This window comes from Diadema antillarum, unplaced genomic scaffold, assembly GCF_040938485.1.
Source record: "Diadema antillarum isolate AM-2024a unplaced genomic scaffold, OU_Dant_1.0 seq00001316_RagTag, whole genome shotgun sequence".
Lineage (NCBI taxonomy): Eukaryota > Metazoa > Echinodermata > Echinoidea > Diadematoida > Diadematidae > Diadema > Diadema antillarum.
The window spans coordinates 329,112-391,367 of NW_027272088.1; the positions used below are offsets into that span (position 1 = coordinate 329,112).

The window sequence follows — 62,256 nt, forward strand, 5'->3', positions numbered from 1 at the left end:
GATACATGAACACGTACAGCACGTTGTGCACTTACTGGCGCTTTGACAAATTTCCCTGAGTGACTAACACATAAAAGAACAGCAAAATTTTTTGCACTGGAATGCAGATTTGTGCTGGGAATCCGGATTATGAGCTCCATGGCTATGAATTAACTGTGAATAATTCAAATGTATCATTCTCACAATCTGTATGGAATTTCTCATTTGTGGGAAGGGCAGTTATTGACATTATGTGCCAGTAATTTCATACAGACTTCTTTTTTTTTTCAGGAATATCACTGATCCATAAAACTAAGCCATGGAAACCAGTGATACTTTTACACAAATGTCAATATCTATAACATGAAGTAGCAATATTTTACTCTCGTTAAAATCAATGCTGATAAATGATCCTGATAGAAATACAGATAGATCAAAAAGAAAAAGTTATCCAAATTTGGAGGGCTACTCTTTCATAATTTTTTGGAAAGGTGACTAGTGAAGGTGAAAGAGAACAAAGTTGGGAAGAAGGTGTGTACAGTCAGCCAGCTTTAATCAAAGCACAGATGGAAGATGAGGAGTTGTTGAAGTTGAGCGAGGGTGCATTGACTGTAGATGAGGCGAAGGGAGTGCCAGAATGTTTCTATGTAAAGTCTGGTGTTTTGATGAGGAAATGGCGTCCTCCAGATCGTCCCGCAGATGAGGACTGGACGATTGTCGACCAGATACTTGTTCCTCTGCCGTATCGAAAGGAAATTCTACGTCTTGCACATGAAATTCCAATGGCCGGACACATGGGTGTCAAGAAGACTTTGTGTAGAATCAGAACTCATTTCTTCTGGCCCAAGATGAGAAAGGATGTGTCTGAATTTTGTCGAACGTGTCATGAATGTCAAATGGTAGGAAAACCACAGCATGCCATTAGACCTGCGCCGTTGATTCCTATTCCGGCTTTTGAGAAGCCATTTAGCCGTGTGATGGCAGATTGCATTGGTCCATTGCCGAAGTCCAAGTCGGGATGTCAGTATTTATTGACTGTGATGGATGTTTCCACGAGATATGCAGAAGCATTTCCGTTGAGGAGCATAACTGCTAAGTCAGTTCTGGATGCCTTGTTGACTTTCTTTACTAGGTACGGGCTACCAAAAGAAATTCAGTCGGATCAAGGTAGCAATTTCATGTCTCGTGTCTTTCAGGAGTTGATGTACCAGCTTGGTATTCAACAGATCAAGTCATCTGCATATCACCCGCAATCACAGGGGGCCTTAGAAAGGTACCATCAGACGCTTAAGACGATGTTGAAGGTCTACTGTCAGGATAATCCCAGGGACTGGGATAAAGGTATCCCTTTTCTTCTCTTTGCTGCTCGTGAAGTGCCTAATGAATCCATTGGATTCTCCCGCTTTGAGTTGGTGTTTGGGCATGAGCCAAGAGGGCCCCTGAAAGTTGTGAAGGAGCAGCTGTTGTCTGATGAGGAAGAGAAAGATTCCAATGCCTTAGACTTCATCTCCATGTTCAGAGAGCGTCTTTTGAGAGCGAATGAAGTGGCAAGAGAACACTTGAAGTCTTCGCAACAGACAATGAAGGAACGCTTTGACCAAAAGGCACAGAGTCGTGTGTTTGAGGTTGGAGACAAAGTCTTGGTTCTACTTCCATTGCCAGGAGATGCATTGAAGGCAAAATTCAGTGGTCCCTATGTAGTAGAGAGGAAGCTTGGGAAGGAGACTATGTGGTGAGCATGCCTGATCGTAGGAAAACCAAGAGAGTGTGTCACGTTAATATGTTGAAGAAATACCATGAACGTGTAGAAGATGTAGGTGCAGTTGTGAGTGAGAGTGTCTTACACAGTGCTGGGAAAAGTGCAGAAGAGTTTGAACATGATGCTCCTGCTTCTCAGAGTGTGAGTTTCAAGTCAGGAATGATTCCGCGAGTAGAGAACTCAAAGGCACTAGAAAATCCAGAGTTGCTGCTCAGTCATCTGTCTGATTCAGAGAGGCAAGATGTTGTCGACATCTTCCAGGAATTTCCGGAGGTTTGCAGTGATAAATTGGGCTGTGCGAAAGACACTGTTCATATGGTAGATGTTGGTGACAATGCACCCATAAAGCAGCATCCATATCGGATTCATCCTGCTAAGAGAGAACAGGTTGATAGGGAGATAGATTTCACGCTTGCAAATGGAATCATAGAGCCTAGTAACTCAAACTGGAGTTCCCCAGTAGTGCTAGTCCCAAAGGCAGACGGAACGTCCAGGTTTTGTACAGATTACAGGAAGGTCAATACAATAACCAAGACTGATTCGTTTCCACTTCCTTGATTGAGGAATGTATTGATCGGGTAGGAAGTGCTGAGTATGTCAGCAAACTGGATTTGATGAAAGGGTATTGGCAGGTGCCATTAGACAAGGATGCAAGAGAGATCTCGGCGTTTGTCACTCCCTCCGGGTTGTACCAGTGTCGTGTCATGCCCTTCGGGATGAAAAATTCCCCCGCCACGTTTCAACGGATGATGAATCAAGTTATTGCTGGTCATGATAACTGTGTTGTCTATATAGACGATGTCTTGGTTTTCAGCAATACGTGGGAGGAGCATGTTGCTCATCTTCGAGAGCTGTTCCGGAGGTTGTCACATGCAGGACTCGTGGTAAATCTGGCCAAATGCGAGTTTGGAAAAGCTTGTGTGACCTACCTAGGTCACAAGGTAGGCCAAGGTAGCGTCGCATCACGATATGCCAAGGTCCGAGCCATCGTGGACTTCCCAGTGCCGGCATCCAAACGGGAGCTTCAGCGCATTTTGGGAATGTGCGGATTCTACCGGAGATTCGTTCCCAATTTCAGTCACTTGGTGGTGCCCTTGACGGACCTGTTGAAAAAGGATACAACTTTCCAGTGGTCGGCGAGCTCCAGAAGCTGAAGGCCGTCCTCATGAACGATCCCATGCTCATCGCACCAAACTTCGAGAGGAGCTTCCAGCTAGCTACGGATGCTAGTGACCGAGGAGTAGGAGCCATGCTACTTCAGGACGACGACAACGGACACAGTAAACCCGTGTGTTTCTTCTCCAAAAAACTGAATCGCCATCAGCAAAAGTATTCAACTGTGGAGAAGGAATGTCTCAGTGTCGTTCTAGCCGTGCAACATTTCAAAGCATATTTGGACGGTGGAAGAGACATCGTGGTGTACACTGACCATAACCCAATGACATTCTTGGAACGCTTCAAGCACAAAAATCAACGTCTCTTCCGTTGGAGTTTGATTCTTCAGCCGTACCCACTGAGAATTGTGCACATAGCAGGAAAGGACAACAAATTAGCAGATGCTTTGTCGCGAGTTTGAAACTGTGCACGCGCTGATAATGTTGCCGAACGATAACAATCTCAAATCTACAGCGAAACTTACATCAAGCAGAACATTTCAAACAAGACTCAAAACAGACAAGAAACTGATGATTTTGTTTTTGTATATGACAACGTATACATGCGTTTATGTATTTTCGTTCAGTTTTCTTCCTTTCCCAAGGATTTGTGAGGGAAGAAATTGTATTTATGCTCATCATGTTTGTTTCAAACGAAAACAGTATAATGTGAGTGATGCTAGGAAGTATGAGAAAGTACAAGTACACAAAATTCTGTCTTTATAAGGAGACATCACTTGAAAAATTTCATGTGTTACACGCCAAGCATTGTATGATATTTTGAAAACCCATCATTACAGGAAGTGTCAAGTTACAACATTTGTGGTGTGTGAGATTACAGTGAAAGCTGTGCTTCAGTTGCACACTTCTATTTTGATTTCATTCAATGTAACCCAAAGAGTGAAAGGATTCATATTGTTATGTATACCGATACGTTACAGAGTTAATGCTAGCAAATGTAAAAACAGTATAGCAAAACACAACCGGCCAGTCACAGGAAAACTGCTGATCAAATTTTTAATTTTATGTCAGCCGATTTGTGTTAAAACAAAAGAATTTGTGTTTTGTATTAATGAAAAAATGTTGAGTGACAGCGAGGCATAAAGAAGCCAAGATATAATGTCACTTTTGTGAATTAATAACCTGTATATGTATTTCGTTACAGAGTGACAGAGTCACATTTGTGTGTCGAGTATGATCTCGACATTTTTCAGAGTTTGAACATACATTGTATATCATAACATCCTAACAGGTAACAATAGGTATATATGTGTGAAGGGACAAAAAGAAATGTCCGGGGGTTAAATTTTTGTTATTGTTTTAGCTAACTTATGACGCAGAGTTGACATAAGTATAAGATGTATTAGCAACTACACTGTGTAGAGGTACACATGTGTCATAGTGTTTAAATACGATGTTGTTATAATCAAGAGATGCGTGCTTTTACATCATTCAGTGAAACTCCAGTGAAAGTTTGTGTTGGAGAAACAGACATATTATCTTTGCAACAGTCAGAACAATTTTAGAAAGAAAGTGTATTTTTTGTTTTCACATTTAAAGAATAAGTGCATGTGTTAACAAAAATATATATATACTATACATGTCTAAAGTTATGTAAGTTTATTGGTTAAATATGTGAGGATATAATTACGGTCGAGACTACCACAAAGCACAGTCTCAGTCAAGATATTGATACTACTGGAAAAATGATTGATTACATTTGGTGTAATCTTTCCGGATTACGTGCACCCGTATGTGTACCCGTATGTGCACCCGTTGAAAACAGTTTCACATGTGTATTACTGTAGACACATTGCGTAATTAGTGTATTTAAATGTTTTGTAGGGGGCTTGTCAAGTTTTCATATATTGTTCTAAAAGTTGACAATATGATGCCGGAGTTAACTGATTCTGATAAGGCTCAAAATCAGTTATTATAAGTGTAGTATGCCAGGTGAGGTTTTAAGAAAACAACTCAAAACTATTTGAGTTTGTAATCGTGTGAGCTGAATACGTGTAGTAAGCAAGAACAGTGAAGTAAGCCTTACAACGAAGGTGTTTATAGTCGAAAAGTTACATTCATAACTTTCCTCTTGTTGGGGGGAGGTGTGACAGAGAACCGTGATGTGCCTTGGTGAAACCAGGGTGGGGTGGAATAAAAGTGTCCATCCAGGACACGAGAGTTGGAGTTAGCAAACATGGCGTGAACAGTTGCAGTCATTCGGTGCTGATCCAAGAATGTTTTGTCAGTGTATGACAGATGTTATGTCGGTGCTGGCGGGTGTTCTGTTGGTGCATGACACACAGTCAGACACAACATTCTTGCTGAAATCCATCAAAGATGAGATGGGGATCCACAGCAAAAAGGTCAACTTGCTGCTGTCTACACATTCAATGAAGGACCAGAGGATAACCAGCGAACGTGTGGAAGGACTGCGTGTACAAGCACACGATGGCAAGGACAAGAGAGCCTTACCACCAACTTACACACATAACATAATGTCTGCCGATTGCTCTCATGTGCCGACAACCAAGACTGCGCGGTCCATTCCCCACCTGTGCAACCTTAGCAGCAAGCTCATGCCTCTTCAAGACTGCGACATAGGCCTATTGATTGGCTATGATTGTGCAAGAGCATTGATGCCCAGAGAGGTGATTCCAGCACCACGCAACAATGGGCCATACGGCATACGCACAGATCTTGGATGGAGCATTGTAGGAACAATACGTCCTGACTACATTTGCGAAGATGACGACTACACCAGCACCAGTCACAGGTCAATGGCCAGGGAAATCCCAGAGACCTTGGTCATAGACAGAAGGGAAGTTTTCTCTCCTGAGAAGAAAACAACCAAGGAGGAGATCACTCTCCATCAAGTGAAGAGCATCATGGAAGCTGACCTTTCTGATGTGAGCAACAAAGGGGCAGCACTCTCACAGAATGACTTCAAATTCCTCAATATCTTGGATAAAGAAATTCACAATGCACCAGTAAAGGGAAGGAGTGATGGAATGTTTAACGGTAGACCAGCTATGAAGGTATGCTACAGATGAAATAGGAACCAGACCTTCTGAAGGAATTATACATATAGAGTGACAGAACAGAAGGAATGACACCCATTATTACCGAATGGAATGAAGGATAGGGAATGAAACAGAACGAGAGAGAGGAAGGTGTTTCTGAGATATTGTGATTCCCAATAAAGTGTGACATTCCCGTAAAACATTTTGTCTCTGTTGATTTCTTCGTGCGATCGACCTCGACTACACTTACACTGCTGCTGGTGCCGGGGGATACAATCGCACTGCGCACCAACGGACATTTCTAGTCGTTCCTTCACAATAACACTAAAACACAGAAAAAGTGCAATTTGTCATTTTGAAGTTCATGTGCTCAGTCACGCATGACATTTGTCAACATAATAAGGTATCGATGGAAAGAGGAAGAGTTCCCCACAACCAACACTGCTCTCCATTGATGATAATTATGAAATAGTAGCCCTCCAAAGTTGGATTACCATTTTTTTATACGCTCTGTATATAAATTCAATTTACAATGGCAATTATTTAAGACATACAGCCTGTCTATCAGCTAAACATATTTCTCCAAACTGCTAGAGAGATTCATCAGATTGGAATTTTAACTATATGCAGTGGGTACTGCTTAACCTGTTGAGAACAAGTCCCGAGTATACTCTGGCAAGTGTCTATGGGAAGTCCGTGTTGTAGCAAAATCAAACCGTCTTCAATGAGATAATTATTCAGATTCATCAATTTTGAATGGTTATGTCATACCCACTGCATACTATAAGGAAAAGAACAAGCCACTGACTGTCGAGCAGTAGTTGGGGGTCTAGTGGATAAGATGCCTGCCCTGTAATCAGGAGGTTGTAGGTCCCAATCCTGCTTGAGTATGTATGCTCATGATTTCTTTTGTCATGCCTGCTATTGTGTCAAACAAAACCGCTCCATTCCGTGCTCATTTACATCAATACAGGGCAATTTTCCAATCAATTGCAATACAAACAATATAATGGAACTATTTGATAAATTTGAAAATGGTATATGATTCTAATGAAACTGTAGCACAAACTACATTCTGTACAGCATTCATGTTCACAATGCACTGCAAATTGTGATGCAATACCAGGAAAATTATTCCTTAATAGACCCAGGAGGTAGTAGGTGACTATCGTCCTCTAAGGTATATGTAACTTCTTAACAGACTTGTTGGTTTTGCATTAAACGTCAGCATTCACTCATCTGAGAGATATGCTTTAACTACTCCTTTATCATCCTCCTATAACTGTATTTCATCACACCATCCCAACCCAGAGGGCCAAAATACTTACTATTGCCATGGAAAACACCAACAGTTTGGCAGCACTCAAGCTAGAATCCTTGCTACATGTCTTTCTCTGATTCCTGACCGAGCTCAGGGTGACGCCATGCATGAGGTCTTCAGAACCACGAAGGAATGCTTCTCTTGCACCTGGCATGGCATGGGGTCCCACGAGGCGGTAGCACGGGGGATAGATTGGTTTGAAGAAGAAACTGAAGGCAAGCTTCGGATCGGTGAAGAGAAGCTTCCACAGACCTGGCAGGGCACCGATTTCACGCGCTAGTCTGTCCTGGTACTCTGGAGGTAGGATCTGTGGATTTTAGGCATTCAGCACAGAGAGTGACAAAAGGATGAAGTAAAAAAATATGTTAATATTCACAGTAAATGCTACCTCTTTGTGAGCCACAGTATACCGAGACTGAAATTGTTTGATGGAGAAACTAATGAACTACAGTATCTCAAGATATTGCTCCTTTGGCTTCTAAGTTAAAGAAATAACCATATATTAAAACTGCTGTACCAAGACTTGAATGGTACATAACAGCTGAGAAATACTTACCTAAGTGATACATTGTTAAAGTTTATCTAGTGATACCTATCTTGATTGATTCATCTGACAGCATGGCTTACTACAAGGTTACAGAAAAGAGGATGTGATGAGTTCACAGTAGTGACTCAAAAGATCATCCAGAGACTCAAAGGATTGGATGATGCAAGTAGAGACTGCAGTTGTCAGTTTATCACTGAGGCTCATGAGACGAGCTTTGAGTTTATTAAGAGGTATATGGGGGAAATCACGACTTGACAGTTTAATTCAATAAATGCTGAACTCACTGACTATCATTGGGGTTTCAAAAGAATATCGCCATGAGTGGGGTCAGTTGCTCATGCACATAAACCCATATTAATGTGATTCACAAAATTTAGAAAGTAACATTAGGTTGACTGACTACAGGAGTTTGTCTGGATTGACTGAAAACATTGTGATGACTAAGGAATGTAGGGGGAGGAGTGTTCTGATCAGAGTTCATTGCAGTGTGTCACAGAGCAATGTACAGGTTGATTCAGGGGTACAGAATGGTGGCTTATGAATTGACCACTCTTACTCAGTCCATGAGGTGACCCTGGGTTGATTCTAGTGGACAATGAACAGCAGTACCTAGAAGTTGATATCACCTCAAGATCTCAGTGATGCTGAAAGTAAGCCAGCACTGCATCAACAGAGGGATAATCTGCCACTGATGTTATGTATGTTATAAAAAAAATCATACTTAAAGCTATCATGATACAACTACTGCATCTCATAGTAGTAAACAGTGCTTCAATCAATGCACTTGAAGGTTGAGGCACTGAATTGGTGGGAAAGTCAATGAGTGACTGAAGATTAGAGGAAGGTGCCTTACCAGAGGTCTATGTCGACCAAACTGCTTGAAAATTCTATCCCGCCTGGCCTGGATGTCGGACATCATTTCTGGGAGACTGGGCAACTTGGCTTCTCCCTTGAACACCTTGGCAGCGTAGCGGGCTTGCAGTTCAGAAACAGATCCTGTGGCACCACGCGTCACAATGAATCCGACGGCCGCCATGGTGTGGTGGGTCAGGCGTGGTGGGAGGACGTGGAGATACAGGTCTAGTTGGCCCAAGTCATCTGCAAGAGTCAGCCATTGCACAGATGGTATCATCACTTTTATCTGTTATATGCTACGCATATAGTCGTACCTTTGAACTTTGAAAGCCAATACACATGTAGAAGATGTAATTCCATCAAGTTTGGCAGACCAGGCAACAGTTAACAATCTTTAGAAAAACCTGTATAAGAATCACTGTATTTATGATTTGAAATACATTGTATACAAATGTGATACACATGTATATTCTCTGATATCTTTTTATTTTGTCCATTTCCAATAGTCTCAGAGTGGTAACTTCATGGTCAAAGTTAAGGAGACTTTAAATGAAACTTTCTCATCGTGGCTTTCACATCAGTATCACATCACTTCCACACCAATGTTGACTGAAAGCAAGTTGCAAAAGTACTTTTAGGAGTTACCTATAGTGTTTATGTCACATCAAAGCTCAAGTTTAGATAAAGATTTGACTTGATAAGTGTTTTAAGATTACAGCATATGATCACAAGTGTTCCCCTTAGTAGCATTCAAGCCTGTGGTTTCCAGGTACAATTGTCTCGCTGACACTTTGTTTAACTGATTCAAATCTAATTTATCTCACCTGAGAGGATATCATTATCAACAAACGGAATTTTCAAATTGTAGCCGGTGGCAAATATCACGCAGTCCACGTCATCCATCTCCTTTCCATCGTCAAAAATGACCTTTGACCCTTGGAAGCTCTGAATCCCACTCCTGACACTGATGCGGCCACTCATGATATCCATGGGGAGGCGGTCGTTGATCATGGCACTGCTGTTGAGAAGAGGCGTCTGCCGTCGAAGCCCCAGGCCATCCCAGTCCTGTATCGACTCCACCATTTTGTCTGTCATGCGCCGGACCAGCCAGGAGGGGATGAAACCTGTCCATCGTTTGTTGAGCATAATATCCACTGGCTGCTTGCTTAGCACACGAGGAATAATCCAAGCCCCCTTCCTTAGGCTGATAAAGACCTTTCAACACAACAAACATGTAATGTATAATTTCATGTACTATTCATATACTTATCAGAATTGGAGTCTGCAGTTGTTGCCACAATAACCTAAAATGTGCAGTCTTTACAGTTGAATATGTTTGGCTGAGTATATTTTTGAACAGATGACATATAATCTATGTAATATATGTGCCTTATATTTTGTGAGCATATTTCATGAATCTGGATTTTTAAGCTAAATTCGAAAGTGGATAAATTTGCTATCAAGAACAGCAGTGATAGAAAGAGAAGTATTAGTGCTTTTCAAAGACCAAGGTAAGTATTCACTCACTTTGGGGGCTGCATAATTTGCAATTATGTTGCACGAGTCAATATTTTTGGGCGTAGCTCATTTTGCGCATCCAGATTGACTCCCTGTTAATCAAATAGTATAGAAGCACACACACGCAGTGCTACGTGCTTTTTTATACTCTTTGCTATTAATCTTGTGGGGGGGGGGGGGGGGGGGACAAAACTGAACAGCTACCATAAAATGCAAGCTGTTAGTCTTTAATGTCTGTCTTGATCTGTCTCTCTCTCTCTCTTTGGACACTGCTGGAGATCGTTACCTTTTTAGCATGATCAGCACATAAAACTGCAACATCCCCAGCAGAATGGCCAGCACCTGTCAAACCATTGAAAAAAAAATTAGGAACATTAAGAACAAAACTTACAGATTAAAATATAAGTTCAGTCCATGTCTACCTTGACTGGAATAGAAAGAGTAAAATCATGAGGACTGTATAAAATGCTGGCAAGTGTTGATTAGTTATCTCATATTTTCAGTCTTAATCTCATATTCCAGGGCCCTGAAGCAGGCCCTGGAAGCTCTTGAATAAAAAAAATTCTTTGGTGCTATCTTAGCTTAATTTGGAACTTATATATACGGCATAATCAATGCTGGCCCTGAGGAAGCTCTAAAGTTCTAAGCCAAAGTATAAGTGGATGACACAGCTAGAGCGGGAGAAATTAAAACTCAAGCTGAAGAGCGGCAGATTTTGAGAAAGAGGTCTTAAAGTGGGAGAGCTGGAGTCTATGAATCTGCAAAGTCACACGACTACAAAGTGACACATCTCAAAACGTTGTAAGATCCAATGGCATTCATTACCTACAACTAAGACAGTCTTGTCCTTGAAATCTGATCCTCTGCGGAACTGGCAGGTGTGAAGCACCTGACCTTTGAACTCCGCTAGACCAGGGTATTCAGGGATAAAGCCTGATGAGTAGAAACCAGAACACACCATGACGGCATCAAACACCTGCAGGGTGAGAGAGAATATCAAGTAGGATATGAGAGGGCATCAAGGCACGTAGAACAGTGGAGCATACACTTAACCCACTGAAGACGAGTCCTGAGAATAATCACTCAGGTGTCTACGGAAAATGTGTGTTATAGCAAAATCAGCTCGTCCTCAATGGGCTAAAAATGAGAATTGAAAAGTACACAATCAAACAATCAATCTACATAATGTAGAAAGCTACATAATTTACTTCCTTTAACCCCTCCCCCCCCCCCCCCACAAAAAAAAAAAATGAAACTCTTAAAAAATTGCATCTGCAAAGAATGAATGATGGCCATACCAGTTAGAACTACTTTAGCATAAAATAAAGCACATCTTGAATCATTATTTTACCGCACTGGATGGTAACTGCAATAAAAGTCATTCTGAGTTATTTCCTTCTCTTTTTTTTTTCAGCACACCAAGCTTTGCAACAACAAAGCCCTTCCCAGAGGAATGATGTATCCATGATAAACTTGCCTAAGTCAAATCAATTTGGACTGAAGAAATAGCTTCAACCTTGAGAAAATTTGACCTTTGAGGGACTAAATTCAACAGAATTATAAAGAGAAGGGAACTTGAAAAGACCTTCAATTAAGGGAATATTCTACTTATGTGAGGTTGACTTAAGCAAGGTTGTCCGTGCACAAAACCAACAACTTAGAGACAACATACCTCCGTCTTGACATCTTCATCCTTACATTGTGATCTCACAATCCATCTTCCTGTTTTCTCAAAATCATCTGCTTTCTCCACTCGAATTACTCTGGTGTTGAACCGGATTTTCTTCCAGAGGTCAAAGTGGTTTGCGTAGTCAACATAATACTTGAAGACATCCTCACCCTATTTGTCAGCACGAAAAATAAAGAAGATATCAAAATTACTCTCTTTTTTTCATACACACACACACACACACACACATGCACAAACATATACACACATACACATGCACACAAAGGGTTGATACATTAAACAATAACACAAGGAAAATCTCATCCTTTGCTCCAGGGGCAAATTTCAATGTAAAACAAGAACATATTGAAAGCTTGCACGCTTTCAATTTAGAACAAAAGAGAGAAAAATGGGAAAATAATCACCTGCAAGTATGGTGGCCATTCAGGAGGGAATGGAAAATCACTGAAAGCCATCATTGGCTTGCACACGTTAGTGACGAGTCCTCTGTAGATATATGGCGGTCCATGTGGGTCAACTCCCTCCTCCTCTTGAAAGTTCCAAACACCACCTGTCCCACAAAAAGTTGGCAAAACAGAATGACACCATGCATTTAGCAAAAGTCAAAGTTCTATCAGTGTCACATCAGTGTCACCCTTGACCTCTGTAGCCCTCTCCCCCCACCCCATCTCCATTAAAAAAAAAATTTTCTTTGCCCCTGTCTCACATTAACCTGTCGAGGACAGTTTGATTTTGCTACAACACGCATTTCCCATAGACACTTACCCGAATATACTCGAGACTCGTCCTCAACGGGTTAACACTTTCTGGTGATTCAGGCAGCCATAATGTTTAAAGCAATCTAGATGGTCAATATCAATGGATTTCACTCAGGAACCAGATCTTGTTTTTCTTTTTGGGGATTATAATTAGCGTAAAAAGTCCAACTGCCAAATTTTACTTAAAGAAAAAAAATACTGTTTGGAACTTACAGAGAACCTTTTTTTTTCAGAAATCCCAATTAGACTTGAGCATACAGTACATCAGATATATGAGGTAATTGCCCTCACTTGCAGAAAATTGGACAAGTAGGCCCTGTGTACATTGAATCAATGTAACGAAACATGACAATGATAATTCTATGTTAGTAGACCAATCAGATCCACATCAAAATAATATTCGGTTACTCCAAATGACTTTATGAATCTCCTGGACCATTAAATCATAATTCCAGAAGTCTGCCAATGCCATCTTCACACTGCTGAATCTTCTGTCAAAAGTTAATCTACTATCACAGCATACCACGTCCACAACAGGGAGATTGAGTTTACAAGTATATTTTGCTTTGTTCGTGTGTGTGTGTGTTTGTGTTTGTGTTTTTTTTTTTTTTGATGAATAATCTTTTTTTTTGGGGGGGGGGAAGGAAATTGCAGTCAGTTCAAATCAGTATATTTGATATTCAATACAAAAATACTCTCAATATTGACCTTACATCTCTTTGATGTCTAGAAAGGCTTTCACACATTGATGCAGCATTATACACAAGTACCATCTTTTTGCTTGTGTTTGCAAAAGTTAACTTTTTACTCTACTTGGTCATTGTACCACTACATGGTCATGTAGTACCATACCAGGTACTAGTTTGTGCTCAAACTAGATAAAGTATTTCATTTAAATGTTTAAAAATGCCATGTTTTCATGGTATGATTATAGGAGTACAACACAAGTAATTAAGAGCAGATTCAGTAATAAAAACATTAAATAATGTTTTATGATGTATATCAATTCATAGTTAAAACAGATGACAAAATTAATCAAACTCAATTTATACCTGCTGATATCACAGGTCTGTTCAAAACATATTTCAGAGCAGCAATAATGAAACATCATAGTACCTTGCATACCAATTAATAACAATTAAATGATGAAATTATTCAAACTTCACACCCACCAATATCACTGGTCTGTTCAAAACATACTGGTTCGAGCCCCTCTTCCAAGCAAGTTTTGATGGACACCAAACCAGAGACACCAGCTCCGATGACAGCAACTCTCTTCATAATGGATGCCTTGAATCAGAGTAGATTGCTGGGGAGGAGGGTAATATAATATTATAGTGACAAATGTAACAGGACCTATATTTTTTTTTAAATGTTTTTATTGAACAATAATAACATATGTACAAAAATAGGTATAAACACACTTGACGCAACAGAACAAAGCACTGAAAAATAAGACATAAGAAAGAAATAAAAGAGAGAAAAAAGAAGAAAAAAGAAAAACAACAAAATAACACAGTCACAGTTAAATCCAAATATGCTGACCCGCGGGTATCCACTATGATGTATCGCGAACTACCAGTATTCAGGCCTCCCCCAGGATGACCGGCAACCCGACCACTAACCGACTGATTTACTGCTCGGACCAGGACGGCCAGGGCAGATTCCATTGTCTTGCGTTACGTATTTTTAGAAGGTGATGTCTCACCTCCCTGCACTTACACATACCAGGCACCTCCCTGCACATACCATGGACCTAACAAACATGCAGGAGATTGACCACCACACTCATTACTAGGGAGGCATGCCTCCCTGCTTATACATTCATCATTCGCACGTCCACAAAGGTAACAGGACCTATATTAAATCTACAGCAATGCAACTAGGGCCTACCGGTACTTTTTTGAGCTGCACTATCAAACTGCAAGTCTGCGACCAGCCCAAATGTGAAGCTGCCCACAGTATAACTGTGTTAAGGAGCACCCCTGGGTTTAAAGGGTGTGTACAGTTCTGGTCGAGGTGAAGATTTAGCTTTTAACGTTTTGCGAGATATTCAGAAACCACTCTATGAGATGTCAAAGAGCATGCAGTTCTAAGGGGTATCAAAAGTTTATTTGATGAAAATCGGTTTTGAAATGGCTGAGATATCCAAAAACAAGGTGAAACAAAGAGATCCTAATAAAGTTGTGGCATGTCGCCATTTACTATCAGGACTTTTTTTGATATCTCAGCCATTTGAAAATCAATTTTCATCAAATAAACGTTGAATCCTTCTTAAAATTACATGCTCTTCCATATTTCATTAGAGACTTTTCATTATCTCACATAAAAATGTTCAAAACATGAATCCCTACCTCAACCAGTACTGTACAGTCCCTTTAAGACCTGCACATACATTTGACTTACTTTATTTACTGAGGATTCATTTAAGCAACATATTTATTTTTTTTAGACAACTAGACCTAGTAAATATCAATTTTGGAAATCAACAATTCAGTTAATTGCCTCTTATAACAGAAATACATTGTACATAGCCACCACAAGGTGGGGAAACATGTGGATTCTATTTCTCATTCTGATTAACTTTTGATTACAAATTCAACAAATCATTGTTGTAAAAAAAACAGCATCTTTCAAGCCTTGATGTGCAAAATGTAAAAGCAAAACATTAAAAATATATGCTCACAAAGGCCAGTTACATCTAGTCAGTAGGCCAACAGATATGACTATAAAATGAAGTAAATCATTTGTTTTAATCAGTTATAGATTACCGGGTACCTCACCATTTTGTTCCGAATTTTACTGTTCAATTTTGGTTAAGTAGACCCTCTACATTTATTGATTTCAACACACTGACAAAAAATGTAGTGTCTACACAAACTTTTCATTCAGCCACCTTTTTTCCGTCGGAAAAAAAAACACCTAACTGTTACAGGTCTTTCAGAGAATAACTACCAATTGTACTCGAGTACCAAGTAGATCTACAGTTTACCGGCCTCGACCTCGCCTCTAAGCTCGGGCCCTCAACCTCGGTACAGCCTACAGTACAACTAGTCCAAGAGCATTAGGTCAAAAAAGGCCTTAACCTGGACTTTTTTGGTAACAAGCTGATTTTTTCAGGATAGATCCAGAAAAATGTCTAGAATAACATACTAAAAGTCCTCATAAATCCTCTTTGAGCGTTTTCCGCAATCCAAGATGGCGTCCAAAATGGCCGCCATTTCCAGAAATTCTTATAACTTTTCAACTAGAGAACCCAAAAACAAAATTTTAATGTCTAAATATATGTTTTGAAGCATGAAGAACCCAATAAAACACATATCAAGAGATGTTGATGCACGTAAGTACCGAAATCCAAGATGGCGTCCAAAATGGCCGCCAAAATGGCCGCCATTTTCTGAAATTCTTATAGCTTTTCAGCCAGGTAACCCAAATACAAAATTTAAATGTCTAAATATATGTTTTGAAGGATGAAGAACTCAAGGATGAAGAGATGTTGACGCGCACAAGTACTGTAATCCAATGTGGCGTCCAAAATGGCCGCCATTTTCAGAAATTCTAATTGCTTTTCATCCAGGTTACAGCCCGTTAACGATCGCCCCGACACTGTACATTTTCGTCACCTCAAGCACATGAGACGAAAATTTAGTGCTAGCCCCTTTTTATTACCAATACATTTGATATCTACCATGAGGTGAGTTCTAAATGAAAATGTCACTTATCACTTGAGAAGTAAAGACAATTCTTTTTTATATCTGTGCTACATAAATGTTTGCGAAATGTTCAAAATTAGTATCCACATGTGCTACAAAATAATGTGTAATTCATCACATGACAGTGAATTTCTTTGGTGCAGTATATTGCTCCACCTAAACATATAATGTCTAAATTATCTTATTCATTTCGTGTAGATTAGGTAAAATTATGAAATAGATAGAAATCAGAGAATATGGCACTCATAGTTATTGGTATGTGGAGGAGGGATACTCCTCTCCCACACGAGGAATCTCTCTCTTTTTTTTTTTACTCGAAAGTGAAACATATAGTGCAAACGTTAGATATTGAATTATTTCCATCGAAGAGTAAGAAATTAATGTTTAAAGCAGTATTCAGGGAAATGGGCAATATATGGGAGGGTGTGGAAGGGGGATCCCTTTCCCCTCCCCCCAACATGATGGAGATTTTGCATTTTCAGACTTGATATTCAGACATCTGATGCACCCTATTGGTGAAATATTAGATTTTTGTTTCCATCAAAAAAGTAACAAAAAGATATATAATCATGGAAATGCGGTCATAGGGTTGCCTGCTCCCACACGAGGGAAAATTTCGTATTTTCAGACTAGAAATTCACAGATCTGTTGCACCCATTTTGGTGAAATATCCGATATTTGTTTTCTATTTGAAAACGTTAGGAAAAATATATATTCAGGAAAGTGTCGGGGAGGGGAAATTATGTGAAAAGAATACTCCTTCCCATACGATGGCGATTTTGGCATTTTCCAATTTGAAATTCAGAGATTTAGCGCACCCTTTGGCTCTGAAATATCTGAAATTTGGGTTTGTCCTAAAAGTAAGAAAATATATATTTATGGAAATATGCGGGGGAGGTGTATGAGGTGATGAGCCCTTCCACAAAATGGAGATTTTTTTTTCTTTCAGGTTACTGGTTTTATGGTGCATACTGTTGATGAAATACTATATTTTTGTTTCTATTAAAAAGTGTAAGTAGAATAAAGACTATAGTATATTCAAGGTAATGAGCTAGTAGAGGATGTGGGCGGGGAGGGGGGGGGGGGGGGGGCATCACTTTCGACTGGAGGGAGTTTTGTATTTCTATGAACGTCATTAGCCGGCCTAGTGTTATACCTTTGGCGTGATATTGATTGTCCTTCCTCAAAGAGTATATAGTCTCAGTATCCCCATCCCCTCCAGCACGAGGGAGCTTTTAAACTTGAATAGAAATGAAAATGATTATATCACTTGCACACATTTGATGGAATATTTGGGAGTTGTTAAAGGGGTATTTAATCTATATTGGGGTAAGTGAGCGCTGGAAGGATTAGAAAGGGCTTTCGACTGGAGGGAGTTTTGTATTTCTATGATCGTCATTAGCCGGCCTAGTGTTATACCTTTGGCGTGATATTGATTGTCCTTCCTCAAAGAGTATATAGTCTCAGTATCCCCATCCCCTCCAGCACGAGGGAGCTTTTAAACTTGAATAGAAATGAAAATAAACATATCATTTGCACACATTTGATGGAATATTTGGGAGTTGTTAAAGGGGTATTTTATTTATATTGGGGTAAGTGAGCGCTGGAAGGATTAGAAAGGGCAAATTACCCTTCAATATGAGGGAACTAACCTTTTCATTTTGTATTAGTGAAAGATCTAGTGCACACTTTTTGATGACATATTTGGAAATTTGTTAATCTCAAAAGTGTACAAAGTCTGTGGAACGGGGCCGAGCGATTTTTGATATAGAAACGGCGGCCATTTTGGGCAACATTTGGTTTTTGCGAAGAACTCACATGTTTGTTTGTTTGTTTGTTTTTTTTGTTCTTACGTGCGTTGGGTTCCTTATGTCTCAAAATATATAATTCATACATTTAAGTGCGTATCACGGTTACCTAGTTTCAGGGTTATGAGAAAAACAGGAAATGGCAGTCATTTTGAATACCATTTTGGCTTTCTGAAAGTGCTTAAGTGCTTTATTTGTGTTTCAACATCTCTGAATAAGTATTTTATTTGGTTTCTTGTGACTCAAAACGTATGTGTTTCGACATTCCAAGTGTGTACAGTTGAAATCTACTTGCAAAATTATGAGAAAAAAATCAGGAAATGGCGTCCATTTAGGACGCCATCTTGGATGACGGTACTTGTGTGCTTCAACAACTCTTGATATGTATTTTATTGAGTTCTTCATCCTTCAGAACATATATTTAGACATTTAAATTTTGATTTTAGGTTACCTGGCTAAAAAGTTATAAGAATTTCAGGAAATATGGCGGCCATTTTGGACGCCATCTTGGATTATGGTACTTGCGTGCATCAACATCTCTTAATATGTGTTTTATTGAGTTCTTCATGCTTCAAAACATATATCTAGACATTTAAATTTTGTATTTGGGTTCTCTGGTTGAAAAGATATAAGAATTTCTGGAAATGGCGGCCATTTTGGCGGCCATCTTGGATTGCGGAAAACGCTCAAAGAGGATTTATGAGGACTTTTAGTATGTTATTGTAGACATTTTTCTGGACCTATCCTGAAAAAATCAGCTTGTTACCAAAAATGTCCAGGTTAAAACTAATACTCTTGGACTAAACTAGACATAGTACAACTACAAGGTTGTACAAGGTTGTACCGAGTGCTCGTCCTGCTGTGCTACATGACTATCTCGCCCGCACACCGCCTGCCTGCCTAGCCTAGCCGGGGCGCGGAGCTCGAGACGCGGGTACAGAGTTGATCGAGGCGGCAGAGCAGAGACGCCGTATTCCACACGCACCGTGAAGAAAACACCAAAACAAGAGGCTTCGCTCAAATATCTGACCTTTTGTTCTTATTCAAAATAATGCACAATTTGTGCTGCGCAAGGCCAAAAAAAAATGTCAGCATAGGAATGGAGGTCATGCATAATTCTAACTTCAAAACTGACACTTACTGATATGCCAGGTTACTTAGTACTTGTACTCAATAGGTGTCCTGTTTTCCCACCGAGTTGCCACACCACCTTCACCTTTTTTTTTGCTCTCACCACTGTGAAGGCATGGCACTGACGTCGTAGTTTTTTCTCACACTGCATACAAGCTGTACAAGTGTTACGCAATGTCCCTCACGTATATGGAAAGCCAAATGTCACATAAATCGAAAGTCTGCTTATCGACCGATAAACTTTTTAGTTTTGTTTTATTATCGGCGATAAAATACTTAGATTATCCGTAACTCTTTCTTCTGTTTTGTTTTTATCCCACCGTCACCGCCACCACCTGACTATGTGCGCCATGATGAAAACATTCAAATGTTTGGACAATGACGAGATCTCATATAATGTAATTAATCGTACATGTGCATCTCAAATCATCGACAACAGTACTGTTTCCGCTTTTTCGGTCTTATTGGCAGAATTGCCTTTTTTTACGCAACTGCGAACTGCCTTTCAACACCAGTGTTGGAAAGAAAACTTCAGAACATAGCAAATTTGTGTCACAAAAATTAGTAGGCCTTAATTACTGTAGAGTGCACTTGTGGACGAGAATGTAATCAAAGGCGGATCCAGAAGGTTCCGGAAAGCGGGGGGCGGGCGCAAAAAAAAAAAAAAAAAAAAAAAAATCATCATTTTTTTTTCCTAGTATTTCTTTTATTTTAACTAAAAATAAAGGGGGACGCGCGACCGGTGCGCCCCGCGGATCCGACACTGGTAATGTTGCTTCATGGTGATAAATCACTGTCTTCTATCGTAACTGTCCATGTAATTTTAGCTCTTCCTCCAGTGAAGTTGGCATATCTCAAGAGTTTTTACAGGTGTAAAAACACAAGGAATAATGTAATGCAATGACATACATAGAATATATAAATCAATTCAAATCAAATCACTCATGACATCAAATCAAATCATCATAGTGATATCGTCGGAAGTGATCTTAATCCCCGATATTTCTGTGCGGGAATGGGAAGATAGGACTTTAATAATTATGCAAGTGGAGATCAAGTGAGAGGAGTTTATTCTTTCCAGTATCCTCTTTGTTGACATTGGTTGCGTTCGAGCGCTCTCCTAAAGCGAACTGTACCGTACCCGCGCCAGAGGAGCGCTCGAACGCTCCTAAAGTGTACCGTAGATACCGTTCTGTACCGAGCCAAAAATGGACGCACCCTCAGTTATTTATGGGTGGGTTCGAGCGCTCTTAAAGTGAACCAAAGCGAACTGAACCAAAACGTACCGTACCGAACTGTGCCAGATTTGGAGCGTTCGAGCGCTCTGTCGAGAAAGCGTATCTCCGCAACTTTCAACTTTCAACTTTCAACCACTTATTTTTTAGAAAAGGTCACGCATTTTTGTAGCAAGAATGTCATGCACCTGGCGCTTGAACTACTTGCAGCTGTCCCGAACAAAGAGAATGATGTTTTTGCGTTGTGACGTATGCGCATGATACGCGCATGCTTTCTACAGCGAACTTTTGGTACGCTACGCTTTTGGAGCACATCGGGAAGTGGTCCACTTTTGGCTCGGTACAGTACGGTACGGTACACTTTAGGAGCGCGAACGCTCCTCTGGCGCGGCTACGGTACGGGTACAGTTCGCTTTAGGAGCGGCGCTCGAACGCACCCCATGATCCGACTTCCATAATCCGAAAACGCTGAAATCACATCTATATAGGCCTAATATGTCCAAACTCTTCAAATCTATACCCACCTAAACAAGGAAAGAATGTTTTATAACTGCAGTCACTGTGAATTCTTTAATGAAAATGTTCAGTTACGCTCTTAACGATCGAAGCAAATTGTGCACTAATACGGCAAGACATCCCTATAACCCGCATCGTCTTACAGGGAAATTTTTGTACACAATTATCATATCTTATCATTGTTATAAATTGCACCCATTTTAATGTTTCCATGTCTATCTTAGTTTTTCTCTATCTCAACGCAATATGGGCCTATAGCTTTATGCGCACAACGTGAATGCATGAAAAGTAAAAAATATAGGGCCTACAGATTGTATCAACAAATGCATGTGTGTAGACAAGGTCTAGATTGAAGACAGTTGAGAGGGACTCACAGAGTCACTGTTGGGTAAATTCGCAAGAAATCAGAAAAATACCACTAGAACAGCACTCGGAGAGCTCAGACCTCCGCCAAGCAGCTCGATTAGTTCCACCCATCCACATATTAAAAATCGCTAAATTTCCCAATATAAAAGCATTTTACCTACGTCACACATGCACTTTTGAATTAGTGCGTGCAGTGAGCAAACTTCAAATACTCAAGTTCATTGACCCTTTTGCCGAAAGAAAAAAAAAATACTTGTAATTTTCATAAAAATTGCCGGATCACTACCTAAATCAAATTATCAGTTCCTTGCGTCATTATCAACTTTCCCTGCAAGTTTCATTCAAATCCGTTCTCATTTTTTGAATTATTTGGCAAACAGACAAACAGACAAACAAACGAACAAACGCAGATGAAACTTTAACGTCCTTCCTTGGCGGAGGTAACAATGGCAAATCTCAGAAAAGCGGCATTTCATCTTGTCATTAATCAGTAATCGATTTGTCATGTATATTTAAATATTTTCGCGTCATTCATATGATACCTATACTGTATTTGAATATTTAGGCAAGGAAGTATGGCCTCGATCATTACGAAGCTTTTGAAAATACCGCAGAAATAAAAAACAATGCGCATCAAACGATATTATCGTAACAACACGTAAACAGCACCAAACCACACAAATGTTGTTTCTGAGACTTGGTAAGTTCGAATTCCTACCATCCAGTCGATCTCTGATCTTTGCACCCCTCCTCTTTGCCCCCCTCCTCTTTGCCCCGCCAGCGCGGTTTCAGCAGTGCTGGGTTCCAAACAAAGAGGTTCTATTTAACTGTGGCGCTACATACCCTGGGCACGCGCCTGCGAATCAAAATAACAACAACAGCAACAACAAGGTAACACTGCCTGTATGTGTGGTTGGCCGGGGGTTTGAGGTAAATAATAACGTGTCTCAAGTAGCTACAACTACGTGAGTGTGGTGCCTACCAACTTTACTTGTAAGTCGAGGAGTATTTGTCTTGCTTGCAGGAAAAGTTTGATGCTGGTAAGCGGTATAGCCCCCTTTATTCTCATTGATATCGTATTAGTTTTTACACATGATGCAGAATGAGCATACAGTGAAGGATATAATTGGGCCGGACTGTGTGGTGTGAACTGTGGCAGTGGGCGGCCACCGCATCTGGCTCTGCATCGCTGTCGGGCATCGCTCGGCGTTCACGCCTGTCTAGTATCAGTAGATCCGCTGAACTCCGCTGCTTGCTGTGCTGGCTCAGGCCTCTCTCTCTTTAATCTCTGGCTGGCTGCTGCCCTGGCTTGTGGACCTAGGTCTATCACCTTCATAGACATGCAGGTTTAGTGAATGCAGCAATATTAGTAGAACACATCAGTGAGAGTTTGAGGAAAATCGGACAATCCGTTCAAAAGTTATGAATTTTTGAAGTTTCTGCTCACTCATGGCTGGATGAGAAGACTACTATAGCTTGTGATGTCACATGAGTACAACGATATAAAGAAAGAATAAAGAAAATTCATCATATTTTCACTTTTCTCGCATAACAAAAGAACACTTGACTTCTCTCTTTCAGAAGTAAGGGGGAATAATATTACCCTTAACATATGTTAGTAACAAGTCAAAGAAATGTGCACTGTATTCAAAAAGTAAAGTTTTGTGAAATTCTCTTTTTATTTTCTTTATAGGGTTGTACGCATATGACGTCATACACTGTAGTAGTCTTCCCATCCAGCAGTGACTACGCAGATACTTTAAAAATGCATAACTTTTGAACGGATTGTCCGATTTTCCCCAAACTTTCACTGATACGCTGTTCTACTAATATTGCTGCATTCACTTAATCCACATGTATATGAAGGTGAACTTGTCCTTTAATAGCGATAATCCGTCAGACCTTTTGAGATCGAGGCGAGAGCCTGTATTTGTAATTGTAACGGTCATCATTTCTACCAATCTGCCCATCCCGGATAGATTCTTGTTCCAAGGTCAACAAGGTCAGAGAGCTGCTGAAAGAGATTAAAACTTCACAAAGTTCGAGGTTCAAGGGCATGTTCATGAGAATTAAACCATATGATGAAGCATGTCCCATTGGCCATTGTGCAATGTTTGCATTTTTTTTTCTCTGTCAAAAGGACAATTGCAATGTGAACAGACGTAACTGTAGCCAACGGCTTGCAAACAGACAATTGACAATGTACATATCGTCTATAGACAATATAAACTTACACAGGATTTACACCATAACAATTAACATAGAGGACCTGGTATTATTTGACAAGTTTGGCTACACATATGTAAACCATTTACAATGTACAGTAGGGTTTGGGGCCAAAAGCCGGGCCAAAGGCTGGGCCAAAGGCTGGACCCAAGGCTGGACCCAAGGCCTAAGCCCGAGCTGGGGCGAGGCCCGAGGCCGGGCCGGGGGCCAGAGTCCGGGCCAGAGTCCCAAGGCTAGGGGCCCAAGGCTGGGCCCAAGACCAGGAGCCTAAGTCCGGGCCCGGTGGCCCTGGAGGCCAGGGGCCACCAGACTGAGACTACAAAGAGTACTCGGTACGTGTTGGGGTCGCTGCTGCTGTGACCCACAACACAGAACAAACACAAAGCGAATTTTACGATCGCATTGAGTTTTGATACTTGACATTGACATGATTGACTCCTTGTACACAGTACGTTATACTGCCCTTCACGTTGGGGCTGGTGGCAGTTAATGATAATAGACAACATGGTGTCTCATCTCTTTGATCTGTTGTAGTTCTGCAGTGAGCAGTGCAGTGCACGATTGTACAGGCTTTCTTGTTGGCAGTGTATAAATTTGCACTTAACAGTTAGACAGAAAAATCAGTCTGTCCGGAGGAGCTTTTTATCGTTGTTTGACACGGCTCTCCTCTGATTCCGTGAAGACAGACGCAGCGTGCAGTCTCTGTGGAACATAGTGATATCCCCGACAAGATACCGATCTTTTGGTCAATGTCTACACATGTGTGGTATGCGTGTGGTTGACTGGTTGTAAACACTGCCTTTCTTGTTTGTTGTTCCCACCTCATTCACCAGCAATCTCTTATTTGTACTCACTTCTCCCTGTGATTATGATGTCACTGGTTAAGTGAATGCTTCACAATGAAAGCCTGACAGCTGAGATCAAGATTATAATCTGGTCCTCATGTTTCAAGGGACCATGTACATGTGCAAGGTACATGTACATTATTAATTTAGAGCTGATTATTTGAATGAGATGCTTAAGCTGTCATTGCCCATGTGCTGCACTGTATACTGTGAACATTTTTTTTGGCTGTGTAGTCATAATAATTATTCCACATTATGTCTGTGATATAGAACTCATATAACATGTACCTGTATGACAGAATCTATGGTAGCTGATGCAAATGCTTAAAGGGATAGTACAGTATTGGTGGAGATGAGAATTGGGCTTTTAAATTTTTGTGAGATATCAACAAAACACTTATGATATAGTACAGAGCATACCAATTTAAGAGGAATTCAAAGTTTATTTGATGAAAATCGGGTTTGGAATGACTGAAACATCCAAAAACAAAGTAAAACAAAGCAATCGTAATAAAGTGTGGGTCCCACACTTTATCAGAATTGCCCTTTTTTTAATATCTCGGCCATTTCAAAACCAATTTTCATCAAATAAATGTAGAATTCCTCATAAAATCACATGCTCTTTCATATTTCATAAGAGGTTTCTCATTATCTCACCAAAAAATGTTAGAAACCTGAAATTAGGTCTCAACCAAAACTGTACGATCCCTTTAATTTTTCAAGCCCTTTGAAATATTTCGTAGCATGATACCTTGTAAGTGCATGTCTGCAGTCTGATTTCTCACATGTCATGGTAATTAATATCTTGAATACCGGTACATTGTAGCTTCTCTTGAATGAAGGGACATTCAAAGGAATGTAGTTACTATTTCATTTTCACCACTCCCCCATTATTTACCATGAATTACCATTTCTTACTAATTCTGAAATCCCCTCTAATACACAGGCCACCAGGTTCCTGTGGGGAATGGGTTAATGGTCCTCCTAACACTACCAGTAAAGATTAACTATCAGGGTGTTTTTCACTGTTTTGAGACTAAGTTATTTCTCAATCTCCTCCCAATTCTATTTGGTTAAGGATGCTCTTTTTGTTGTGAAGGTGTTGCTGTTTAAACTATTTATCTTTCTTCATTTCCCAGGAGAAGGATTATTATATGGCATCACCATGACATCTGCTCCTTGGTATCAGAATTGCGCTGACATAGAGGGTGTCCTACTTGACATCACGGGAGTGCTGTACAACAGCGGTGATGACGGCGGAGTTCCCATACCTGGCTCGATAGATGCTGTCAAAAGGTGAGTCGGAAATTGTCTTGCTGAGATCAAGTTTAGTGAGCAAGAGAAGTCTGTGAAACCAATTTTCATAGCAGCCAATGGTGTATGTTTACTTTAACTCTGTATACTAAACCCCCTGTGCGCCACATTAATCTGAGACCGCAACATAGACATGCTTTCGGAAAACATTCTATTTATCAAATCCATTCAACTTTATATATTTTTGTTTATACGCTGGACATGCAATGAACAAAGTCGTAGAGAGAATGCCAAGCTTTGCTATGATGTGAATATCTGAGAAATCTATGATTATTTTTCCTTTGAATGGCCAGTAGCTACATTATTGTCCAGGCATGGCTTTTGCACACAAAACAGTGACAGAAACTAAGAGTTTACTTTCAAATCCAATAGAGGAAACTGCTTGATATTTAATCACCACACAATTTCCAGCTACATATGAGAGGAATGGAATCACGAGTCAAGTTTTATTGTATTGCGTCATTTGGTGATTTATAGGTGGATTTGGCAGATTTGAACAATTGAGCAAAATATGTGAACTTAGCACACCATCGACTGAGTCAGGTGTGCAAACACGGCACATACAGAGTTAATAGTTTTGCTAATATAAAGCCAAAGCAAGGCAGATATTCTAACTTTGCCTTTAGAATCGCCTTTGTAAGGAACTGGTGTGCATGTTGTTGATAAATGAAATCATGTAGTATTAAGGAATCCCATAGATGTAGCAGAGTATTACTACTTTGTCATATCTGTAGATTGTACAAAAACGATGAATGGTTAAGGCAGTTCTCAGGGTTGGCAGCATTGCTCCTAAAAGTTCTGCTCAGTATCTAACCAACCATCCTCACCCCCATTTTACCCAAGACTATTGATCCTGTATGAATATGTTTCAAATTCAGTTTTTATTATGATGGCAACCGGACAAATTATCAGGATTGCTTGAAGTTTGGGAGGCTGCATTTGATTGGCATCATTATCACTGTGACTGTAGATTATTCAGACAGTAGAAATTGGAAGCTTTTTAAATTTATGTTTTTGTTTTTTCTCCTTTGCCATTTCCTTCTCATCATCCAATCAGGTTGAAAGCATCAGGGGTTAAAGTTCGCTTTTGCACCAATGAGACACAGTGCACATGCCAGCAGCTGGTGGACAAACTGCAAAAGTTGGGGTTTGAGCTCTCTGCAGAGGAGGTGTTTGCTCCAGCGCCAGCCGCATGCCAGTTGATGAAGACGCGAGGTCTCACCCCACACTTACTTGTTCATCCTGGTAAGATATTTAGGCATCCTTAATGATTTCAAGTTACAAGACTTATTATAAGCAGTTATCTCATATCCATGGACGTTAGTAGACTGACGTATACAATATTTTTAAGCCTCAGTACGAGAGATTGCTCAATAATTGGAACGTTGATGGGACACTGTTTGTTTCAAAGCCATTGCATTGTGTAGTTGTTGATTTGGAAACTAACTATCACAATTTTTGATAATTGACTTATGGAAATTAATGTGCAATAATTGTAGAATTGTGTGTGTTATATAACATATTTTAATGATGCATTATTGATCATGTTCAAAGACATTTTAACTTTGATGTTTTCAACATGTGTAATCATGCTTTGAATCCATGTTTTGTGAGTTGCAATTTTATCTTTAAACTTTTACTTTTAAATGTCATGTACATTGTATTTTTATGTTTTACCCATCTGCAAGACCCTCATTGAAAGCAGTTTTATAACTGACGAGGCTATCGGGGATAAATAGAACTGGAAATAAATAAATAGATAATTGTGCCCTCTCATCCCAAATGAGATGTGGCAGTGAGATTTAGTTTTTGATTAGCCACAAGTTAGGCTGAAGGGATCATCTCTGTTCCGGGTTAGAAGTTTGTAAAAATTTGAACAACATTAGACTTTAATTTGGGTTGCTTCTCAAAAAATTAAACAATTTCACTTTTTCTGAATAAAATAAGAGATTATTGCTGATATTATGTACTCTTTCACAATGTTCTTATCGCTTGATGTCATCACATATATTGATGTTGAAATTGGATATGAATGATTTTGAATAAGTTACGGCCCATCATGAATCAGATAATGGACATTATTGCACTAGCAAAAAGGAGAGAGCGCGATTATAAGTTATTGCCAATGATAACAGTAATTGTTTTGCAGAATTTTCCACTATTGCTCAAAGTGTTCACTCTGCTTTACAACTTATTATCATTGCCTTAATCGCTGGACTTATCAGCACCTAGTATACTCTCTATACTCTGTGATGAGCATTTCTGCCAGACCGCCACTACAGTGTACACATGCTCATTGCTCAAGGGCACATCAAGGGCCATTATAGAGCCTGAACCCTTGACCCTGTCTTTAAAGCACATCCACTTGACAGTGGCACAATTATGACTTTCCTGTTTTGGGGTGATTTTTCTCTGTAGTATTCCATGTTAGCCCTGCCTTGCATCAAGCAACAGTGCATCATTTTTGTCTGTCTGTTTTCCAGATGTCCTGCCAGAGTTCGGTGCTCTCGATCCGGGAGCCCAGGCAACCTGCGTCGTGGTCGGCGATGCCAGCGATGCCTTCAACTATGAGACGATGAATGCTGCATTTAGACAACTACTTGAAATGAAGCCCCCTATTCTCATCTCCATGGGAGCTGGGTGAGAGATTTATTAGGAAAATGATCACTTTGCTGATTTGAGTTAAATAGCCTATCTACATGGCAGCATGAGTTTCAGATTTCAAATTTCCAGAATTTGTTTGTGGTATAATGCATACACTAGCATACGATGGTAATGCACTATAGCCCCATAACATCTTGCAATGTACATTCAAACTTTCATGCACAAATTCAAACATATTCCTGCCATAATAACTTTTTATAGAAGCATTTATGCCAGAAATGCAGTGAGGAATGTTGTAGAGGAAATTGCAAGCTTTACTGTGGTATTAAATTTTATGTGACTGTGATGCTTTCAGTGTATGATGTTATATTGCAAATTATTAATCGGTTTATGCATAGATAGGTATTTGAACAAAATATGCAATGTTGGCAACCTGTCAACTGAATTGGGCACGCGACTGTGGCACATAAAGAGTTAAGAATTTTGTTTGTATAAAACAAGTATTTCTATGCAGTATGTATCCTTCAAAATCTTTCGCATGTCAGTAACTGAAAAAGTGTTTAACTTCGCATCAAATAATTTGATCATTGGTACTCTGCAGGAGATATTACAAACATGGAGGACACCTCATGTTGGATGTTGGTCCCTTTACAAAAGCTCTGGAGGTAAGATACTTTTGCAGAAACTATGAAAATGAAGCTTTTCCTCACTTATTCAATTAGTTGTATGATGATCATGATGAACAGCATTTATATTGCGTAATTTATCTGTGGAATATTCAAGGGTGCCCAGCTTCCACAATTTGTCGCACATCATTCACAAGGTTATGTGCAAAAATAGGTCTTCATTCTTGATCAGTGTAGATTTGAAGGTATCAAGGTTGTTACAATTACTAATTGGAATGGGTAGAGAGTTCCGCAGAAGATTTTGACCTTGACTTTAATTATAGCACAAATACAGCAAAATATCACTCTTTTTACGGAGGTTGCCGCAGCACAGTATTACTGAGTTCACAATAATGTGCATGATCCTTCATACTGTACAGGATAGTGTAACTAGCGTTCGATGGTGTCATCTGTTACAGTTGCTAGTGAGATCAAGTGGTATGGTATGCTGCACTCTTGTGCACTTACACTGGTGAGTGATGTGTGCATGGGTATCTTGCATGCGAGAGCAATCCTTGGGAATGGTTTGCTGTATCAGAAATGTCAAATTTGTATGTGACACTGGGACAATCTGCCTCAAAGCCAGATTGATGGCTTAGAGTGATAGGAAGTGAGCTGAGTCCTCGTTTTAGTGCACTCCAGTCGCTGATATTTGCAGTAGTGTTAGGCAAACGGCTGTATATTTCAACACTTCTCTAGTGTCCACAGTTACTGTAGTTAAAACCTGCTTTTTTGTGAACCTTGCTAAATGCAATACCAATTTTACTCTGTTTCTTTGCAGTTTGCAGTAGGCTGTGAGGCCATTGTGGTCGGAAAGCCGGATAGGAACTTCTTCCTGGGTGCTATCCAGGATATGGGAATTAAGCCAGAAAATGTAAGCATCAATGCTGAAAAAACAAACAAACAAACAAAAAATACAGACTTGAAGCTCTTCTATATTTATGTATAGTTGATTGGATGTCATAGCCACTGATTTAAGGCAAACTTGTGTTAGGAGCAACTCAAAGATATTATGAAAAGCATTTCTTGGATACAATTTGTCAGTTTTGTCATCTTCTATCATAGACATGTATACCACGTGATACTCTCAGATAATATCCACCAGATATATCTTCCATCCACAGAGCTTCCCTTCAACGACTGCACTCCTATCAAATTCATGAAATCTTCCGTCAAGATGTTTTCATTGCAACTGATTGACAAATTGTCCTACATCGACGTAAATAGTCGGTGAATTGATCAGTGTTTGTAATAGTAGTAGCCATGATAAAAAAATCATGGGCGTACAAACTCGAGCTGGATTTGAACCTTCGACCTCCTGATCTTTGGACAGGCATCATCTCCCCTAGACCACTGAGCTTCCGCCCGACAGCAAGTGTTGGTTCCAATCCTTATAGCATGCAGCGGGTTCTGCATAATTACTAAAATTCATAATTCTTCCGTCGAGATGTTTTCATTGCAACTGATTGACAAATTGCCCTACATCAACTGAAATAAGCACTGAATCAGTTGCAACACTCCTATCATTGGGAAGTTAAGTATTGGGGAGAGAGTTGTCATCGTAGGGGGAATTGTCCTAATGTATACAAGAAAATAATAAGATTTTACTATCAGTTGCTTGAAATGAGCTGGGTCAAAGGTCAAGCTCAGTGGCAGCCAAACATAGAATGTTGAATGCTAGCCATTGCCCAGTAAAAGCTTAACATAATGATTGTCCTTTTTTTTGGGGGGGGGGGGGAGAGGAGCTGTTTTGTTTTAATTCAATGAAAAAGAAAGGTTGTAAAATATTCCCTGTGCAAAACTGATCAAATGTCAGTACTTAGTGGTAAAAACCGAACTTCATTACTATAAAGTGTAACGGAGAGCCACATATATGAATATGACACATAAAGTAATTGCATCAGCAGCAGAGCCATTTTGGTTAACTTTGTGGCAGTAGAATCATTGATTTTTTTTTTTATGGCAGAGGGTAGGGAGTGGTTATCTCTATCACAGGCTTCTGTCTTCTATCATGTTGCCTTGATGGGCATCATTGCAGGCAGTCATGGTTGGAGATGACATCGTCAATGACGTTGGAGGGGCACAAAAGTGTGGTCTGAGAGGACTTCAAGTCAGGACAGGAAAGTTCAGGTATTCATATCTCAGATCTCCTCCTCAGTTTGTTCATGTTCTTCATTTTTGTGGCATCCACCTTCCTCACCTTCTCCATAACTGAAGAAGATATTATACAAATGATGCACAGGATAGAGTGCGTTAGTGGAGGCGTATAGCTCACTCTCGGGTATTTACAATGTAGTGCAACATGCACTCGGCTTCGCCTCGTGCATGTTTCACAATTGTAAATATCCTCGAGTGCGCTATACGCCTCCACTAATGCCACGAAATAATCCTGTGCATCATTTGTTTTATAAAATAGGTCGAAAATTCGAAAACTAACAGCATTTTTCAGCGTTTTTCAAGTACCTTTGTGGGTCAAGACGTCCGAAGATGTTCGTCCCAAACATTTACACACGTCGCACTCAGAAATCCCGCACATATAAGTATGATTGGGGTTGGGTTTCCGGACACTAAAGTTCCCGCATGAAAACTTACTTATTTTACATAGAATATGCACCCTTTACCTTAAAGACTTGATATAGACTCCTCATATAGGCCTACTAGACAACATACTTTGAAAACGGCGTGAGAATTAACCTGCTAAATCGTTGGATTTGCCCTTCAAAGTGACTCTATGTACGCGTCCGGTCCCACAACGCTTGGTCTACTGTACTGTACGTATGGTGTATGTACGCCACATTTGCACAAGGGAAGAAAGGCCGGCTGGCCGGCAGCCCGAACTAGAAGTTGTTTACAGGATTGACAGTGCGTATTGCAATTCAAAGGAGCCGCCGCGCGCACAGACGATCGGCAATAGGATTTAACACGCAGTGCAATGGGACTAGAATAACCAAAGCACATGTGACTCATTTCAGCGCTTTCTATTGGCTACATTCTTGAACCCATTTTATAAGAATCTTTAGTTGCTAATTGCTTCAATGTCTGCATATTTTGGTAACAAGCAGCATTTTATCATTTGACAAGGTACAATGATACTGGAACCATTTCTGCTTGGCCTATATGTTTTCCTTCATATGTTCTTGTTGTTTACACTTTCACATGGGGGGGGGGGGGGATTTTGATTGTCTATTCGTTGTACCGCCAATACGCAAATGCCTTCAGGCTAACCCTGTTTCAGATGCATTGTGGGGTGACTTTGTAGCAAAGTTGGATCCTGTCTGGGCTGCATCTTGTTTGCCAGACCAACGCGCAAACAACATTTGTATATATTATGTGACTGGGATGAGTTGGGGGAAAAGCACTGCTTGTCACTTTATGACTCTGGATCTGAAATAAACAAGTGTGTTTATTCTAAAGCTATTGTGATTTATTTCGGATCCAAAATCTGTCATTTTTTTCAACCGAAAGTTGTATAGTGTACGTTGAGCTTCAATCAGCTGACCCAACCAACCAACTTGAGCTTGCCAACCAACTGACCCGAGTCATTTCTTTCATTCAGAGATATTTCTGAAGATTTCTTTTCCTAACATTGTGTGACCAGAACACAGTGACGACTTTGATTTGATTTATATATTTTCTGTATGGCATTGCTTTACAATTCTGTATGGTTGCAAATCAGTCAAATTGAAAACTTGTAAACTCTTTTTACGCTGAATTCAAAATAAGGAAGAGTTAGTAATGAGCGTAGTGCAGCCATTGATTGCATTGCATTGTATTTTGACCAAGGCACAAGCTAGACAACAGGGCACGGTTTGACGAAAGTTGTCAGCGCTGACAATTACCATAGTAACAGTCAGTGACAAGAGCGTCTCAACCAATCAAAACCAAGTATTTTACTGAAATAGTCAGTGCTGACAACTTGTCAGCGCTGACTATATTGATGAAACACCCCCCTGGATCCGACAATCTTACTGAGCTCTCCCAGAGTGCTCTGCAATGGTGCCTTGCATATTGGCGGTACCTCAAAATATTCTGACATTGTTAAGTCCAGCAGACAAACATTTCCCGAAGTTAATGTGCAATGGTAATTGATACTGTTTCTCATTTTGGTAGGCTTCAATGCTGTGACTTGCATTCTGAAGCATATATACATATCAAGAATTGGGAGGAGGAGCAGGCTTGCTTTCTTTTTAGATGTAGTCTCCAGTCCTGTATTTCTCCATTTTTAGTGTTGTTGCAGCGTAGAAATTGTTGTGCAACGGACATGTTGATAATGATAATACACTGTAGTTGACATCTGTAGCATGTGGTGTCCCCAATAGATACAAAGTGCCATTTCTTCAGTATCGAGGTGTGTGTATCAAAGTTATGTTCTTAATTTCTTTTTTTTTTCTCTTTGTAGACCTAGTGATGAGAAGCATCCAGATGTCACTCCTGATGGCTTTGTAGACAACCTGGCCCAGGCAGTAGATCTTCTCCTGCAAAACAGGACCAAGTGATTCTCAGCCTATGAATCTCCTCACAGTTGGACATGCAAGATACCACAGTGGCTCCTTGGGCTCATGGATGAGCTGTTACCATGGAAACATGGATGCAGTTTGGACAGATAAAGTCGGTTGAGAATGAGAAAGGCACGAAGGTGCCTTGAACACTATGGCTTTAGTAGCAACTTAATGCCCTTATCTTTCTCAGCTGCCAAAGTGAGAATAAAAGCTACCTTTTCCTTTCTCATTGGTACATGCAAACAATTAACATACAATATCAGATAAACAGTGCACAAACTCAAGTGCACTCTACCAGACTGCAGGCAGCTCCTGTTGTAACGAAGTCCTAGGGACCAGCAGTTTTTCTTTCGTTATAACAAAATTTGATTGTAGCAGTAAAGCATGTAAAGATATAGATGATAATTTCGGGACCTGAAGTTTGACTTCCTTGTAACAAGAATTTTGTTGTGACTGTGTTCTTAAAATGGGAGTGCACTGCATGTCACAGTGTGCTCCTGTTGTCACAAAGTCCTCAGGACCAGTTGTTTTATTTCATTATATCAAAATTTATTATGGCCGAACTGTGAAGTACATGATCATGGAAAGACAACTGATTATCTTTTTGACCTGAATCTTTTTTTCATTGTATGAACGAGCATTTTGTTATAATCATGTTCATTATAACGGGAATGCACTGTTTTCATGACAAGTCCAATTGTAGTTTTATGTGATATTTAAGATATTTAAAGTCAAATACAGGGGTGAAAACAGAGTTGCATGCGGGCCAATTATGCAATGTGGGTGCAAAATACAGAGTATAGCCTTGGATGTTCCCCTTCCCCAGCATTTTAGGGGTTAAGCAAGGTATACTGTAAATGACAAATGCTTTCACATCTGTACTTCAAATATTTGTGATGTCAGTCATTATACTAGTGATGTCAGACCTAGAACAAAAACATCACTCACCCTTGTCAATTATTATGTGCACATAAGAATCTTGTCGATTATGTTGAAGTCCTTGCAAATCAGAACGCTGTGAATGCAATGCCTGAAGTACCAATACACACACACAGTCAGTATTATGTCAGAACTTTACCCCTTACCACATATGTTCATTTGGGGTTTTTTTAATAGTCATATGGATGGTGCTGGAATATGCCCCCCCCCCCCCCCCCCAGTGAACAAATGCTAGAATCCAGTATATATTTATGCGTACAAAAATAAAAAGGTAATGTCACACTCTGTCTCAATTACATTCCTGTCTTGAGGTCATTTTCCATTTCCGATTCATTTAAAATTCTCTTGTTTTATCCATGATATGCCAAGCCAATTTAATGAGGGCTTTTCAGTGGTCCCAGGCAGTTTGTTTACATAGTGTGTCCCTGTATAACCATGTCATTTTGTGTGTGCCTGTTTTTCCTTTTTTTTCCTCCATTTTTACAGACAGCAGATCTTACTGAACACAAATGCAATAGCATCAAATCCACACAGACAGGTGATTAATTTTGATAAGTTGTGAATAATTGCATTTCTATAGCAGGATTTAAAAATTCTCAAGGCTTATTGCTTGTTACATAACTGCTGCAATGGCAACTACAATCATGTCCATATGAAAATACTGGTCAAGTGTTTTATGGCCCCTGTATCGCTAAAAATTCTGCATCACATTTCATTCTCTGTGCATTATCTTCTGATCACCGTAGGCTGTAGGCTGAAAATGTTATTTGTATGAAGTCCTTCAAGACTACCCCACTCATGATTTGAGTGATTTTGTTTCAGTGGACTGGGATGTATGTGTGAAAAAAAAACAAAAAGAAGGAAAGGCCATGTTCAATATGTATAAACATATGACAGTGTGTGTACATTACGGCGGAAAAGTATGACTAATAAAAAGATAATTTTTTCCATTATTTAGTAAGATCAGTCACAAACTTCATTTTGTCAATGAATAGAACTTTTCGAGGAATGTGGACTTGATGTTGATAAAAATATGCATGTATATATATATATATATCTATATAATATATCAATATCTATATATATATATTTATAGAGGAGAGAGAGAGAGATATATACAGTATATACATATATGTATGTATATATCACCGGGGTAAATCCATACTGGAGAGTTGGTGGGGGGGGGGGGGGGGGGGGGGAGGAGGACCGAGGATGATTGGCAATAGTCATCACATATTATAGAATGGGTAGCGAGAATCCTGTGATCTCATTGTCGAGAGCTATGTGTTGATTTTGTACTGGCCACAGGCTGAGTAACAGTGGTAAACATGTTATCACACACATTTACAGGCTTAACTGCATTTTTCTGTTTTTTTAGTCTAAAAAGAGTGTGTGTGTTTATGTGTGTGTGTGTTTTTTTTTTTTGTGGGGGGGGGGGGTGGGGGGGGGGGGGTGAGGGGGGCAAGTGATTACACCCTATATATACATGTGTTCCTATGTATTGTGGGGGGCCACTCCTCCCCCTTGCGCCGGCCCTGATACGCACACACTTGGGTGTGTACGTTAAAAACAAAAACAAAAACAAAATGAAAAGAAATAAATAAAATTTAATATAGATATCTACTTCTGTATTCAAATTATGCATTATATTTCAATTTCTGTGGGATTTATTCATTTCTTGAATTAAGTTATTGGAACTATCATCCCCAGGGGCATCAAAACCATGTCATTGTGGGGGGGGGGGGCAAAACTTGGAAGATAAGTGCATAGCGACTGAGTGAGGACGGGTTGTCATCCCACACGAGGGAGTTTTTTTTTTGCATTTGAGACTTGATATTCAGATATACAGTGGACCTTATTGGTGCAATATTTGTTTACTGTTTCTATAAAAAAAAAGTAGCAAAAAGATATATATTCAGGGAAGTGTGGGGAGGGAGGGTATGGGAGAGATGCCTCCTCCCACACAAAAGAGGATTTTTGCATTTTCAAATTTCAAAATCAGAGATCTGATGTACCCTTTTAGTGAAATATTTGAATTTGTTAGTATACCCCCCCCCCCCAAAAAAAAAAAAGAAGCCAAAAAACATTCATTTATACTCGGGGAAAAGTGCTGGGAGCGGATGTATGAATTGGGATATGCCCCCTCCTACATGAGAGAGTTTATTTTTGATCTGAAATTCAGAGATATAGTGCACACTTTTGGTAAGATACTCAACTTTTGTTTCTATCAAAAGAGTAAGAAAAATGTAATGTAAAGGGGTGGATGGGGGAATCCCCCTCACATACATGTGGGAGTATTTTAATTGCATCTGATGCACCCTATTGGTGAAATATTCATTCTTTGTTTTTATTTTAAAAGGTAACAAAAATACATAGGCCTATAGTCCTATTCAGGGAAGTGTGTGTGTGGGGGGGGGGGGTGCCCCCTTCCATCCGAGGGAGATTTTCCTCCAATTCAGGCCTGAAATTCAGAGATGTAGTGCATGCTTTTGGTATTATAAGACACTTTCAATTGTTTTTTCCATCAAAAGAGTGAGAAAAGTATAAAGTAGCATCCGTGAGTGCATTGATAGGGAAAGGGTGGGGGGGGGGGGGGATAGGAGGGATCCCACACGAGGAAGGCTTTTTTTTTTTGCATTTTTGGACTTGAAATTAAGATATCCGATGCACCCTATCAGTGAAAGTACATTTATTCGATTTTTGTTTCCATCAAAAATTTAATAACAGAAGCGTACGTGCGGCGGTAGCATGGGCGTCACCAGGGGAGGTGCGTTGGGTGCGAACGCACCCCCCTTCAGACCTTAAAAAAAAAAAAAAAAAAAAAAAAAAAAAATCAGTCTGCGAGCGACCTCAACGCCGGACGCTAAATAATTATTCCTTTTCTTTATTATTTTGCACCAGGGACAAGAAAATCGTGGGCAAAAACAATTCGCACCCCTGGCTCTGGCAGCACTGATTTTATACATATCTACTAGTATTCTATACAGTGTTTACGGAGCACGTACACGTTTGCATGTACGTGTGCTACTTACAAGTGGCCATGTAGGGTCTATGTACGTTACTTCTGACCAATCCATATTGCCAGCCCAAGTGCGAGCCTTAGCCTCATTCAAAAAAAAAAAAAAAAAGAATGGAGGGGTAAGTATATCATTTTGCCCACCCCCTCCATAATTTCAGAGACGAGAAGATTTTCTTACCTTTTTTTTTGACAGCAAAAAAAAAAAGTTGCCCCCATAAAAATATTAGAGGGGCAGGCAAGCATAATTATTATAATTTTGCCCCCCCCCCTATAATTAATAATTCACGAAAAGAGAAAATTTTCTTTCTTTTGAAAGAAAAAAATGTTGCCCCCATAAAAATATTGGAAGGCAAGCGCACCAATTGCCCCACCCCATATAATCATAATTCCCGCGATGAAAAGATTTTCTTGCTTTTTTGTTAGAAAGCTGTCCAATTATTTCACCCAAAAGCAGTGGCGTAACTACGGAGGGGGCCCACGGGGGTGCCCCCACCCCCATCCGCTGGTAAAAAAAGAAAAGACTTACCAAAATGGTAATTCAAGGGTTAGTAAACTGTGAAATCGACATGAAATCGACATGGCTACAAATGGCAGGTTTGGGACTGTAAAATGTCAAAATTTTCAAGCTCGCTCTCTTCGCTCGCTCGCATTTAATCGTTATGCCATTCTCCTGATATTGCTGCCAGTGATTGCCAGCAGTTGCGCCCGGTGCGCCCCCCCCCCCCCCCAAATTCCAAAGCGAAAAAATATGGCTACAAACGGCAGTTTAATTGGGAACTGTAATATGTCAAAATTTTCAGCTCGCTCGCTCCGCTCGCTCGCATTTAATTGTTATGCCATTTTCCTGATGCTGCTGCCAGTAATTGCCGGCAGTTGCGCCCGGTGCGCCCTCCCCCTTTATTTCCGAAGCGAAAAAATATAGCTCCAAACGGCAGTTTGGGGAGCGTAAAATGTCAAAATTTTCAAGCTCGCTCTCTTCGCTCGCTCGCATTTAATCGTTATGCCATTCACCTGATGTTGCTGCCAGTGATTGCCAGCAGTTGTGCCCGGTGCGTCCCACCCCTCTTAATTTCCAAAGCGAAGAAATATGGCTACAAACGGCAGTTTTTGGACTGTAAAATGTAAATTTTTTCAAGCTCGCTAGCTCCGCTCGCTTGCATGTAATCGTTATGCCATTCTCCTGATATTGCTGCCAGTTATTGCCAGCAGTTGCGCCCGGTGCCCCCCCCCCCGAAATGCCAAAGCGAAAAAAATATAGGGCCTAGCTACAAACGGCATTTTTTACTGTAAAATGTCAACATTTTCAAGCTCGCTCGCTCCGCTCGCTCGCATTTAATTGTTATGCAATTCTCCTGATGTTGCTGCCAGTAATTTGTCGTTTCACACCGTCATTCCATAATCCATTTATAGGGGGGACAACCCCCTCCCACAACCTCCCTCCTTGCTCGCTCCGCTTGCTCGGGCTCGGTCGCGTTCATGACATCGGTGTAAGAATTAACACTAGAAGTTTATTTAAATGATACCATTTATAGGCAAATTGTTCAATAACAATTTACTTCAAAATGTAGTGATACCTTAAAAAAATGGGACTGTTTCAAGTCGATAAAACAGCAAAAAACCTGCATCAAATTACACCGTTTACAACATCAAAATGCAAAAAGTGCTCACCGTGGGAGGGGAACACTCCCTCCCTCATCCTCCCCCTCGCTCACTCCGCTCGCTCTTGCTTGGCCGCGTTCATGATATTCAGTGTAAATATTAAAACAGGAAGTTTATTTGGATGATACTATTTTATAGGCAAATTGTTCAATAATAATCTACATCAAGGACTGTTTCAAGTCGATGAGACAAGCAAAAACATGCATCGTATTGCACCATTTACAACATCAAAATGCAATTTCAGTTCTAACCGTGGGAGGGGGGTTGACCCCCTCCCACACCCTCCCCCCGTGCTCGCTCCGCTTGCTCGGGCTCGGTCGCGTTCATGACATCAGTGTAAGAATTAATATAAGAAGTTTATTGAAATGATATAATTTATAGGCACATTGTTCAACAACAATTTCCATCAATATGTACTGCTACCTTAAACAAGTGGGACTGTTTCAAGTCGATAAAAACACGCAAAAACCTGCATCAAATTTCACCATTTACAACATCAAAAATATAATGCAAAAAGGTCTCCCTAGCTATGCCGGTGCCCTTTCCCCTCTTGGTTTCTCTATAAAAAAAACACACACTAAAAGTCTGGGATCAAGAGCTTCCTATACACTGTAAAAACATCGGTGTTAGATTTAACACCACGGGTGTTAAATCTAACACCGATCAAACTTCAATAAAGGACCACACCCACAGGTGTTAAAAATGCACTGTGATGGTGTTGAAAAGTGTTCACCTGACACTGCGTGGTGTTAATTTGACACTGTACCTGGTGTTATTTTGACACTGTACTGGTGTTAATTCAAAAATGACACCACATGGTGTTGATTTGATATTTGCTGGTGTTAATATCAATGGTTTAACACCCGTCCAGCTTCAATAAGGGACCACACCAGCTGGTGTTACTTTGGTGTAAATTTATTTTCACATTTTTTCAAAAATCTAGTATTTTAATGTAAAATTCTTGATCGTCTTGTTTAAATTAAAAATCAACAAGAAGTGCAGTTACTAAGAAACTCTTCAAAAAACAGTTTAAAATTTGGAAATGACACCCGTAGGTGTTAATTTAACACCATAAATGAGCACCGAAAATTTAACACCAGCTCGGTGTTCACTATTTAACACCGGACTTTTTGCAGTGTATATTCCAAATGTCTGTCCAAAAAAAAAATCGCGTTACGTTTAGTGTCAAAACGCACCCCCCTTGAAAAAAAGCTGGTGACGCCCCTGGGTAGGGTTGCCTCTTCCTGACACGGGGGAGATTTTTTTTTTTTTTTTTTTTTTTTTTTTTGCATTTGACACTTGCGAAGGCATCGAAGAAGTTAATTAAACAGATAATAATGATGATAATGATGAAATAAAAATCAGTGTGTTATTCAGTAATTGGGGACCCTCGTTTGCATTCCTGAATCACGAAGTCGTAAAGAAAAGAGTATAATCGAGTACGGTACTCTGGTCAAAAGATTGACTGAAAAACTTGTTTCCCTGTTCAATTTCATATAAGCGTAATCACCTCAACCCTACTTCAAAATGATCTTTACAGAATGATTCCATTTAATTGTTATTCATTTTATCTGGTATTATCAATGGCTAAATGAAAAAAAAAAAGGCTCCAAGATCTTCACTTCTATTAGAAAGTTGAGCAACATTGAAGACACACACCCTAACATAATTTTTAGTCAATACATTGTATTCTAAGTAAATTCTTCGTGAACCCCACTCCGCTCCCCCCCCCCCCCCCACCCCACCCCACCCACGTACCAATTGGATGGTCCCGTGAGGTGGTGTAGCCACCGCCACCACCAAAAAACGAGATGATCTTTGGCCACCTAGTACCTGCACTCCGTTGATCACTGTCGATCCCCATATATCCCGCACGTTTATAGTCTAAAGATCTCATTTCACCATTAAAGATCCAAACGATAGCACGTAGAGCTGGAGTAAGCTAGCCAATGAATGCATGAATGGTTTGATGAATAGAAAGGTATACAGTCGGTCAGCGAGATTTACGAGAGAAAGGCAGGACATTTGTGGGAATTTCGGCTGAACTACATGAGTGACCTGTCGACAGCGGTAAGTGTCAGTTTCGACGTGAAAAATCGTTAGAATTATCGCCATCCATTCCTTTTATAAATACGCAGTCACCACCACTCCAGGCTAGGCTGAGCGTGAGCTCCGTGCCTATAAATGATTGGTCCACACGTCTTTCCCCTCACACATCTTATATTCTATGAGTGTGTTGTGTGAATTCTTTACAAAAAGTAACTGAGTAAAGGAATATGATGTGTAATTGATAAGTACTGTCGTACTTCACAGCTTTGTGTTGTTAACATATAGATCTACATAGATGTCATAGCTAGATGTTTTTTTTTAATGTTTGTTTACATTTTACTGAATTACAATTAGTCTGTTTTGCTCATTGAGGCGTGAAAGGCAGTTTCTCGACTCCTGAATGGTTTTTATTTTAGGTCCTACTAACTGCGACCATCCAGCCCAAACGCTTCCACAGTACAACGTAATGTGTGAAGAAGGAGTACCGGGCGGTACCGGTACCAACATTTTCAATCTGAGTAAAGGAATGATGTGTGATTTAATTTATCAATCATATATTTGCACAGTCACAGCTCTGTGTTACTTTGTTAGCATATGTGACCCTGCACCCCAAAACAAACAATAAGTCGCCAGACATGGATTTTTAGTTAAACCCACACTCTGGAAAAGTTGGAACTGAGAAAAGAGGCTCTGAAGTATAGGGTGTGATATTCAAGCGCTCAATCTTTACTAAGCCGTGCTACCTGCGCCATGAATGGGACAAAAAGCATGATGTAAACCACTGGAGCAACAACAATGAAGGGATTTAATATTGGAGTATAAAGCTGATATTGAGCATGTTCTATAACACATTCTATCCATGATTAATGCCAACTTTCAAAGTAGGAGCATCATTCTTTCAAAAGTTATTAGAGTTGAAAGTGAAGAGTGATGTGCAGAGGATTTCCAAAAAAAAAATGAAAAGTGGCCTCAAAGAAAAACCTGATCATACTTCTCTACCAAAAAAGGGGTTTTAGAAAAACTGCTGAAAACCACTTTCCCATTCAATTTATGATCTTGAACTAAAAATAGTGTAGAAGAAGAATAGCTCTTTCAGAAAATATGGAAAACTCAAAATTGACTTGGTTGACCCATTTCACCTTTCTCGAGTCCTCACGTAAAATCAAAGGGTGCAACTTTTTGTTACCTCCGCCAAGGGAGGAGGTTATGTTTTCGTTACCGTTGGTTTGTTTGATAATTAGTTACAGGTAGTTAGTTTGTCCGTGTGCAAAATAACTCAAAAAGTAGTGAACAGATTTGGATGAAACTTGCAGGAAAGGTTTGGAATGACACAAGTAACAAACGATTAACTGTTGGTAGTGATCCGAGAATTTGTGGGGAATTTATGAAGGATTTTTGATATTTTGGCAGGTAGGGTCAATGAACTTGAGAGTTCAAGCTGCAGGTATTGAGGTTTGCATGCGCGCACTAAAGTGCGTGGTCTAGTTTCTGCTAGGGCGAGGCTCACCGTGCAGCTGAGGGTTTATGACGTAACAAAGGCTTCTATATTGGGAAATCGAGTGACTTTCAGCACACAATGCTATAATTGCGTACAGATGGGTAGAAATCACTGATATCTCTACGGAAAAACAAGATCAATGGTGGAAAAGAGCTGCATGCTTGGTGGAGGTCTGCGCTCTCGGAGTGCTTCTCTAGTTTGTTTTGTGATGCAGAGTCACATATGATAATATATGTTTTTTATGTTTGTTTTACATTTTACTGTATTTTGCGCATTGAGGCTTGGAAGGCAGCTTCTTGATGCAAATGATTGGTTTTTGATATAATTTGCAGTTAAAAAAATCAGACAGAGTGAGAAGTATATAGAGGCTTATTAAACTGTGATGAAACACAACCCGAGCGCCGAACACAAAGCGTCAAGCATTGGCACAGTATGAATGTGTACAAGCTAGGAGCGCCCCAGGTTAATAGAGGCTATTTATGCTGTTCTTATGCATGATTTTCCCTAGATTCATGATTTCCCACCTTTGCGACTGTGTACCACGGTACAGTGCATTTCTGTTTACAATCTCTCCAGGCAATTTAGTTGTGTGAGTTGCTGTTTTCATATATCAGTTGCTTTTAAAAAAAAAAAAAATTGCCAAAATAAAACCCTATGGAAGTGGTGTAAATCCCATGTAGGCCTACGTGCAGTTTCAGAAAGTATCGGTGGGTTAACAATTGCACTGCTGTTGATTTGATATCGGTCCTGTTTCACTATAATGTTTACCCTCTGGTCTTGGTCCTGTTTCACCGTACTGTTTACCCTCTGGTCTCCTCAGGAATCTACACTGATTTTAAAAGAAAGGCATCCATTATGAAGAGAGTAGCGATCATCGGAGCTGGCGTCTCTGGTTTGGCTTCCATCAAAACTTGCTTGGAAGAGGGGCTCGAACCAGTATGTTTTGAACAGACCAGTAATATTGGTGGGTATGAAGTCTGATTCATTTTATCATCTGTGTACTATCAATATTGGTGTCTATGCATCATAAGACAGTATTCTGTGTTTTACTATTAATATTACAGCTATGTATTACTTTTGTTCTACTCTTATAAACATATGGCATGAAAACATGTTGTTTTACATTGATTCAATTGAAATACGGTACTTTATCTAGTTTGAACTAACCAATAAGATGCATTGTACCACACAACCATGTACAATGACCATGATAGATAAGGGAGTTGCCTTTCACAAACACAAGCAAAATGATATCACCTTGCAGGAGTGCGACAGCTTTAAACATCACAGTGATGTAAGGTCAATTTTTAGAGTAATTTTGTGTTAATACACAAATTTCAACTGATTACAAATTCTTTCCACCCCCCCCCCCAAAAAAGAAGAAGATTATGCATCAAATGAATAAAAATTGAATACAAACAAAGCAAGTCATAAACTCGTTCTGCCTGTTGTTGACTCACTACATGATATGATAGTAGATTAACTTTTTCAGCAGTGTGAAACCACTTTGGAGCATTTGCAGCCACCTGAAATTGTGATCACATGGTCCATGAGATTTGTAGAGTCATGAGTAATAGAGTAACATTCCGATGTGAAAAAGTCTACCACCATCTATAGGATTATCATCATCATGTTTCATTATGAGTGTATGCATTGAGGGCAAGGACTGATGCACTCAGGACCTACTGTTCCAATTTTCTGCAAGTGAGTGCAATTACCTCATATTAAATGTAGGCCCCCTACTGATCATAATGAGGTATATGCTTGGAACTGTAAAGGAATCCTATGGATTGTACGTAAATGTAAACTAGTCTTTGAGGAAAATACATGTAGTTCTCTATAGGTTCTAGTAGTTGAAACTTTTTACCCTAATTTTAGTATTCTGAATCGAAAAAATCTGGTTCCAAGTGAAATCCATTGATCTTGACCTTCTAGTCTGCATAAACAATGGCTGCTGAATCACCTGAAATTGCCAATATGAGACATATTTTATTTTTTATTTTTTTACTTTTTTTAAGATGGGAGGGGTGGGGGACTGCAGAGGTCAAGGGTGTCACTGATGTGACACTGATAGAACTTTGACTTTTGCTAAATGCATGGTATCATTCTGTTTTGCCAACTTGTTGTGGAACAGGTGGTGTTTGGAACATTCAAGTGGAGGAGGGAGCTGACCCACATGGACCGCCATATATCTACAGAGGACTTGTCAGCAATATCTGCAAGCCAATGATGGCTTTTAGTGATTTCCCATTCCCTCCTGAATGGCCGCCATACCTGCAGGTGATTATTACCTCCGCAAAAGAAGGAGGAGGTTAAGTGATCATCAGCGTTGGTTTGTCTGTTTGCAAAATATACGCTCAAAAAGTTGTGTATGGATTAAAATGAAACTAGCATAAATAGTCAATATTCATTTAAGGAACACCTCATTCATTTTTTGTAGTGATTGGGGAATTTTCATGGATTTTTGAAGGATTTCATATTTTGGCATGTAAGGTCAACGAACTTGGGTTCAAGCTGTGTGTACTGGACATTTCTACAGGCACTTTAAAAGCATGTGCTCTGCTCAGGCAAGGTGCCGTGCATTGGCATAAACAAAATGCTTCTCTTTTGGGAAATTGCATGCGTGTAAGGGTGGAAATGAGTTGCTTGCTTGGCGGAGGTCTGTGGTCTCCGAGTGCTTTACTAGTTTTCCCATTTTTCTCTCTTTTTTTTCTAAATTGAAAGCTTGCTGGCTTTCAATATTATCCTCTTTTCCATCAAAATTTGCCCCAGGAGCAAAGGATAAGACTTTCCTTTTCAGTCTGGGAGTATTAAAAACCCAGGAGATTTAAGGAGAAACTGGAAGCGGATGTTCCATACGAGATTACAGCCAAGTTCCATACAGGATTTCAACATTTCATCTGAAATACAGCTTAAAACCACATGCAAATATCAAGAACGTTTTCTTTGGTCTGTAGCATGTTCTTATTGTGGCCTATGTCTTAGCCACAGTCTATGTACATTTAATGTATTGATTATGACGTATGTGCCTGTAAATACGTTATATGCGTATTCTATTATTGAGTAATAATGAGCGCTGCGCTATTTGAGGCGCGCCTCTTTGTGCGTTTTCTGAGCGCATCGCGCTCATTTTTTAGCATTGTTGTCTCATTGCCAAGATGTGGGATTCTACCAACGCTTGGGTTTGCAGACATTTTTAAGAGATAGATACTTACTGACTAGAAAATTCACAAGACAGGAGATAACCTTTTGATTGTCCGATAAACTTGCACGGAGACAAGAGAACTGTGACGCCGTTTTTCTTCAGGAACAGTTGTTACACTTTCTCAGTCTTAATCGCTCCCCGATCTCTTTTGACTGTTTCATCTCCGCTAACTCTCCTGATTGTCTCATCGTTACCCGAGCTCTCTTGACTTTCTCATCGCTACCCGAACTCTCTCGACTGTTTCATCGTTACCCAAACTCTCCTGGTTTTTCATCTCTGCGAACTCTCTGGACTGTTTCATAGCTACCAGAATTTCATTATCTCTACGAACTCCCTTTAACTGTTTCATCGCTACCAGAACTTTATCATCTCCGCGAACTCTCCTAACTGCATCATCACTACCAGAACTGCAATATTCTCAGTTTCCTGCGACCAGGACATTCACTTTTATTCATCTGCAACATTTGCCTGATCTCTCCTGACTGTTCGTATATATAGACCTATTTAATGATATTCTCAATTGTCACGGTAACATGTTACTCTAATTCAATTGCTTTATTTTGGTTATAATTCATACCGTTCAAAGTAATCTAACTTGATGAGTGTATATTGAAGTTGTTTATAATCCAAGAGAGTGTAGAACGTGGTCTATTACTTTTATTAGATTTGTTTTGGATCCCAATACAATTGTCAAGTCCTCATTTCTTTGTCATTGGTTACAAACAGATATAATTTCAAGTCCCAGTTAAGAAATTCACTGAAGAATTTAATGTTTTATTTTTTTAAACAATAAAAGAACATAATTGATTATTTAATTAATTCCTTTGTTTACATTTGTTGATCTTTGTGTTGTCTCAACCGAATATTTATAGTTTTTTGGAGGTTATAAAGGAAAGAATATGTTATATCAATATATTTGATAGTTTCAAATCCTCCACAAGCTTCATGTCCAAACTCTCAGGGAGAGTGGCTTGGAGCATGGAACATCAAAGCCAGTGAAATGTTAAGCATTCAGTTGTCATGCCGTAGCACCTACTCATAAATTTGAACAAATTCCAAAGAGATTCCACTCCTCTGACACCTCCCTGTTGTTGTGTTCTTACTCCTTCTGACAAATAGGGTGAGGATGTCTGCAAGTATTATGTTGACTACACAAACCACTTCGACCTCTGGAAGAACATCCGGTTCAACACCAGAGTAATTCGAGTGGAGAAAGCAGATGATTTTGAGGAAACAGGACGATGGATTGTGAGATCACAATGTAGGGAAGAAGATGTCAAGACGGAGGTACGTATGTTGTCTGTAAGTTGTTGTTGGTTTTTGTGTAGTTCAATATTTTATCATTGGTGCATCGGTCCACCTAGATGTGTTTTGTCATCTCAAAGTTTGACTTGCAAAGAAAAAGAAGGAAATAACCAAAAATGACTTTCATTGCTGTTACCATCAAGTATGATAAAATGATGATTCAAGATATGTCTTTTTTCATGCTAAAGTACATATTTAGTTCTTACCAGTACCATGGTCATCATTCATCCTTTGTAGAATGCAATTTTTGCGAGTTCAATTGGAGGATTACAAAAGCAAGTGTAATTATGTAGTTTTCTAGATTATGTAGATTCAGGGTTTGGTTGTGTATTTTAAATGCTTTTTTTTTTTAAAGAGTACACTCCACTGCTCTACATGCCTTGATACCCTCTCATATCCTGCTTGATATTCTCTCTCACCCTGCAGGTGTTTGATGCCGTCATGGTGTGTTCTGGTTTCTTCTCGTCAGGTTTCATTCCTAAACACCCTGGTCTAGCAGAGTTCAAAGGTCAGGTGCTTCACGCCTGCCAGTTCCGCAGAGGATCAGATTTCAAGGACAAGACTGTCTTAGTTGTAGGTAATGATGAATGCCACTGGAACTTCAAACCTTTTGAGATGTGTCACTTTGTAGTCACATGACTTTGCAAATTCAGAGACTCCAACTCCCCCACTCTCCCGACCAATTTCTCAAATCTGCCACTCTTCCGTTTGAGTTTGAATTTCTCCTGCTCTAGCTAAGTCACTGGCTTGAGATGTGTGTTCTTCTGCTTACACATCTTTTTTTTTCCATGCCAGCATTGTGTCCAAATTAACTCTTAACGTGCCATGGTCGCCGAATGGCGACCTTAGTCCTTACGTGCCATGGTCGCCAATCGGCGACTAAGAACAGCGAGAAAAGCATTGATCATTTAAGTTCTTGTGGTACCGTAATGTGTTACATCAAGCAACTGCCAATGATATGTACTGGTAGCTGATTAGCATAGCCATTGTTTCCACTAAAAATATGAGCATGGTTACATTGGAAAATTTTGAGTAAAGACACGATTTTTCAGCTAGATGTATTTTTTTCGCGTCGGGAAAATCCGCAGCGGGCGCACCCTCTGCGAGATGTGTATGGATCAAAAGTCTCATTGGTAAACCACGCGTGTGTATGCTATTGACTCTGCGTGTATTGTCTATGCGGTTCCACTCGCATTGGATGCTGTCCCGCGGGAAGCTGCTTTAATTTTGTCCCTCATAGAGGGTAAGCTTTCGTTCGTCGGTGAAGTCTTTCATCCTTTTGTGTTGGTGAACGTCACTAATCGTCCCCACGCTAGCATAGGAATTGCACACGGACAAAGGCCTGCCGATTTCAATAGAGTACGCCCGCCCGCGGTCCACTTAGGCAAAAGGAGGATGAGCAGGTTCTTCCTTCTCAGGTGGACAAAAGACACTATTCCAGGGCCCAGGACAATTACTTTAGTTTCAAATACAGGATCTGGGACTAAAGGACTCTAAAGAGAAATTGCTAAGACAAAATAAACTGCTAGTATCTTTGGAATCAATTAATTCTAGAAGGCAATATTGTTATTATTTGAAAGAGGAGATGTTGCTCTAAAACTTTCTCACAGAGTCAAGGGAGCGTTCCATTGAAGAAAAAACAGGACTGACTCTTTTTTTCCATACTACACAAAAAATTCTTATAATTTTTTTGATGTATCAATTACTTCTGCAATATTTCAGATTCAGATAGATATTGTGGCAGACTGACTGCATGACACGAAAGAGCAAACATTTCTTGATATACATCTGTATGTTGTGTAGAACTCGATTCAAAACAGTCAATAGTTTCAGAGATATGGCGGTTTTAAATTTCATTGTCAGTCCAGTTTTCGGAATGTTCTGGCGTTAGGTAAAAACTTCTGGCACGTTAGGGGTTTTGGACCTGGCACATTAAGAGTTAAGCTAAGATAGCACCAGAGGAAATGTTTAATTCAAGAGCTTCCACTACCTGCAGCAGGTGGCTGCAAATGACGTCACACCTAGTACTTGTGATGTACCCAGTGCTGCACTACTCCCACGAAATATTGTGTACATTGAAACTGATTGACAAATTGCCCTACATCAATGTTAATAACACTGAATCGATTAGTGTTTTAGTAGTAGCCATAATGATTTAAAAAAATAAAAAATCATTGGCGTACATACTCGAGCACGATTCGAACCTACATGTATACGACATCCTGATCTCCGGACAGGTGTCATCTCCACTAGACCACCGAGCTTCCGCCCGACAGCAAGTGGTGGCTCTAATCCTCATAGCATACAGCAGGTACTGCGTAATTATTCAAATTCATTAAATTCTTCTGTCGAGATGTTTTCATTGCAACTGATTGACAAAATGCCCTACATTGACGTAAATAAGTACTGAATTGATCAGTGTTTTTAATTAGTAGAAGCCAGGAGGAACCATAGGTTCGAATCCTGCTCGAGTATGTACGCCCATGATTTTTTATCATCATGGCTACTACTAAAAATAATTTGTCCATCAGTTGCAATGAGAACATGTCGACAGAAGAATTTCATGAATTTGAATAATTGCGTGCATTATCGTGCAATCAAGAGTCTCTAGTGTGCTGGCAGGTCCAGACAGGAAAAAGACTTTCATGTAAGAGGTGCTGAAGTTTAGGGTCTTTGCAGTTTTGACCAAAGAAGGAACAAAATTTACATTAAGAAATAATGATAATGATAATAATTTACAATGAGGAGCAATTTGTTTGCAGGTTAACCGACAGTATCCGATGTAATGTTATAATCGCCATTTTGTATTCATGTGCATGGTGACCAACATCACCTTTTCATGGAAACATGAGGTAACTAAGCAAGGCTTCCCCGAGTTTTATGCAATCCTCATGATTTTACTCTACCTATTCCATTCAGGTTAGACATGGATTAAGTCTTATTTTAATCTGTATGTTCTTTCAAGGTTCCCATCCCATCAGGGAAATCAGGGAAAATTATTTTACTTTTTTCCAGTCAGGGAAAAGTCAGGGAATTTGATAAAAATGCCTCAAATCAGAGAAAATTCAGGGAATTTTGATTGGCCCAAAAATCGTAAGTAGTCAGGAGGACTCTTAAATCTTGTTGCATGTCAAAACAACATCCATTGGATGAAATTGGAAATGAGTTGAAATAGTTATCATGGAAGTTTGATTCTTCATCAGGAAAAAATCTGGAAAATCTGGGAGTTTTATTTTCTTGAAATGCTGGGAACCCAGTCTAAGCTGTTCTCAATGTTCCTATTTTGTTTTCAATGATTTGACAGGTGCTGGCCATTCTGCTGGGGATATCGCAGTGTTATGTGCTGATCATGCTAAAAAGGTATCAATGATTATATTCCACATACGAAGAATGTTGCAATAGGATTGGTCCAGAACTCATCACGTGATGAAGCGTAGTTTTGCCCATCACATCACCTGAGAAAAAAAGTTCGTTACACTCTATGTTGATAGTCCCTTTTGTTTCGCTGATCTCCACACAGTCCACACAGTCCTAACACAAGATGAGTACGCGCGAAATAAAAGTGCGTTGCACTGTGGACTATCATGTGACCGAGGTCACTTGATAGTACACAGTACAACGCACTTTCACTTCGGTGCCGCGCGGTGCGCGCAGCAAATTCATTGTTTTGTCCTCTACGCGCACACGAAGCCTAATACCTAGACAGCTAAAACAGTTTCAGATGTGGAATAAAATGGGAATTTCTAGGACCCTAGATGTGGAATATAAAGCAAATAATCAACTTTTAGTTTCAGGCAATAAGACAAACTATCACTTCCTCGGCAATCTGAATGTGTACGCTATCTTTCCTCAGCTGCGCTTCGGAAAGATAGCTACATCCAGATCGCCTCGGAAGTGATAATTTATCCCATCACCTTCACCAACGTTGATTATTTGCTTACTAGCAATGTCCAAAAAGAGAGAGATAGAGACAGACAGCAACAGAAGGAGACCATGACAGACATAGATGGCATGCATTTCATGTTAGCTGTTCAGTTTTGTTTGTGTTTTTTCCTCCACAAATGAATAGCAGATCCATGTGAATAGTTTCCAAAGTGAAAATGGCCACACACCAAAATATTGTCTCCTTCAACATGAATGCAAATTACATAGTCTCCAAAGTGGGAAGATGCTTACCTTGGTCTTAAAGTGATACCACTTATTTCTCATTCCATCACTGCGGTTCTTGATGGCAAATTAATCCACTTTGGAAATTTGCTATACAAATTTAGATTCATCAGACAATGCTTGCAAAAATATATGACATATAGAGTATATGTCATCTGTTGAGGCATTTCATGAAACATTCTGTGCGACAAAGTTGTTGGACGAATTTGCCCTCAGCCAATCAGATGCCAGGATTTTAGTAGCTTGTAAGAGTTTGTCTGAAAAATATCCAACCAAAACGCTTCACGAAACGCCCCCCCCCCCCAAAAAAAAAGAAAGAATATATATATATATATATATATATATATATATATATATATATATATATATATAAATTGAAACAAGAAAGGGAAAACTGACCAGAAACAAATAATAAATAAATTTCTTTGCTCAAAGTTTTCGCTATATATATATATATTCAGGCAAACATTTTCAACTGTAAGGACTACACATTGTAGGTTATTATGGAAACAACTGCAGACTTCAATTCTGTTGAGTATATGATCAGTATATGTGGAAATGATACATTGCATGTTTGCTGTGTTGAAAGGTGGTGATTAGCCTCAGGGAGGGGGCTTGGATTGTTCCTCGTGTGCTAGGCAAGGAGCCAGTGGATGCTCGCGTCAACCAGCGATGGAAAAGTTTTATCCCCTCCTGGCTGGTCCACCACGTGACGGACAGAGTAGTAGAGTCGATACAGGACTGGGATGGTCTTGGGCTTCGGCGGCAGACGCCTCCACACAAGAGCCCTGCCATGATCAACGACCGCCTCCCCATGGATATCATGAGTGGCAGAGTCGGCGTCAGGAGTGGGATCCAGAGCTTCCAAGGGTCAAAGGTCATCTTTGACGACGGAAAGGAGATGGATGACGTGGACTGCGTGATATTTGCCACCGGCTACAGTTTGAAATTTCCATTTGTTGATGATGAAATCCTCTCAGGTGGGATATTAGCTTTGAATCAATTATACAAAAAAGTGTCTGTGAAACGGTGGTCACTGGAACCACAGGTTTTGAATGTAACTAAAGGGAGCACTTGTGATCATATGCTCTAAACTTAATTAGTAAACTTAATAATGCTCTAAACTTTTCCAACTTGCTTTCAATCACCATTGGTGTGTAAATAATTTGAAAGCCAGGATGAGAAAATTTCATTTAACCCTAACTGCACGGGGCGGGGGGAGTGGGCCTCCATACTTTTGGCAATTGCATCGCGACTGCTGGGAATTTCGGATTCTTGCTTCATGACTTCTTCCCCTGAAGTCTTGCGCACATTTTGATACCACATTTGTCCATATCAGACCTACCTAGGGGGTGTTATGGGCCAATTAGTATGCGCATGTCATTAAAACGGCTAATCGCTGCATATATTTGTGTACAGTTACATACTGTCAATAGACCATGGCTTGCATTACTGTATAAATTTTGCTCAGGAATTGGTTTTCCACTTGGTTCATGCTTCTATATTGTTCTGAAATAAATTGGGCAAAGTTTAGAAACAATGATATACATAAGGAATATAAAACAATAGAAAACATAAGAAATAAAAACAATACAAAATATAACAAAAAAAGTTTTTTTTCTCGTTTTTCTCTCTCTGAGGGGGAAATTGAGTTTTTATCCGCATAGATGATTCAAATAACTCTTATTCTTCCGCATGATTTACTGGGCACTCTTAGAAAACAATAAAATACATAACAAATGTAAACTGTAAAAACAAAAGAAATAAAAACATTGGAAAAACAAAAGAATAACTGATATTTTCACTTTTAGACAAAAAACATGATTCTGTAAAGTTAATTTCAAAAATGTTTTATGAGTATGGCAAATAACTGTTTGATTTTTCTCACATTTCTATACTTTTTGTATTCATTGATTTTTCCTATATTTTGCACGCAAAATCACATATAAGCTAATTTTTATTGAAAAAATCATAAATTTACATAAATTTGCATGAATTATAGTTCAAGTTTACAATATCAGGGACATTGGAATACAGTTGAAAAGTATGGTAGTGCCCATGGGTCCTATAAAAGGATAATTTTACTTCCAGTTTCATTTTAGTACGTCATTTCAAAAGTATGCAAAAATTCATAAGTAGTAAATTTGCATATTAATAGTTTATGCAAATCTGCTGTACTTATAAAAATAGATAAGAATTGATTTATTTCACATTTGGGAAACATTATTCTTCATTATTACACAGTTTTCATGTAATTTTGTACTTGTTTAGGCTGAAATTTTAAAAATATCCGCCAAATGCATAAAATACGCATTATGAATAATTAATTAGCTTAATTGATTAAAATTAAATTACACCATCAGATTCAGCACGCAAAGATCTATCATGCAAATTTTCAAGTTCATCGGACATTGCGTTTCCAAGATCAATGGGGGGGCTCCCAGTCCCCCCCCCCCCCCCCCCCCCCCCCCAGTATTTTCATGGAGCCAAATAGCCCAGTACAGTAAGGGTTAAACGCTCCTTAACTTTTACCATGAAATCATTGCTTGAAGGCTATTGGCATGGCAAAAAGCCAGAATATATCACATTTGTAAATTTCAAAGTGTAGAAAGAGTGATTCTTGTACAGGGTTTCCTAGGGATTGCTAACTATCCACTGGTCTGCCAAACTTGATCGAATTACATCTGCTGCTCATGGATACTTTGCTTTCAAGTTCAAAGGCAAGATTGTTTATGCGTGGCATGTAACATATAAAAGTGATGATACCATCTGTGCAATGGCTGACTCTTGCAGGTGACTTGGGCCAACTAGACCTGTATCTCCATGTCCTCCCACCACGCCTGACCCATCACACCATGGCTGCTGTTGGATACGTTGTGGTCCGTGGTGCCGCAGGACCTGCTTTTGAACTGCAAGCCCGCTATGCTGCCAAAGTGTTCAAGGGAGAAGCCAAGTTGCCCAGTCTGCCAGAAATGATGTCCGACATCCAGGCCAGGCGGGACAGAATTTTCAAGCAGCTTGGTCACTATAGACCTATGGTAAGGCACCTTCCTCGAGTCACTCTTTGACTAGTCCAACCATTCGTGCCTCAAGCTGCAAGTGCCTTAAAGGCATAATTTACCATTTGCTGATGAAACAAAGATCCAGCATTAGTGCTTTAAAATAGTTATATGTTATATATATGTGAGTTATTGATAGAAACAACCACTGTAAAAATTTGAATCCATATGATCAGTGTTAAGTGTTGTTTAATACACAAAATATGAACAATAGTTATGATAAAAAGTATGGATGGGATGGGGGCGGAATAATTCTGCAACGGGAGAAGACCTCCTCAAAGGCTTCTTGACTTTTTTCTTTCACATTTCGCAACTTTTGAGACCAAATTTGCAACATTTGCGCATACCGTTATTAAGCCATGCCCATTTTTATAACAGCATGTCACCGCAAAACGTGCATAATTTTGTGATTATGTGTTCATTTCCTTAAACAAAAGTAAAAAACAAAAAAATGCATAAGAAATTTATTTTAAAAATACATAAGAATTTAAATGACTTTGGAGGTTTTTATGATGTACGATTGTTGAATATGTCAAAGCAGATGTACTGTACAAACCTAATAGACTTTCAATGCTCTTAATTTGTGTTCAATAGGCCAAAATAAGTTGTTGGGCCTAATTTGCATAATTGATAGATTTATATTAAAACTTGATAATTTCCAAAAAAGAATGAAGACAACCTTGTAGATTTTAGCCAAAAAACTTGGCCTGTTTAGAGTTAATTCCACTAGAATTCAGCCAGTGTTATCCATGAACAGAGTCAAATGGTCAATTCTTAAGCCACCATTCTGTACCCCTGTATCAGCTTGTATATTGCCTTGTGATACACTGCATTGAACTCAGATCAGAACACTCCTCCCCTGCATTCCTTAGTCATCGCTCATCGCAATGTTTTGAGTCAATCCAGACAAACTCCTACTGTAGTCAGTCAACATTCTGTTAGTTTCTTAACTTGTGAATCACTTTAATATGGGTATATATGCATGAGCAACTGACGCCACTCATGACGTTATTCTTTTTAAACTCCTTTAAGTCCACGAGTCAGGTCAGCAACTAATGAATTAAACCGTCGAGTCATTACTTCCCCCCCCCCATATACCTCTGAATAAACAAAAAGCTTATCTTGCAAGTCTGAGCGATAAACTTATATTTGCAGTCTCTACTTCCATCATCAAATCCTGTGAGTCTCAGTGCATGAACTCCCGAGTCACATTGATATTCTGTAACGTGGTACAAACAGTAAGCCATGCTGTCAATTGAATAGACTTTAGCAGTATATCACTTAGGTAAGTATATCTCAGCTGTTATGCACCAGTCAGATCTTGTTTCAGTAGTTTCTATGTATGGTTCTTTCTTTAACTTAGAAGCTAAAGGAGCAGTGTCTCTCACTATTTCTCCATCAAGCAATTTCAGTCTGGGTATACTGTGGCTCACAAAGAGCTAGAAGTCACTGTGAATATCATTAACATGAAATTCTTTCTTTTTTGTCACTCTTTATGCTGAATGCCTAAAATCATCAGATCCTACCTCCGGAGTACCAGGACAGACTGGCACGTGAAATCGGTGCCCTGCCAAGTCTATGGAAGCTCCTCTTCACCGATCCCAAACTTGCTTACAGTTTCTTCTTCGATTCAATGTATCCCCCGTGCTATCGTCTTGTGGGACCCCATGCCATGCCCGGTGCAAGGGAAGCATTCCTCCGTAGTTCTGAAGACCTCATGCATGGCATCACCCCGAGCTCAGTCAGGAATAAGAGCAAGCCATGTAGCAAGGATTCTAGCATGAGTGTTACCAAACTGCTAGGGTTTTCTGTGGCTATACTAAGTATTTTGGCCTTCTGTGTTGGGATGGTGCGATGACATACAGTGAAAGGAGGAAGATAAACAAGTAATTGAAGTATATTTTTCAGATGAATGAATGCTGACATTTAATGCATATAAGCCATCAAGTCTGTCGAGAAGTTACATATACTTCAGAGGACAATGGTCACCTAGTACCTCCTGGGTCTATCAGGGAATAATTTTCCTGGGATTGCATTGCAGTTTGCTGTGCATGTTGAATATGACTGCTAGACAAAATGTATTTGTATAGCAATATTCTATTACTTAGAATTATATACCAGTTTGATCAGAATATTACACAGTATGTCCGTTTACTAAAATTTCTGTACAGTAGTATAAGGGAATTTACTCCCTGTCTATCCAAGGAGGTGCTCGCCTATTAGTTCCTTGGTCTGTTCAAGACAAGTGATAGTACAATTGTATGTCAGTTGGTGATAGTGTGACATTCACAATTTGCTAATGATAATTACATACTATTCACGATATACAGTGAATGAATGTCATATACACGTTTTTGGTTCTTTTCCTATGAACAAAAGAAATCAAGTCTGAAAACCTTGACAAGGAGAATTTATGAATAGATCACAAACATCAATACAGTGCACTCCCTTTTAGGCTATATAATGGGACTAGTGGTTTTCTTTCATTGTAACGAAACTTTGTTATAAACCAAAAGTGAAGTATGTAAAAATATAGTCTATTATGATGTTGGCGCCCGAATTTTTCTTAGTTGTAAAGAGAATTTCATTATAAATGGGTTCTTTGAAATGGGAGCGCACTGTATAGTACAAAAAGTAATATAACTGTTATGTATCCTATGAAAGTTGACATGTATGTGTACAAGTAGACAAAGTTGTGCTTATCAACTTTTGGGTGCACATTCTCGAGGTCAAAGGTCAATGGTCAAGGTCAAATCTAGAAATTCACCATTTCCCCCCATATCTATGCAGTGCTTTGAGATATTTTCTTGAAATTTTATGTATACATGTATCGCCTGATAAAGATTCTTTGGGAAAAGTTTTAAGCCATGAGGTCAAAGGTCAAATGAAAATGCTAAAATTTCCCTTTTCTCCATATGTCGGAAATGGTTCAACTATGTATCTTCATGGAACTTAGTCTGTATGCATTTACTGCATGACAGTGATTCTGTTGATATTTGGGGGTCATGGGCCAAAGGTCAATGTCAACTCCTCAAAATTTCTCTATTAACCCATATCTATGCAGTGCCTGAAGGTTTTTTCTTGAAACCTAGTGTATACATGTACTATTGTATTACCCAGTAGTAATTCTCTAGGAAAGTTTTGGGCCAAAAGGTCAAAGATCAAGTGGAAATGCTAAATTTCACTTCTTCCTCCATATATTGGAAGTGCCTCAAAGTATCATCGTGAAATTTAGTTTATATTCATATGTGTGCATATACTGCCTGACAGTGATTCTCCTGGGAGTTTTAGGGTCATGGCGTCAAAGGTCAAGGACTAAAGGTCAGGTTGGAATGCTAAAATTTTACTACAGTGTATTTAATGCTGAAATTACACTTTTTCTCCATACCTTTGAGATTACTCAATGCATAAACTTATAAAAGGGTCAAAGGTCAAATAAAAATCCTCTCAAATCCCTGAATACCTGCTCTCTGAAACAATATAGCCATTCATCCAATTAAACCTAGTTCAGGGAATGTGAACACTCAACACATTTGTGGCAAAAATTTTGCCAATTTGTGAAACAACTGTCGTCACACATTGTCAAGACGTACGACACGTGTATTGACCTATTGGGAAAGCCATGTATTATGTCAGAGGCATCATTTTTATAGTTACTAATGGATCATATAACACACTGGATATGCTATTAAAAAGTAATACTATTATCATTTCATAGATACTTTTGATTTTTTCCACTTAACATATGAACACTTTGAGGAAATGATGTAAATTTATGTACTCTATAATTATGCCATTACTCTTCAAATGTGTGTTACACCTGAAAGACATGTAATGGCTGATTCCAAAATATTGGAGGCAAATCATACCAAGTATGCAAAGATGCTAATGGATGTATGGATACAAAGTTACCATGGTAGTATTCGTATGTGTTAGCTGTCATATGCATCATGCAAGTGCTATTACAAGAGTTTTTGTGTATGCTTAAAGGGATAGTTTAGTATTGATGGAGAGGAGAATTGGGCTTTTAACTTTTTTGTGAGATACCAAGAAAACACTTACAAAATAGTACAGAGCAAACCATTCAAAGAGGAATTCAAAGTTTATTTGATGAAAATCGGGTTTGGAATGACTGAAACATCCAAAAACAAAGTAAAACAAAGCGATCGCAATAAAGTGTGGGTCCCACACTTTGCTACAATTGCTCTACTTGGATATCTCAGTCATTTCAAAACCAATTTTCATCAAATAAACCTTGAAATCCTCATGGAATTACATGCTCTTTCATATTTCATAAGAGGTTTCTCATTATCTCACCAAAAAATGTTAGAACCCTAAAATTAGGTCTCAATCAAAACTTTACGATCCCTTTAATCCTGTAGCTTCAGAGCCAAAGCAGCAATATCTTCAGTAGTTCATGAGTCTCTCTTAACTTTAATATATAGACTACAGTAGTTTTTTTTTCAAAACTTTGTTGTCGTTTTTTTACATCACAGTATACATCAAATATGTAGTTGATAGACATGCTACATGTCTCAAATAATTGTAAATTGAGTAACAGATTTTATATATTTTTATATGGATTATATGTGATTTCACCAAGAATGAAATATTATGTGTTGTACGATATCTATATAAATAAAACATGCTCAAAGATATCTATCTGGTCAGTGTCCCCTTGTTTACATATCAGCAATAGCAGGAGAACAGAACTCCAGAAATTCAGCATGCTGTCAACACCAATGGTTGTACTGTATATACAGAGGACATGTTCGGGCACCCTGTCCTTTGTCAAGTCATTTTGATCATTGACATGCAGAGGGCAGGGTGTCCGAAAATTCGTGCTTTGTAAATGAGCTGTTGTGTTGAGAGGATAATGGATTTCTGGAGTTTTGTTTTCACTATACATGTATTGATGATATCATTTTGACCGACACATAGACTACAAATTACTTAATGCACACACAATACTCTCATGATAGTGAGTGTAGCAATAACTGAGCCACAAGATGGCTGATCGCCAGTTTCACATAATTTATCATACATTCAGGTCAAGTTAAAATAACTGTTTATAATTTCCTTCTGAAGTTGAAGTACAATGTAATTTTACAAGACGTGTGTGTGTGTGCGCAAGCACATGTGCATATGTGTGAAATACATGAATTAATCTACATGTACGTCTACGGATGATTAATAGATGTTTGGTACTGTAGAGTACTGTAGAGTTGGCATTCTAAATATTTCATAAAAGATGTATAAAACTGTTCATATATAAGTCTGCCTTGTAATGTATTAAGTGAGGAACGCCTTTTTCTCACACACATACTATGCCATCTAAACCAGAAAGAAAGAAAGCTTAAAGGACAAGTCCACCTTCATATACATAAGGATTGAGAGACTGCAACAATATTAGTAGAACACATCAGTGAAAGTTTGAGGAAAATTGGACAATCCGTTCAAAAGTTACGAATATTTTAAGTATCTGCGCAGTCACTGCTGGAAGAGAAGACTACTACAGTGTATGATGTCTCATGCGTACAACTATATAAGGAAAATAAAAAGAGAATTTCACAAAACTTATACTTTTTGAATAAAGTGCACATTTCTTTGACTTGCTACTGACGTATGTTAAGGGTAATATTATTCCCCCTGCCGAGTCGAGTGTTTTTTGTTATGCGAGAAAAATGGAAATATGTTGAATTTTCTTTATTCTTTCTTAATTATCGTTGTACTCATGTGACATCTCAAGCTATAGTAGTCTTTTCATCCAGCCGTGACTGAGCAGAAACTTCAAAAATTCATAACTTTTTAACGGATTGTACGATTTTGCTCAAACTCTCACTGATGTGTTCCTAATATTGCTGCATTCATTCAACCCACATGTCTATGAAGGTGAACTTGTCCTTTAAATGTCGTAGTGGTCACATCCTGCGGTCGGCTGATATGCAGCGCTATCTTGGATGCGCGTCATGCTGATAATCTCGCACTTCTGAGTGGCCCTGTAGTGGTTGAGGGACCGACAGTTGTTGTTTGACGAACAAGCGCTCAAGCATTTCATGAGCGTTGATGGCTGGATGTGCGCCACCACGTGATTACGCATGCAATACCCTGGAGTTTCGGTGTCCTTGGATGCCTTGCTGACTTGTTGCACCGCGATGGCTGAATGTAAATCGAAATGCGGACACAGAAAGGGAGAATATCAATAGAACTCATTCGAAGGGAATCATGCCCAAATATAATAGTGTGGATTGAGTGAAAGCAGCAATATTAGTAGAACACATTCATTAAAGTTTTAGGAAAGTCGAACAATCGATTCCAAAGGTATGAATTTTAAAAGTTTCGGTGCCGTCATCGTTGAATAAGGAGACCACTACACTTCATGACGTCCTTTTGGACTATCCCCAATATAAAAGAAAATATAAGAAGACTTCTACAAAATTTCATTTCTCATGAAAAGTTAACAGCCAATCGACTTGTTAGCTCACCAGAGCCGAAGGCTCAAGTGAGCTATTTCGAGTTCTCCGTCCGGCGTCTGTCGTCCGTCGTGCGTCGTGCGTCATCCGTCGTGCGTAAACTTTTTACATTTTCTTCTTCTTGAAAACCCCAAGACCGATTTTCACCAAACTTGGCAGATAGCATCCCTAGGGGTTTAGGATCTCCATTTGTTAAAATGGGCACCATGCCCCCCCCCCCCCCCTCCAAAAAAAAAAAAATTAAGAAATCTTTCAAAATCTTCTCCTCTTAATAGAACCAGAAGTGATAAGAGCTAAGTTAATACTATAAGTTAGTACATTAATGACTGTAGTTCCAAGTTTGTTCATGGCACATCCAGGGGTGCCCCCCTTGGGGCGGGGGTGGGGGGTTGGAAGGTCCAAATGGGGCCTAAATTGCACATTTTCATCTTCTTCTTCAAAAAACCCCATATGATGGATTTTCACCAAACTCGGCAGGTAGCATCCCTAGAGGGTTAGGATCTCAATTTATTAAAACGGGCACCATGCCCCACCCAGGGGGTCCCAGGGGGGGCCAAACCCCCGAAATTGAGGTACCCTTAAAAATCTTCTTCTCTAGAACCAGAAGTGATAGAGCTAAGTTAATACCATGAGTTAGTACATTGATGACATGTTTGTTCATGGTGGAATCAGGGGTCCCCCCCCCCCCCGGGACCCAGGGGAAGGGGGTTGGGAGGGGTCCTAACGGTGCCTAAGTTGTACATTTTCATCTTCTTCTTGAGAACCCCATGACCCATTTTCACCAAACTTGGCAGGTAGCATCCCTAGGGGCATAGGATGTCAATTTGTTCATATGGGCACTGTGTCTCACCTGGAGGGCCCCAAGGGACCCAAATCCAGCAAAATTAAGGAATCTTTAAAAATCTTCTCTAGAATCAGAAGTGATAGAGCTAAGTTAATACTATGAGTTAGTACATTAATAACTGCAGTTTCAAGTTTGCTCATAGCAGATCCAGGGAAGCCCCCCTTGCGGGGGGTGGGTGTGGGTGGTCCAAATTGGGTCCTAAATTGTAAATTTTCATCTTCTTCTTGAAATCCGCAAGATGGATGTTCACAAAACTTGACAGGTAGCATCCCTAGGGGGTCAGGATCTCAATTTGTTATAATGAGCACCATGCTCCACCCATTGGGCCCCCAGGCCCCCCCCCCCCCCCATCCCCCCAAATTAAAGAATCTTAAAAAAGTGTTTTTCTCTAGAACCAGAAGTGACAGAGCTAAAATTGATACTATGGGGGGGGGGGGGTCCGAATTTGGACCCTAATTGTATATTTTCATCTTCTACTTGAGAATGACTGTTCAAATTTTGCTAGAGCTATGT

At 39.6% G+C, this 62,256-nt stretch overlaps 4 protein-coding genes across 5 annotated transcripts in view; 2 read left to right on the forward strand and 2 right to left on the reverse strand.

The window, feature by feature from the left end:
* Positions 1-7,207: 7,207 nt before the first annotated feature.
* LOC139708168 (flavin-containing monooxygenase 5-like) lies at positions 7,208-19,349 on the reverse strand. The gene is made up of 9 exons (XM_071620141.1): positions 19,267-19,349; positions 13,777-13,913; positions 12,251-12,396; positions 11,829-11,996; positions 10,982-11,132; positions 10,443-10,498; positions 9,463-9,853; positions 8,637-8,881; positions 7,208-7,543 (listed from the first exon to the last, which is right to left on the reverse strand). Exons 2-9 carry the CDS (start codon positions 13,883-13,885, stop codon positions 7,208-7,210), a joined length of 1,602 nt encoding a protein of 533 aa, XP_071476242.1. The 5' UTR covers positions 13,886-13,913; positions 19,267-19,349.
* A 2,943-nt stretch (positions 19,350-22,292) lies between these two features.
* LOC139708173 (phospholysine phosphohistidine inorganic pyrophosphate phosphatase-like) lies at positions 22,293-33,632 on the forward strand. 2 transcript variants are annotated; one of them, XM_071620148.1, is made up of 8 exons: positions 22,293-22,366; positions 25,584-25,740; positions 26,816-27,003; positions 28,242-28,398; positions 28,964-29,027; positions 29,809-29,901; positions 31,066-31,157; positions 33,427-33,632. In XM_071620148.1, the coding sequence occupies exons 2-8, from the start codon at positions 25,610-25,612 to the stop codon at positions 33,521-33,523; spliced, it is 822 nt and encodes a 273-aa protein (XP_071476249.1). In that variant the 5' UTR covers positions 22,293-22,366; positions 25,584-25,609; the 3' UTR covers positions 33,524-33,632. The 2 variants fall into 2 exon arrangements, with proteins under 2 accessions (XP_071476249.1, XP_071476248.1); XM_071620147.1 differs by having other exon boundaries at positions 22,319-22,413.
* Positions 33,633-43,465: 9,833 nt separating this feature from the next.
* LOC139708169 (flavin-containing monooxygenase 5-like) lies at positions 43,466-56,307 on the forward strand. Its single transcript, XM_071620143.1, has 8 exons — positions 43,466-43,654; positions 44,825-44,970; positions 47,015-47,182; positions 47,627-47,777; positions 50,505-50,560; positions 51,957-52,347; positions 54,161-54,405; positions 55,946-56,307. The coding sequence occupies exons 1-8, from the start codon at positions 43,546-43,548 to the stop codon at positions 56,282-56,284; spliced, it is 1,605 nt and encodes a 534-aa protein (XP_071476244.1). The 5' UTR covers positions 43,466-43,545; the 3' UTR covers positions 56,285-56,307.
* Positions 56,308-60,331: 4,024 nt separating this feature from the next.
* The window catches only part of LOC139708170 (ladderlectin-like), a 5,377-nt gene continuing 3,452 nt past the window's right edge, over positions 60,332-62,256 (reverse strand). Inside the window, exon 4 of the mRNA XM_071620144.1 lies at positions 60,332-60,585. Coding sequence (XP_071476245.1) covers positions 60,332-60,585 — 254 coding nt within the window. The remainder of the gene's footprint in view (positions 60,586-62,256) is intronic.

Coding starts and splice junctions, on each gene's coding strand:
- LOC139708168 (XM_071620141.1), bottom strand. CDS start 13,885: ATGAAGAGAGTTGCTGTCATCGGAGCTGGTGTCTCTGGTTTGGTGTCC. Junction 8,882..9,462: donor TGATAATGATATCCTCTCAG/GTGAGATAAATT, acceptor TGACTCTTGCAG/ATGACTTGGGCCAACTAGAC. Junction 7,544..8,636: donor TTGGTCGACATAGACCTCTG/GTAAGGCACCTT, acceptor TAAAATCCACAG/ATCCTACCTCCAGAGTACCA.
- LOC139708173 (XM_071620148.1), top strand. CDS start 25,610: ATGACATCTGCTCCTTGGTATCAGAATTGCGCTGACATAGAGGGTGTC. Junction 25,741..26,815: donor TCGATAGATGCTGTCAAAAG/GTGAGTCGGAAA, acceptor TCATCCAATCAG/GTTGAAAGCATCAGGGGTTA. Junction 29,902..31,065: donor TGGGAATTAAGCCAGAAAAT/GTAAGCATCAAT, acceptor GCATCATTGCAG/GCAGTCATGGTTGGAGATGA.
- LOC139708169 (XM_071620143.1), top strand. CDS start 43,546: ATGAAGAGAGTAGCGATCATCGGAGCTGGCGTCTCTGGTTTGGCTTCC. Junction 47,778..50,504: donor CAAGACTGTCTTAGTTGTAG/GTAATGATGAAT, acceptor ATGATTTGACAG/GTGCTGGCCATTCTGCTGGG. Junction 50,561..51,956: donor GTGCTGATCATGCTAAAAAG/GTATCAATGATT, acceptor CTGTGTTGAAAG/GTGGTGATTAGCCTCAGGGA.